This window comes from Athene noctua, chromosome 1 (assembly GCF_965140245.1).
Source record: "Athene noctua chromosome 1, bAthNoc1.hap1.1, whole genome shotgun sequence".
NCBI lineage: Eukaryota > Metazoa > Chordata > Aves > Strigiformes > Strigidae > Athene > Athene noctua.
The window spans coordinates 233,170,387-233,241,692 of NC_134037.1; the positions used below are offsets into that span (position 1 = coordinate 233,170,387).

Here is a 71,306-nt window from a genome sequence, read left to right on the forward strand (position 1 = left end):
CTCTTTTGTCAAAAAAATATTTAACAGGGTATTTTAAAGTAGCTATTTAAACTCACCCTGCCCCTTTCTGTTCTCCACAGAGCAGATACCGAAGGTTCCTGTACCGATTTAAGGAAGCTTAACCAGATACTGCTGTCCTGTCGCTAGGCAGCACAGGCGGCCGCACAACTGTAAACCGAGGGGCGAAATCAATGTCGTTATAGTTAATGATGAGGAGAAACCCTGAGGGGTGAGTGACCTGTTGAGTAACCAAGGAGCACTGAAATACCCACTATACCTGTTCCAGTCTCCTGGGGAGGGATTGCTAGTGGAAAATACCACCCTGCTCCGCCAGCCAAGTGTCCCGAGGCCAGCTGCAACGGCAGGCTTCTGACTGGAAGGGCAGGGCGGTTAATTTTTTCCCAGGTTTATTACAAGTTGGCTCAGCATCCCCCTCAGCCCAAACCTCCTCTCACAGAGCTCAGACCCTTCCTTTCCCTTCCCCTCAGGCGAGCCCGCCTTCCCCCGCCCAGCCCCGGGGGGGGCGAGGCGGGGCCCCGCACTGGCTCAGGGCCGCCCCGGCCGAGGGGAGCTGGGCAGGGCTTTATAAGCGGCGGGGCGGCGGCGGGCACGGCACGGCACGGCACAGCGGGGCGCGGAGGAGGGAGGCCTTGGCGGTGAGTGGGGGGCGGCAGCTGCTGGTCCCTCAGGTTGGGGGGGGGTGTCGTCGCCTCTCGCCTCGCCGGTAGGTGCAGGTGTTTCTCCGTGAGCTTCACCGGGTGCGAGCTCTGAGGAGGGCGGGGGGTTGCTGAGCTTTGCTTGGCGCTCTCCAGAGCCCTCCGCTCCCGAGCAGGGACGCGCCCCTTCCTTCTCTTCATAGTTTTTTTTCCTCCTGATGCCCTTCGTCTCAAGGAGGGAGCCGTGTTTCGTTTTGTCGCTGAAAGGGAGCTGGTCGGTGCAGTCGTTGTTGCCTCCTCTCGCCCCTTCACAGGTGCTGCTGTGTCCTCGCTCCAGCTGGTGAAGCAGGCTGGCAGTGCCGCTCAGGGGGCGGCTGCTGCAGGGAGCCCCTGCGTTGCGGAGGGGGCTCTCACTGGCTTCCTGCTTGAAAAGCAACTGGTATTTTCTAAGAACTTGCCACGAACCTTGTTAGCTTTAGCTCTGATTTTTATTTTTTTTTACTTTATGGTGTTGCTTCACTTCTTGAATAGACAGCCTGAGCTGTGTGTCTGCAGTATCCATGTAGTTAGAAGGTATTGCTTAGATAACTATCTTATATGTGCATGCTTATATTACAGGGAATAACTTTCTAGGGCTAGTAACTAATTTAGTATAAGCCTTCTGTAACATTCAAGGGTCAAATCCATTTTAAACAGTGAAACCTACTGTAAACTGGAGTGTACTGTGTGCTTAGTATGCTAGCAATATTATTAACCAATACAAAGTCTGTTATGGACTTGCTCAGGGGGGTCCAGAGGAGGCCACAAAGATGATCAGGGGCTGGAGCATCTCCCTTATGAGGACAGGCTGAGAGAGTTGGGGTTGTTCAGCCTGGAGAAGAGAAGGCTCCAAGGAGACCTTATAGCAGCCTTCCAGTACTTACAGGGGGCTACAGGAAAGGTGAGGGAGGACTCGATCAGGGAGTGTAGTGATAGGATGAGGAGTAATGGCTTTAAACTGAAAGGGGGTAGGTTAAGATTAGATATTGGGAAGAAGCTCTTTACAGTGAGGGTGGTGAGACATTGGTATAAAATGCCCAGAGAAGCTGTGGCTGTCCCCTCCCTGGCAGTGCTCAAGGCCAGGTTGGACGGGGCTTTGAGCAACCCGGTCTAGTGGAAGGTGTCCCTGCCCATGGCAGGGGGGTTGGAACTGGGTGATCTGTAAGGTCCCTTCCAACCCAAACTGTTCTATGATTCTATGTGAATTTTAAAGTCTGTTCTCTAACAGGGAAATATCTAAATATTTGTTTCAAGTGACACATTATTTCAGTCACACTGCCAATTAAAAGCATTTACACTGGCTTCTGACTCTTGCAAAGAGTGTGTGAATTAATGGCTGTATTAACCTCACCTAGTGTCCTTTAGGGGTAGTATCGCCTCTGTCATCTTACTGATATTCAGGGAACAACAATGTATATTTGGTAAAGATGGTTTGTTTCTAGTAAAATTGGAGACCTCAATTTATTCTATAATGAGGGCTGAACTTAGGTTTTTAAGTAGTTTCTCAGTTGCCAATGGGATGCTTCTAAGGAGATGCTTACTGGTTTTTTATCAGTGTAGGGAAGAACTGAGTAAGAAGCAGAACAAGAACTCAGAAAATGATACAGCTGAGGTGAAGGGGCAGAGTTGCTTGCTGGTGGTTTTCTAATTTTTTTTTTTTTTGAGATAAACTCTGTCACTCTGCTTTAATTTCTTCCTGTAAATATGGAAAGCTAGAAGGAGGGATGCAAGGTATAAATAAGTGGAAAGACTCAGATGATTAGATTGGCCTCAACAGCTGGAGAGGAGACTAGTAAGCCTTTCAGAGGTACAAACCTTGCCAGTGCAATGTGAGGCCTTCACCTTGGGATATGTCAAAGGAAGTGTGTTATAAAATATCTGCATTAGGGTAATTCTGTACATAAAGCTTCAGCTAATATTAGTAAATCTTTATTTGATTTACTAAAGTAGTTACTTTAGTAAACAGACTTTACTTGAGCAGACTGAAGTAAAGTCTGAAGACTGTATTTGGCTGTGCTTGCATACTTCTTGTGTCAGAATTACACAGAAAAACTGAGTAGCCTTTATTGCCTAAGCAGAGTGAAATACAAACAAAAGTACAGTTATATTTTAATTTTCTCAGTGTTATGGTATTTGTGATAGATGAAAATTTGTTTTAATGTGTTGAGTAGAAAAAAGTTAACTGTATATTCAATTTTGATAAGTTTCTTAAAAGCAAAGGTTGTGTGTGGATGATAGTGGGGAAACTGAGCTTGGCTATGTCTCCATTAATTAAATGATCTGCCATTAATCATGACAGGACAGGAATATGAGGAACTTGGAGCTGCAAGTGTCCTGCTTCTGGCACAGTGTTATACCCATGTTGCTCTGCTGCTTTCATATTGAAAAATTGTCATGGTCCATGGCCGTGGCTCCTATCTTTGTACTGCACTGTTTTCGGCAATATAGTGGGTGCCCTTACTTGCCTTTTCTTTGTGGTTTTTTACATCAGTGGTGTTGTGTGCAGTGGCCTAAAGAGTAAGATGGATTTCTGTGGGTTTGGTTGTTGAGTATTTGAAAGTGTGTGCTTTGAGCTCCTATGTTTGTTTGGGGTTTTTAAAATTGTATTGAGTGTCAGAAGTCTGAAGACCTGGGTAATTCCTTGTGAAGTAAAGATGACAAAAGGAAAACTAGGGCTGCAGTAACTATTCAGGCATAATCAGTGTCTGCAATCTCTTAACTTCACTTGGACACTGAATTACTGATGCTTCTAGAGGAAGTGACCAAAGAAGGTTCATCTTTACAAAAGGTGGTGCTTAAATAACTGGTGTATTTGCAATTATTTTCCATCTGAAGAGTACAGGTGAATAAACAAGGTAACAGGGAATGGAAGTGCCAAGGGAAATTATTTCAAGTAAAATTATTCCACACAATTAACTGGCAAAAATATAACTGTAGAATCCAGTGTTTAGGAGGATATTACAGAAAATGGGGAATGGAAGGTATTTATATTATGAGGAAGAGGAATGATAAGCTGTGAAGAGATCTACTTGGTTTTGGGAAGGGCAGTCTTTTATGGGCTGGAGTGGTCTGGTTTTGCAGTTCTTATTTCTTTTTGAAGATTTTTGGATTACTTTAGCATTTTGCAAAGCATATGTCATAGTTAATCATGATTTGTGGTCACTTTGTAAAATTCACTCAAGTGGCTTCTAAGTTAGAGCAGCCTTTTTTACTGTAAAAGGCCCAATGCACCCGATTTACACTATTTTTGTATAACATTTACCGGAGTTAATATTGTGAAGACTGGTAGCAGAAATAGGCCTTAATGGAAGCAAATGTTGTATGTGCCTTTATCTTCTGTCAAAGTGTATTGGCTCATGTAATGTTGATACCAGGAAAAAAAAGGGAGAGAAGTTTGGTAATGACTGTCTTAATGTTCCATTTAATTACAGGATGTAGTCACACTAATTCAGCTTGATAAGAGTCATTGGAGGTTATTCACTTCAGTGCTGCTTAAGGTCATGCCTGGGAGACAAACTACTTTTATTTTTCATGGTGAGGACAGTGGTGGCCAAAATGCGTAGTAGAGACGTTGATTTGAACCTGGGTGGCTTTGTGCAGTATTACTGACTTCTGATTGTCAAAGGTATTAAATGTTTTTACCCTTAGTATGCTTGGAAGGTCCATCTTATATGGACAAGGAACAGTTTTATTAAACGTCAGCATATATATTTATACAACAGATGTACTTACAGAAGCATTAAATCGTTGTCTTATTTTACAGAAAGAAGAATCAATAATGTCAGCACTAAACTGGAAGCCCTTTATTTATGGAGGTTTAGCATCAATCACTGCAGAATGTGGTAAGTTTTTCCTTTAGCTGTTTACATGATTTACTTTGATCAGATAGTCCCTTTTAAAACAAGCCTTCTTCTATGCCATCAGTGACAAAGTAGTATATGGTGGTCTACAGCATAGTTCTTTCTTTAAGGCTGACTGAGGAGTTGCTCAGAATTTTGTTATAATGTCAGAACACTTCTGTCTTAAACTCATATCCCATGTGAGTCTTCTTCATATACAAACATTGCCTTTGGATTCTGTTACCTGGTGTTTGTTCACCTGTTCCTAGACAGTGGTTGTAAGTATGCACAGCTCTTGTCTTGCTAGAGTAGACAAGCTCTTAACTTGTAAAAATTTTTGTTTTAGCTTTTCTGAGTAGCTGTGTTGCAGTTTAAATTCCCTTTTCTTGAATGTGAGTGGCTATTTAGATTTGAACGCTTAAATTCAGTTAATGTCCAACACAGACTAAGTGCTAGAGTGAGCCAGTGCATCTGATGTTTTAGTGCCTACTCTAAAGAAAAACCTAAAATACCAACATCCTTTTAAAGTCTTACCTGAAATGCATGTACATGAAAATAAAGGAAATCTATTTTTTTGTGGTAGCAGAACATAGTCTGTCATGTGTTTGGCATGCATCTGTCTAATAAAGTAGATGTAGTATAAAATTACACTTAAAATTACTCTTTTGTTTTCCTTTTCGATCTTCTCTTATGAATCCTGTTCAAACTTTAGTTTGAAACCTTGCTTACTCAACTGAATGTGGCCAATAATGCTAAAAGTTTTGTGAGGAAGACAAGCAATTCATAAAAGCCTTGCTTGTCTGCTAAACCTTGTTAAACAGATGTAGCTAATCCTGACTCCTATTAGTGTTTAGGTGAGTATTGAATATTGAGGTGGTCCCTTTCCTAAAGATAGGTTCTGGAGGAGTATGCTTTCTAAACCCTTTTATAAAGGGAGGGTGGAGATTGTGAACTTGACATTAGCAGTAGGCCACAGGAAAGCAGTAACAGAAATGGGTACTACTGCTATTGCTCTTTCAGGTTCTAGGCTAGAATCTATATAGCTTGTCCTATGGAATTTGTATTTCTTTGCCTTCAGTGAAATGCTTTTCAAAGATGTTGGTAGAACACACATGCAAACTCTGTACTTGAGTGTGATTGCACAATCCTCTTCAGTGTGGCTGTTTACAACCAGACATTCCATGTTGCCTGAAAACATAGTGAATATAAAATGTAAACATAGGAAGAAGTAGGTAGGACCTCTGACAAGCTTTAGAAGAAACAAGGTGACATCAAATGAATCAGTTGCTTAAAGTCTTGGTAAGAGAGATTTCTTTTCCCCTGGGAGTATTTTTATATATTATAGAATAAAGGCTGCTGTTTCTTCTATCTTGTCCTTTGTTAGGTAAGTACTTGATAGATTTTCTCTCTCATTTTTCTTTAAGGTACTTTCCCCATTGATCTGACCAAAACACGTCTGCAGGTTCAAGGTCAAGTTAATGATGCCAGATATAAAGAGATTCGCTACCGTGGAATGGTGCATGCACTAGTCAGAATATGCAGAGAAGAAGGATTGAAAGCCTTATACTCCGGGTAAAATTAAATTACTTGCAGTAATGGTTTATGAACAGTATATTGTTAAGTATAAGCCCAATATATGTGTGAATTCTTGAGTTTTGGATTTAAAAGGTATTTGATTAGCCTCAATTAACCTGGAAGTTGAATGCCCAAGCTTAGATTGGTTCAATGCTTGCACCCTGCAATAGCTTTTCATATTTAAAAAAAAAAAAAACACTTGCAGGAAAAAAAAGGCTAAGCCTAAGTTATTCTATGCAATGCTGCTATGTCTGTTCCATCTCTCAGAAGAAACACTGACTTAATCTTTGTGTATAAATGGTCATATTTTTTAAAAAAACATGGAAGATGGTGGGTAAAGATGTAATCTGCAGACTACATTTCAGACAAACTGGCCAGTTATTTCATAGATCACAAGTAGTGGTACGCTCTAATACTAATCCTTCCACAGTTTGTTCCTGTTCTTGCAGAACCTAAACAAAGAGAACCACAAACCCTTGTTTTGTCTGTAGTGAGTTTAAATTGTTGAATTAAATGAACAAACCTTTCTCTGGTAGATATCTTGTGTTCAGTCCCTCCTGCTCTAAAAAGTATTTGCTAATCAATCTTTTGCAATTTTGAGCATAAATATTATCATTGCCTATTTTTACAGGATTGCACCTGCAATGCTACGGCAAGCTTCATATGGAACTATAAAAATAGGCACTTACCAGAGCTTAAAAAGAATGTTTGTTGAGCATCCAGAAGGTGAGTGGGTTTTTTCAATTTAATTGAAGACTGTTTTGCTTGAAGCTGGTTGTTTCCATTTGGTATCTTACTGTAGCAGTTTGAACAAGTCTACTGAGAAGACATTCTTTATATCAATTACAACAAAGTGAGTCAGCAAAGAAGACTTGTCAGAGGAGTTTTTAAGGATTCTGTAACTGGCACTCTCTCTGGTTAAAGGAGGGCTGGCATCATCCTGCCCTTATGCATCTTAAGATTTGTAAATCTGCAGCTAAACTCTTTTTCTTTGTTTATGGAATAGATGAAACCTTGATGATAAATGTTCTGTGTGGCATTCTTTCGGGAGTAATCTCATCATCTATTGCCAACCCTACTGATATCTTAAAGGTAATTATGTAGAGCTTGCCCTTACTTTTCATCCTCTCCTTGAGGAAATGAGGAATCTCCTAATGAATATAGGATTTGTTGTTTTGTAACCCTATTTATTCTCAGCTTTTAACTTGTAAAAATCAATAACATCCTGGATTATTGGAACCTTCTTCTGGTCCATACTAATTATTTGGAAGTATGCAACAGGCAACTGATGGCTGGGGAGGTAGTTGGATTCATAACTTTTTCTGGGAGTGGGGAGAGTATAATTTAAGATGACCTTATCTTTCATGCTATAGTGTTTGTGTGGAAGCCATAGTGCATACTTCATCTATGCTTCTTGGTAACACTGTTATACTCAGATGTTTCTAGAGCTCAGAATAGGTGATGATCAATTTAGAGGCAAGAGTTTCAGTGAGTGCTACTTGTACTGTGTGGCTCTTCAGTCCTGTAGAGAGGCTTTGCAATCCAGTGTCACATGGAAATAGTGTTCCAGCATCAGTCATTTAAAGTGAATTGGTGAAATAACAGCTTCTTCAAGAGGTGATTATCTTAATGGTAGTCAATGACCTCTTTTCCAGTTACTTAAAAGGGTTGATGGTATTTAACTTACAAAACTGTAGCATAGCAGGTGATTTACATGTCTATCTGTAATGAAAAATTCAAGAAAACTCTTTTTCTAAAACTACTAGAAACTTAATCCTTCATAGGGCTAGTGTGGCTATGTAGAGGCATTTCAAACATAAGCTTCTATTTCAAGTGTGACTTTGATTAGTTATTTCTCAATCACGTCCATGTACCAACTTGCTTGTCACCAAACTCTTATTCAGTAGTTACCATGCAGGTTCCCGAAGACATTCTTAGAAATCCACAAGGCTGTGGTTGTCACTAGCTGAACCCTTAATCTTTTTAACCTCTCATTTTAACATGTTCCTGTAAAAATGCTGTCAAGGACATCCTGCAGAACCCATCTGTCAGTCTAATCTAAATGGAGTAGTGTGTAAGTACAGAAATAGAAGTGACTTAATGCAGTTAAGAACTACACCACGTACTCATTCAAAATTAGCAGCTGCATTTGGATAGTTAAGGCACTTCAAAAGATTGCATCGTGGTTATGATAATGTCAGCTGTTAATTTCTATTCAAAGAGAAGTTGACTTTAAAAGATTGTAACTTAAAATGCTAATAAAGCTGTATTAAACTATTATGGGTTGTATGTTTGAAAATTATTTTCTAACTATCTTCAAATGAATCTCAGATCAGAATGCAAGCCCAAGGTAGTGTGATTCGAGGAGGAATGATGGGCAACTTCATACAGATCTACCAAAAGGAAGGCACTAAAGGATTATGGAAGGCAAGTGGTTTTGAACTATATCCTACACTTTAAGTACACTTTCTTGCTCAGCTGTATTTCATGTACTTCCACAGTATTCTCGGCCGAAATATGGAGAGGTCAGTACCTATTATGTATGTAGCTTGTCATGACTGCTTCACTGCTGGTGTCTTGGTTCATTCTGGCAAAGGGTTGCTGTCAATCTGGTGTTCAAGGATTGGTTGCTTCTTAAAAAAGAGACAAATGGAGGCTTAAATTAGGGTAACTGGTCTATGACCAGTTTGACAGCCCTTTAAGACACCTTGCAGTGTGTGCACTCTGCTCTTTTTTTAAAATGTGTACTAAAGAACATTTGTGTGTCAAGGTGCTAATGAACATCTCTCTAGCTCAGGAATTCTTGTGCTCAGGCTTGTAGGTTGTCTCTTATGCCAGCTACAGTCAGTGACTGCATAACAACTAAAGACCAAGAATGGACAGCTGTTCTAAATCAGATGGAAAATAGAAATGTTTTTCTATTAGCATGCTTTTCTCTGCAAAGTTTCTTGATCTCCATTTCTCTGTTCATCTTCCTTTGTCAGTTTTTCAGTTAGCAGTGAGGGGAGCCAGTATCACCTGATTGTTGAGGTCTTAGCTGACTGATGTAAGAATTTGGATGTTAAGCAAAGATGGAGTAGCATAAAGGAACTGAAATTGCTGTTCAGCATGGAAAAGTGATTTATCTGTTAATTTGAATTTGCACTTCTGGAGCACATACATTTAAGACTTGTACTTATTAGCCTTATTTGAATTCAAAATGTTCTTAATACATTCATGGTATGTTGCTTTGTGTTATAAAAGATAGAATTTTCTGATGGTTCGCAAAAGTTAAAGGATATAGTTGAAATTTAAAATTCTTTTGGCAGGGAGTATCATTGACAGCACAGAGAGCTGCTGTTGTTGTTGGAGTGGAACTGCCAGTGTATGACCTTACCAAGAAGCACATAATTATGTCTGGATTTATGGGAGATACAGTATATACTCACTTCCTGTAAGTTTGTATCACTAACTGTCTGCAGAGCTCATCATGGTTAGTTCTCATTATGGGGGATGAATCTTTTGATTCTTTTTTTTTTTTTCTGTCATCAGTCTAGCTGTAAATATATTTTTTGATGTGTGTATAGTTTTTAATGCAGTAGCATCTCAATGGTAGCACATAGCATAGAAGTGAATTTTATTTAGGCTTTAGATTTAACTTTCTTTTGAATATAGAATTTTGTTTTGTGGATGGTCTGAATCCTTCAGTTTTGTAAACTGAGGTTTGAGGAAAGTTCCAATCAAATATTTGTTACCCTCAGGGGTACAAACAGCTGTTCAAGTATGCAGAAACTGTATACAAGGGCTGTATGTCAAATCTTTAAAAAGATGCTTTATAGTAAATAAAAAAAATTTTCACATCTATTAGCTGATATAATTTTTAATTAAAAGCACTAAGCACTCATCATTACTACATGTTTTCTGGGGAGGGGGAATTCCTGTGCATCTTTAAATGTGGTAGGTTAAGTTTCATTACACCTTTCTTTTATTAGCTCAAGTTTTACTTGTGGATTAGCTGGAGCCCTTGCCTCCAACCCAATTGATGTTGTGAGAACACGCATGATGAATCAGAGAAGCCAACAACATGGAGGACACTCAAACTACAAGGGTACTTTAGATTGCTTGTTACAAGTAAGTAGTTCTCATATCAACATTAGAAGCTGATGCCATCAAGCAATTATTTGGGTGTAGAACTTGAAATTGTTCTAAGTTCCCCTATAAATTTATTCAAGTAACTTGCATATGCTTTTTTGCCTTTATGCTCAAAGGGACTGTCCTGCCAATAATGCACATGGTGTGAAACTTATCTCCTGTCTTCTTGACAGAAGAGCAGTAAGAAAGTTAGTATCTACTGCATGTACTTACTTCCTTTTGGTACTTGGATGAGTAGACTGAGTCTCCTGGCAGCACTCTCTCTTAACTTTATATGATGTTAGGATATTGATAGGAAATTACAATTTCATAGGTTAGTTCTTAAAGAACAACATCTTCTGGGGCAGATGGCTTTCTCTGTTGCTTACTGCATATTGGAAAGCCTAGTACAGCCAGAGACAATGTCAATCTCTGATTTTGATTATTTTGGCTTGGCTTCTTCAATACCTAAATTGGGTATGAGGTGGGAGCATGATGGCCTTTTACATGGAGAGGAGTGGATAGGATGCTGTTGGTGTCTAAACTGTTGACAGACAGTCCAGTCTGTGTAACAATCCAGGCCATGCTGTCCACTGCAATTTTGTCCATAAAGCAAATGGAAAAAATTCAAGGTGGGTGCCTAACATGAGCTGCAGGTTTACATGTAGCACTCTGCAAATTTTTTGAAAAAACAAGTCTGGGAATGCAACTTGGATGAATCTAGGGTGGGTACTAAATGACATGGTCTGCATCTTTACCTGCCAGGTAATGTTGCAGGCATTATGAATCTTGGCTTTATCTAGTGCAATGTTTCCTTATCCCATCATACAGTATATTTAAATCAAGGTTACAGCACTAAGCAATTCCCTTCAGTGGTTTAAAAATCTTGTTAGCTGAGATACTATTTAGATTTTTCTCTAATAAAGAATTACATAAGCGTGTTCTTGATGTGCTTTATTCCAGACATGGAAGAATGAAGGCTTTTCCGCTCTATATAAAGGGTTTTGGCCAAACTGGTTAAGACTTGGTCCTTGGAATATCATTGTATCCTTTTTCAAAGGTGGGCAAAACTATTAAGCTAGCCATACAACAGCAAGTATTGACAGAGTTCCATGGAATGGTCTGTGGAAAGTGCCATGTCAGCACAAATATTCCCTTTTCGTGTATGGAACGTTGTGTAGTTGACCATTTTCTTAGTCAACTGCTGTTGGTCAGATTGAATTTGTGATTCACAGAGTGAATATTATAATGTGATATTGCAAAATATTTTTCTTTTCCTACAGTTTCATACCTGTCCATTTCCTTAGTTTGGAGCCTGATTTTTAAATAAAATTAACCAGATAAGTTAGAAATAGAGGCAATTTCTAGAAGTGGGGAAACTGTTGGCAGTTAGCCATGAAGTCTTTTTGTATCTCTTAGTATCACACACCTTGATTTGTGTTTCCAGAGCCAGCTGATTGGAACTCTGGGAAGTGGTTTGGTAGTAATGTGGTTTTTTTTTTTTTTTTTTTTTTTTTTTTCCCCATGAGCAAACCTACTTTAGCTTATCAAAACTGAGTAAAGTCTCTAAAGGCTTTCATAGCACTCTTCTGCTTCCCTAGTCCTGTGTTTTAAGATCCTGAGGAACAAGGATGGGAAAGCAGTTGGCATCACCAGCCTGAAAGCTGTTCATGTACAGGAGTGCCCCGAGTCAAGTTTTATTGTTCTGCATAACAAAAATGGTCAACCAGCACCATTACATAGGAGGGGACTAAGAGAAGAGCAAAGTTTCACACAGATACTGCTGCCCTTTAGTAGTGAAATGACATTTTGCACTGCATGAACAGGAAACACTTTTCCTTAATCAGCTGTTCCAGTTCTTTCTGACGTATGAACAGCTGAAGAAATTGGACTCCTGACATGCCGAACCATATACTGAATTCTGTTCACATACTGTCTGAGTTTAGAGCAACTTGTAAGTTACCCTGAGTATCTGCTCTTTGAGATGCTGGCCAGAGGAGGGGGTCATTACAAGACTGTTGTGAATGAGAACAACCTGGAAGTGATTTCAAGGCAGTCTGGCTCCTGTAACAATGCCTTGCTCATGAGATTCAGTGGATGATGTGCACTATTTTCTAGACTGAACCAAACATGGTGGAATACCTTCTGTCAACTGTTTAAATGTTCTTGAATGTGAAGACGTGCATTGCGACTTGATGTTGTTGACTCAGATGCACAGTGTTTTAATAAGAGGCAAAGAACAATCTTTCTGATAAAGATCAGTAGTACCAAGGAGCTGGGTTTTTCCTATTTTCAGAAGCATATACCATTTGACTGTAATAGTTGATAGCTTCTAATTAAGTGGAAGTGTCACAAGATGCCTTTGCAGGCTTTTAGTTCAGTAAAATACCTGCTGCAATACAAAATCTGCTTCTGGTTTTAGACCTTTCCTGTGTTCCAAGTCCTTACATGTCTGCATAATTTTCTGGGAATTATCCAGCTTCACTTGAAAGTGTGGTTGCTACAGTTGTCAGTTTTTCGTAGCTTGAGGGAATTTTTTTCCAATGTATCATTCTTGGTTTTCAGCGTGATTCTTCAACATATTCAGATGTAAATTGCAAGTAGGAATGAAGTTCAAACAAGTCCATGATCATCTGCCTATCTTGCAGAGAAACTGTTTGTGCTTCTTCGGTTGTTGGGAAGAACTACTTGTAAAGGTTGCTGGATGCTATGTGTCATTTGAAAGGTTTGAGTTTTACACTGAACAGTTCACCCTGATGTCACAGACGTGCCTTTTCACAGAAAAGAACCAAACCCCTCCAAATGTAGGTCTATTTAAAGACTACCTCTTTAAAAAGACTCTCAAACCCAGAACGCTTCTGTATAGCAAAAGGGCCCAGGTTGCTGTTATAGGCAAGTAAATACTTTATGTGGAAATCCACCATAGCTTCCTTACACGTTTAAACCAAAAGGTAATACTTTATCAAAAACTTCAGGGCCATTAACTAAAAAGTTATGTGGAGGTTCTTACAAATATTGCTGTTGAATTCTGGGAAAGGAAGCGTGTGAGATGCAGGTCATGAGATAGTCCTTCTGTGTTCACAGAGGGTAGCAAAGCAGGGTGCATAGCTTTGCATTTTTTGTGGCATTGTATTAATCTTGTAAACATTTTTGGTTAATCATACATTCCACTTAAAGAAATTTAATTGCAATTTCAGAATTACTATAATCACTTAAAATTACTGATTCTGAATTCGCAGATGGATTTATAAATGCACCAGGCACTTTCTTTACTAAGGCACAATGTTTTTCTTTGTATATGGGTATGCTTATGTGCAGTGTTTTTCCTTACAGCTGTTTCTGTGCTTTAATAGAAGTATTTGTAAATATTTTTGTACACTATGTAAACTAAGTGTATGTTTTCCATTTTTAAGCTTATTAAAATTTTTAAAATCATTATGTAATGATTTTGAACTGCTTTCTGTTTCTAAGTTTCAAAGGGGGGGTGGTGGTGGTGGTGGGTGGTGGTGAGAGGGGGTTTTCGAATACTTCCAGGTGATTAACAAAGGAAAACTGTTGCTGGCAGCGAACTGTCTGATGTTATTTAACAATGGCAGACTGAAGTCACTGTAGTTATTTTAATTTACTGGCTGAATAACATGCATTAACGACATGTTTTTCACTGTTCTTTGGTATATCTTAAATTGCAAGACCACTTGCTACTCTGTTACAAAACCTGCTTGTTCTGGAACAGATCGATCAGTTTAGCATTGTGTATCAGCTACATTTGTAACCAGAGTGGATTACTGGAGTTAATGTGTGGTAGCACAAGTCTGACCGATGCAGGTCCCAGCCTGTTTGGAGTAACAGGGTGGGAACATGCTGCACCAGTCACTCTGGGGAAGCTGGAGAGGGACAGATGGACACAATGGACTGAAATCAGCTGCTAAGCACAGAGGGCATCAAAACAGTGAAGTGGGAGTTCAGGGTCTCAGCTGAAGTGCTGCAGTGAATACCTCAAGCTGTTTTTCAAGCTCTTTAATTCAGACATGCCTTAGTTAGGATTTAGTTTAATGTATAATGATTAAAGATTTACATTTACAAAAACTAACAGCATAATGAAGGGTATTTCTAAAGTAAAGAATGGGTTCTGCAGCAGGTTCCTGAGGCAGGGTGGAAAAGGTAGCTCTGGTTAATGGGTGATGCTGCAGAAAAATGAAAACCAGTCATGAGGAAGTTGGGTGGTGATGTGAGGATGTGTATGCTGCCAGAACAGAGGGCTGCCTGGCCCCTGAGGAAGAGCCGCTCGGTGATAATATGTAGGAAAAGGGAAGATGTCTGCCTGCCTCGGGCCTGGGCAAGTGCCGGAGCTCAGGGCAGGGCAGTGAGGAGGGAGGACACAACCGTTCCCTCTCAGCGGCAGGCAGGGGTGTGAGACTGGGGTCCAGGCAGATCTGATGGCATCAGGTGCTCCTGTGCTTCACTTGTCCGTTTCAGGGGGACTTTAGGTGGCATATTAGATTGAACTAGACCAAAAACGCTGCTGCAAAAGCAAGTCTTGGTTATTAACACAGACGGTTTGCTGCGGTTGAGTTTGGGACAGAGAACTGCTGCTCTGGAGAAGCGGGGCTGGCGGTGGGCGGGGGGGGGGCCCGGAGCGAGGTGCCGTCACCAGGGTTATCCTGCGGGCTGCCTGCCTCCGCCGCCTCGGGAAGGAAGGCTCCAGGGAAGGCAGGGGACTCGTCAGCCGCCAGCCCGGCCGCTCTCCAGCCGAGAGCGCCCGGAGCGGGCCCCGCTGTGCCCGGGGCATCCAGGCGGGCGCCGCACGGTGGCCAGGCCCGGCGCTGCCGCAGCCACCTGCGCTCCTCCCCGCCGGCAGGCGGCGCCACCCCGGCCGGCCGCCGCCCGGCCGCTCTCCCCCTCGCGCCCCGCCGCCGCCCGTCTCCTCCCCACCAATGACGCTGCTGCCACGCGACGCGGAGCGGGGCGCGCGGTGCCTCCCCGGAAGCGCCGCCGCGCTCCCGAGCGTCCCGCCCCGCGGCCCGGCCCCGCTGCCGCCGCTCCCCCTGCCCCCGACCCTGCCAGCATGGCGGAGCCGCCGCCCGCGGAGCCGCCGGGCAGGGAGGTGCGGGACCGCCTGAGCCTGTGGGACCGCCGCCCGCAGCCCTCCGCGCCGCTCAGCGACCGCCAGACGGACTCGGTGCTGGAGCTGAAGGCGGCGGCCGAGAACCTGCCGGTGCCGCCCGAGGTGAGGCGGCAGCGCTGCCTGGGCCGGAGGGCGGGCGGGCGGCGCCGCCGCGGCGCCACGTCGTCAGGCGGCCGAGAGTGGCGGCCCGGCCTGGCCTGACCGGCTGGGGCCTGTGGGGCCGCCGCTCTCCCCCGGGTTTTAGGGGGCTCAGCAGCGTTTTGCGTTCTAGCCCCGAGCTCTCGACTCCCCGCGGCGCCCACAGCCGCTTCCCCAGCCCGTCGCCTCGTTTCGCCTCCCTCGCGGCGTCTCGCTCTTCTTCAGCCTTGCCGAGGCGCCTCATGCCGCCGTGCTGCCCACTCGCCCTGGCTTGCAGGGAGGTTGTGGGCAGCGGTAGCAAGCAGCTTGCTTCTTAAGATCCACGGGGTTTTCTCAGCCTGTCCTTTACCACTTCCCTCAGTTCATCAAAGTTTGTCCTCTTGAAATTGTAAGCTTTAGTCGTGGAGTTACATGGGTTTGGTCCTCCTAAGTTGATCCCGATCAATGCATAGCTGCGGCCACCAAAGTTATTTCCTGGTACGACTTACAGATGTTTCGATGAGCTGTATAAGGCCAGGAATAGGACTAAAAAGGTTAATAATTTGTCATTGCCGTGGAAGACGTGGTCTCCACTCAGTTATAAAATATCAAACTCTGACAAGGTGATTTTTTATGAATGCTTCATTGTCGACAAAGAGAAGGGGAATGAAACGTTTGCATTCCTTAACTGCACTTTTCATGAGAGATTTTCCGTTTGAACAGGATCGTAGCGCAAGATACAGTGTCCTAAAAATCAACAAAGTTGGTTCTCAGCAAGTGTCAGAAAGGTCAAAGTAACAAAGGGGAGGGGGTAGAGCAATTCCTTCCTGAAACGCACCTGTTTCATCTCATGCTTCCTGGTTTCTTTTTATGTAAGCTGTATGCAACTGCACTAAAGTAAATATTGGCAGGCATCCAGAATGATTGTAAAAGGATGTACTGCTGTTGGAGGGACGTTCTCAAGGACCTAAACCAGCTTCACAACAAGGCAGGTACCATATTTGCCAGTCAGGACAACAGAGATGCTAAGACATTGAGTACTTCAGCTGGTCTTGGCTCTTGCTGAAGTGGATTGGGACTGTGGTGTCTCAGCTCTTTGAAAAATCAGGCTCTGATGGACTCATCTTTTCCTCAGTAGCAGGCATGAGAGAAACCCTGGCTCCCCAACTAGGGTCCTGCCTGTTTTGGATCGTGGGTGAGAAAGACGTGGAAGTTGAACAAGATAGGTCAATCTGCCTTTTCTCAAATAGTTGAACTCTTGATGGTTCTTTCTTTGGTGGATTGATATTACCAGGCAATGAATGTTTTACTAACTGGGTAATTTTCTAGAAAGATACCAATTTTTATTTTAAGTAGTGTTTTCTGTTTTTGTATTACTGATGTTCTCAGCAATAGAAAATGTACTTTACTGTTCAAGTGAATTAAAAAGGGTAATTAAGACTATATAAGGATTTTTTTTCATGAATTAATTTCTTCCATATAAACTAATTAATAGTCTCCAATCATACTTAAATACAATTTCTCTCAAGTTACTTTTTCCATTTTTTTCTTGCTTAAAAAGTCATTGTGGCTGATAATGCCCCTTCAGCAGAGCTATTTCCTGTCTTCTGAAAAAAACTCCTTTCTCTTTAGCTTGACTTCTTCAATAAAAGCGTTTAAAACACTATTTCCTGAATAAATTCTTGCAGTGTTAAATCTTGAGTTTTCTCTGAATATCTGGCAAAAAAATCTGACGATTCCTGTCTAGTGGTGTTGCCATATAGTGTAGACAACAGTGGCATTTATTTTTCTGTCTGTATTCTGAAGTCTTATGTTCTCAGACACTTTTCTAGTGTGTTTCTCTGGGTATAGAACCAGTTAAATTGGAAATTAAAGTATAGCTCATCAGTATGTCAGGTACATGTACATTCAGTTTCTGTTCTTACACAGACGTGTGCTTGTATAAAATGCTGCATAATATTTTCTGACTTAAAAAAAACATTGTTAGGTATTTCTGAATATATAGGTGTGGTACTTGTTGGTTTATTATCATATTGATAAAACCTCCATTGCATTTGTTTCTTCAAAAGTAGATGCCTGTGATTTTCTTAAGTTGATGCTTTGGATTGTGTTACTGTAATTGAGCTGAATATACTAATTCTTAGTAAGTTCTTTAATTAAAATTTCTGGGGTTTTGCAAGCAGCTTCCAATTGAAGATTTGTGCAGCCTAACATCCCAGTCGCTAACTGTTACGCTGACGGCTGCAGTGCCAGAATCCACAGAGGATGTCCTCTTAAAAGGATTTGCTGTACTGGGGATGGAGGATGAAAGAATTGAAACAGCACAACAGGTAAGCGATGCTGAATAACCTCCAAGTTGCAGTAATCTTCAGAGAATTCTGTGAGATTTTATGTCTCTTGCATAGCTTTTGGTGGGTTTGTTACATTTTTTTTGGTCTGTTTTCAAGATGCATGAAGAAACGTGGGGGGAAAAAATTATTGAAGTCTTAGCTCTTAAGTGACAGATACTTTTCCCATTTTGAGTGGAATCTTATGTGAGAGTAAAGCACCCCTTCAGTAAACTGGTGGTGTCATAATATAGAAGGATGTCATGCCCCCTCCCACTCTTTCTAATGTCACAGCCTGTTCTTGTGCAAATAAAGCCAGATGAAATTCAGTCTTTCCCATTTTAATTTAGTGGAGGAATAGAGTATTTCATTTGGAAGGGACCTACAGTGAGGAGTTAATTGTTTGTTTGCTTGATTAATAATTAAGTTATGGAAGAGCTCTGTTTTTAACGAAAGCTCATCTTAATTTCATAGATCTGATTATTTTTTTTAATTGATTGCATGTGATATCTGTGTTATTCACACCATAAAATCTCTTCTAGTTCTTCTCCTGGTTTGCTCAGGTACAAACACAGATGGATCAAGATGAAGGTGCCAAGTATAGGTATGTGTTCTTGCTCAGTTCCTTTCACTGTAAGCAATTTAAACCTTGAAGGACTTCATCTTGTCTATGTAATGTTAGCACGCATTCAGATTCAGTTGGCAGGGAATGGGGGAATATGTTGGAACAGCTGAAACTTTCCAAGGCAGTATGCCCTACACCCATCCTGAAGACAGTTGCCCTTGTGGCAGAGCAGTTAAAAGGGCCTCCGATTTCATTCTGAACTGCCCAGTATATTAAGCCAGATTGAAATTAATTTTGGCTTCTGGACAGGGCTGTAGACAGAGGCTATCTAAGAGCTTTCGTATGCCTTTTCAACTGCTGCTGGTATTGAAATGGCATCCTCTGAGGGTGAGACTGTGTAAGCAGGTGTGGCTGGTTGTAATTTCTGCCCTTGCCATTTGGTTCAGCAGTGACTATGGCTGTGTTTCTGTATCTACATTGCCAGCATTCCTTGACACTTTGCTCAACTCTGTTTTTGAGACTTGGCATTCTCATCTATTTTTGTCAAACTGACTTTTCCATCAGGCTCGGAAGAACCTTTTCCCACTAACTTCTGCGGTTACTCTTCAAGAGTCTGAAGTACAGCTGAATGGCTTAGCCAAATCCACCGATGGCTTTTATGGAAGCTGGCTTGTGTTTGAAACTTTACAAACTTGCCCTTGGCCACAAAGAGATGCTGCTGTATTCCCCTCTTCTGTTTTTCTCTTCTTTTCCTTGGTCTGTCTCTTCTTCTCTTGCTCTGACATTTGAGGATGTGATGTTTTCTAAAAGCAGAGGTTTAGGCATATACTAAGCCCATGATCAGATGGGCCTAAAAAGATCTAAAAAAAGAGTAACAGCCTTTTACTTTGTCACTTGACATGTTCATAATAGCTCACATGAATACATAAGTGTGCCATGGATGCAGAATGGTTTCTAGGATGGCCAATATGTAATTTGCAGGAGGTCAGAGGAACAGGAGGAAAATAAGTTCTTTGTCTTTTGCCTTTTGCAACTAAAGGGTTGCACATGACTACGGAGAATTGTGATTTTACTTGCTACTTGGTATGTGGTAAAGTAGAGCTCAGAAGTTTTAGCTGACATCCAAGAGTAATTAATTTTTAAATTACATTTTAGTCAAGCTGAATGTTTGATATATGTTTAGTGATCATTTAGAGTTTATATCTTCACTGAGCTTTAGATAAACTTGGAGACATTAGATACTGGATCTATTTCATTTAAGGAACTTTCCATCTGCACAGTAAGTTTTGAATCCTCTGGATAATTTCAGCTACTTTAGGGGAGAGTAAAAGTAATTTCTGAATGGAAACTGAAAACTGTATAGAAAAGACCCAAATTATAACAACACTCCTGTTGGAAGCAAGGCAAGTGGCATTTGGCTGCTAGAAGTAACCTGCAGTAGTCCTTCTGTTTGTGCTGTCTGTTTAGACAGTATTCATGTGCTCCCGACTAGCTGTGGTGCATGCTGCTGCTTTCTGGGTAGGTTTGCTATAAGGAATGACAGGAAAATGGAGTTATCATAGTGACTGTTCCAAACCCTGTAGCTCTGTTTTTTCTGTGGGTCATGAAACATCTGCTTATTGTTCACTCTTGCTTGATGCAAGTGATCATTTATTCCTAGAGAGGGAAAGGTAGCGGCAGTGTCACTGCAGGCAGCTGGATTTGCAAATACGGAAAGTGAAATTTTACTTCTGTTGATTCTCTTTTTCTAGGCAAATGCGGGATTACTTGTCTGGCTTTCAGGAGCAGTGTGATGCTATCTTGAATGATGTGAATAGTGCCCTTCAGCACCTGGAGTCACTGCAAAAACAGTATCTCTTTGTGTCCACAAAGACGGGAACGCTGCATGAGGCCTGTGAACAACTTCTGAAAGAGCAGGTAATCTTTGATGGGAGGATTACTGGAAATTTCTAAGATACCATAAAGTTTATTTTTCTTAGGCTGGGAAAACTTGTGAGCAGTGTGACAATCCTGCCATTTGCTTTGGTGTGTTTTACTTGCAGCTAGGGTATCAGGCTCTGTGCAGTAAAATGTTCACTTTGTGTTGATAAGCACTTTAATCAAGGAGGAGAGAGCTAGCTGAACTTTTTTAACTGATGCCTGACAAGTGCAGACCTGATTGAGATTAATAATTTATGGAAGTATTTTGAGCTGGTTATTATAAGAATAATTTTTTTTTTTTTTACATTATAAGCTTATTTCCTAGATACTTTCTTTCTCCTCATGAACTGCTCCAACAGTGATATAATGAACATGTCTTTTTAGCATGACTGGATAAGTGAGAACTTTTAAATTGTCTCCAGTCTTGAAGTACAGGATTTCTACAGTTCTCTGTAATACTGATGACAGCACTGCTGCTTGTATGCAGTAGTATCTGTGGAATGCTGACAAACCTGTAGAATATATGTTTTTAAATAGAATATTGAGAGTAATATGTCTCTTTCTGGTAAGAGAGAGCAAGAGAGCACCGCTGTATTCTGCATCTTTTGTTGTACTGACTTAGTTGTAAGTTATCTAGACCTAGTTAACACTGGTGTGTGCCGAGAGCTGAAAGGGAGGCTGAATAATATTATATATATATTTATATAAAATATATATATTTAAACTACTTGTTAGGTTGCTGATTTTCTTTTATTTATTGTTTTTTAATAGTCAGAACTTGTTGATCTGGCTGAAAACATCCAGCAGAAACTTTCTTATTTTAATGAGCTGGAAAACATCAACACCGTAAGTATTATTTCACTGTTCATAGTCTTAGAAAATGAAAGTGTACCGATCTTTTGAACTTTGTCGCCAATACTAAGTTACTCAGGTTCTTTACAATGATGCTTTGTCTTGTTTTTCAAAGAAATTGAATTCCCCTACACTCTCTGTGAACAGTGAAGGATTCATTCCCATGCTGGCTAAGCTTGATGATTGTATTGCATATATTTCATCGCATGTAAGTAATTCTGTATTGTTCTTAGATAAATCTTAATAGTTTCAAAAGTATGTATTAATACAATTTTTGTGGGTTTTTTCCTGTAAAATATTATCTCTGCCAAATACAGTAAGAAAGCAAAGATAATGGTTTATAAACTTAGAAATTTTTACTCAATGTGCTTAATATTGTTTAATTTTTATGAAATAGTGCTTTTAGTTTGTACGAACCAGCATTTCTAGCTAGTAAAATAGTATTTAAAGTTTTGATAAATTTTCGACTCCTATTGTTTGTATTTGAAATGGATTTTTTATTTCTTTCAGCCAAATTTTAAAGACTATCCTGTATATTTGGTTAAGTTTAAACAATGCCTTTCTAAAGCTATGCACCTTATCAAGACATACACTGTGAATACACTACAGAACCTCACAAGCCAGTTAATGAAAAGGGTAAGGTCAAATCAGTAAATGGTAACTCGAGCTGTACTGAAATGTCTATTGTAACACTATTCAGTTTTCTTTTTTTTTTTAATTTTTGAGGGTGGGAGGTGTCAGCAAGTTTGTGTGAAAATAGGTCAGTCCTATACCACAGTGTTTATGTAGATTGGCCAAGTTTCAGCTGAATCTGACAGAGACCTAGTGACCCAAAAGATTTTAAAATAATAATAATTAAAAAATACTGGATATTGAAGATGATGAAGTAGGTGAATTGAGATAGGTGAACAGTAACCTCTGTGAAGGCCAGGGATGGATAAACAACTGAGTTAGAGAGGCGGCAGCCAGACAGCTTTCCTGAACCAGTTTGCGCACTGTAGCTCTGATTCAGCTACAGCACACGCTGCCATCTCAGTTGTCAAACAGGGAAGGTGCACATGAGAAATACAAGTACTGTGGGGGCCTGTTTTGGAGTTGGATCGTTAGAGACAGAGAGGTTGTAGGGAATACTTGCAGAAAGTATACAGGAGCTGCGTGTTGTAGGATGAAAACTGTTAAAGCATGACAACTCTTGAGTTCACGACATGATTCTTTCAGTGTTATATTTCAATGAGTATTCTTGGATGCTCTTGGTCATCTAAATATTTCTTTCTGATAAGTCTGCAGTGTGTGTGTAGCTGCAGAGAATTACTGTGACAAGTCCCTAATAGTTTTGGTATATCTTTTGGTTAGTTTGAAAAAGTTGACAGGAATGTTAGAGAGTCACAGGGTTAGAGTTAGATGCTTTACTCCACTCACTTCAGTAGGACTTAGGCATAAAGGCGAATAGGGAGGGTGTTTGTTCTCATTAAAATGTTAACAGCCTAGTGCTGCAGTATTTTGGCAGAGGAGAAAGAAGAGGAGAATGTCTCTTTCTATCCACTTCCGTCCGTCCTTCCTTCCTCCAGTTAATTGTTGTATTCCTTACACTCAGTCCTGTTACAGGCAAACTTGTCATGAGGGATAACCAGTGAAACTGAAATATGCTAGAATTGAGAATTAGTAGACCTGAAGAAGGAGATTTTAGACAATGCTCATGAAAGCTTGCTAAAGGATACTTCTGGAGTGAAGATCTTGGTTAAGTGTCATTGAACATTTTTCATGTTTGGTATAAAGGTAGTTTTTATTCTAAAAAAAGTAGCATAGCTTGGTTTGATGCCAATTGATTGCAATGACTGAGCTAAATTGAAGTGGAACTGAATATCTCTGGTAATAAACATGACTACAGAAAGAAGTGAAACCTTCTTCTGGATTTGAATTGCTGCTTAGGAGGTTTAAGTCAGGAAGGAGACCTCTTTTAGGAGTTAGATGACCTCCTCCTTCCCATCTGCATGGCAGTTTTGTGGATATTTGCATATTTCTCTGCTTCTGCTAGAAGTGCAGTACTGGACCAGTGGTCTTCAGTTGTGATCAAGTGTTGAGATTTCCTATTGCAACACAACAAGAGATCTTGTCAGGACTGGAAAGGGACTGATGAGAGCTAGATGTTCTTTTTTCACTTCTCACATGTGAGTGTTTGGGCATTTTGATCTGCTTGTGTATAAGGATGGTCAGGTTGCTCATGGGGTTGAAAGGAGATGGGGAAGGTGGAAGAGTTTTCCTGTCCCCACCATGTTTCAAGGGAAGGCCATCTGCTTCTCTTTATTTCATCAGTAGGGATAAGGGGAAGAGAGCCTGGTGGCTAAATTTGGTCTCTGCTCTGGTTCATTACTGGTAGAACTTGTCTAAGTTCAAGCTGTCTGTCCAGCTAAGCTGGGAAGTGGCAGGGAAAACTGCCTCAAAACTTGACATTCCAGTTGAAGCTTTAATGAGAGCTGAAACTTAGCTTCTCTACCCTAGGACTGTGAGGTAAAAGGGAAATTTAGTTCCATTTTAGTACTGTAGATTAAGGAGCAACAATCAGTACTACTGTGGCAGGTCCAGAGAATATTGTCTCTAGTGGAGAATGCTGTAATTACTGAAAATGTTACTTTGTTGTAGAGACTGTTGAAACTTTTGTTTTGGGTTTTGTTCTTCCATCTGGCTTCAGCTGAGTTCTGAAACAAGAGTGCCTTTCTAGGTGGAAAGTGGCAAAGAGCGGTTCCACTGGCAGTATAAGCGTAAAGAACCAGAGCCTAATTATCTCAGCCATTAAATACTACAAGCCAAATATAGTATTCTCCTTTTTAACCAATTACTCATCTCTTCTTTCAGGATCCTTCAGCTGTGCCAAATTCTGACAATGCCTTTACGCTGTTTTATGTAAAATTCAGAGCAGCTGCTCCCAAAGTCAGAGTAAGTAGGCTGGGAACTAACTGTTAAAAAGGAAGCTATGAAAATGGGGTTTGAATTTATTAGTAGTGTGAATGCAAGGATTACATATTGTGCAAGTGTGAATGTCCAAAGATTGCATATTGTGTCCATGGAAAAATACTGCAAACTGTTTTTCAATTATTAGGAAAAAATAATTTACTGATAATAGTTTTTTCTTTTTGTTGAGTAGACTCTTATTGAACAAGTAGAGCAAAGATCTGAAAAAATGCCAGAGTGAGTATGTCTACATAATTTATTTTCAACAATTTTAAGTTTTGAAAATCTTTACTTTTGTTTAAGTACTGTTTAACACATTATTCATTTAAAAGAAAGTTTTAAAAATTGAAATTATGTAGACCTAAAAGAGGGTATTAGAATGAATTTTACCTTACTGGAAAATGATCTTCAGGATGCACTTACTCTTTTAATTTCTTGGCTAGGTATCAACAAGTTCTCAATGAAATCCATCAGTGTTACCTCGACCAGAGGGAGCTTTTGCTTGGTCCAAGTATCGCTAGCACTGTTACAGAATTAACCAGTCAGAACAACAGAGACCATTGTGCTCTGGTAGGTAAAGTAGTCATGTATTGTGGGGGTTTTGTTATGTTTTAATTCTCCCCCTCCCAAGTAAAATGTACTCATTTAATTCGGTAATTTACATGCAGAATTATCAATTTTGTTTCTGGTTTTGAATCATTAAAATTTTACTAATATTTTCAAGTAATGCATGTTTTGTGGAAGATTATTCTGTAAAAACTGCTCTGCTACTTAAGGGGATATTTGCAAAAGCATAAAATGTGGTTACTTAAATTTAATCAGAAACAAAAAGGGACAGAAGTTGCATGATAAGCTTTTATTTGGCTCTTAACATCTTTTTAGTTGATCTCAATAATTTTGAATTTTGCAAAGCTTCAATTTAATCATAGCTGTAGCAATAATAATAATAATAATAATATTGATAATGCAATATACAATATAATGATGTATAATATAGTATCTGTAATAGCTCCTGTGGTACTGAAGTGAGAAAAATAATTTAGTAATCAAGCATTTGTCTTTCTGTGAATACAGGTGCGAAGTGGTTGTGCCTTTATGGTCCATGTATGTCAGGATGAACACCAGCTTTACAATGAGTTCTTCACAAAACCAACACCAAAACTGGAGTAGGTGGTACATGCTGGTTTTGTTTTACTAAATGTTGTATTTACTATGCTGTGATATAGCAGACAGTGTTATATGGCAAATAGGGTTGCATTGAAGTGGTTTGGTAAGAACCAGCAAGAAAAAAAAGCCTCAAAAACTTTATGCATCAAAATTTGATGTTCTTTTGTTTTCTTTCTTCTTCAGGCAAAGCTGATAGTTTACATTCTCCATAAGCATAAATAATCTGAGTAATGTAAATGCTCTGTAGGTGGTCTGGAAGAGATGAAGACGCACAGTTGCTTTGGAAGTAGCTGTAGAAGTTTACCGTGCTACAGGTCTCAGATGTTTTTGTACTGGCTCTGTGCCAATGGTTTGCACAGTCAGTTGCAGAAGTGCTTTTTATTTACTTCAGTGTAAAATTAAGCTGATGAACTCCAGCCGCTTTTCATCAAGGATTTAGACTTAGTGAGCTGCCCTTATGGTCAAGGAATATTTGCATGTGCCTGTGTGTGGTCTGAATGGAAGGCAGAGTAGTGGACACCTGAGAAGAGTATCTGTATCTGCTCTGCCTAGATCTAGAAGAGGAACAGGTTGTTGTCTTCACATGGTAATTGCATTATAAAAGTATTGTAGGTTTTTTACAACAGACCTGTAATATTAGAGCAACTGATTAGATTATACCCCTTCTCCAATTTGCTGGTATCTTTTAATAATGGTATTTAATTTTGAAATTTGGGCAGGTCATGTTCCCTTGCTATGATGTTCATAAGCAAAGTGTGTTTCTATTAATATAACTGAGACACTGGTTTTGAGTGTTGTATTATTTTAGAATCAAGTGCATCTTGAGTTGAATTAGTGTAACCTGGAAAAAATACTGCCCACTATCCAACCTACTGAAAGAAAACCATAAATGCGTAAAGCCTCACTCGAAATAAGCTATAGTGCCAGAGTAACAGCAGTCTTTTCTGAGTAGTGGAGGTCTTGTGTGGGACATGCTCAGGATTTGAGGTGACCTAACTTAATTGTCTTCAGAACCAATTTAGCTATCTCGGTCCAAGTCCTGAAGTTAACATTCCTAATTGAAATCAGTGTAAAATGTTGTTCAGACAGAAATTTTATCACTGTTGTTCTTCACATCAAGAATGAGAATAGACTTCTGTTTATTTTTTAATTTTGATTTTGATGGAAACTAGTTACCTTCTTTCATAAGAACTTACTTCCCTTTTTTGCCTACATTTAAGTAAAATATTTTGAGGAAAATGTTTCAAAGAGTAACTACTTTATTAGGTTTTTCTTAGCTGCCTAATAAATAGCCTCATTTTTATCTGAAGTGCTGAGGTGTCTGATAAGTTTACCAAAAATCTAGTCAAGAGTAGACATCCAAGGTTGAGTGTTGTATTTAATAATAAGGCTGTTGAAACTTTCTCCTTTGTTTCTGCTTTTAACATGGAGAATTACTGTTTTATCAAGTTGCTTGTAAAGCTATATAATGCAACAGAATAGAAACATTCAGAATGTTTGTGAGCATTTTTTGTCTGCTGTCTGAAAGGAACTGAAGTGTCTTTTTCCTATTGTCAGACATTCTTCATGAATTAAAAAAAAAGTAGTGCAATAAAATCAATGACTGTACCACACGGTAAATATTTAAATATTCTTAGTGTTTGTATTTCCAGGCCTAACTGGGGAATTACTTGAATTATTAGCTAATCTGTGATTAGTGAAGTGCCATTGAGAATGGCAGAAATGTCTAGAATGAATGCTACTGGTGTCTTAACCAAGATAAGCATCACTTTGAACACGGAAGGAGAGAAAATAAAGTGGGATTTCTGGTGTCTCATATTGCATTGATACCATAATGTCAGTTAGATTAGAAAGCATGCTCTGCAATGTTGGAAGTTGTTATAGGAAAGACTACCAAGCTTCTCCTGTGTCCTACTTCGTGTGCTTCTGGTTCTATTAAACTGTTGAATACTTGGAATCAGATGAGCCTTTTCTTAAGAGGAAATTGGGGGTATGATTTTGGAGCTCAGCAGGAGCATTTCTGAACACAGAAGCCAAGTAAATCAATTTGCATTATCTCCCCTTTGTGACAGGTTGAGTTGTTAGTTGGTTATTTCTGGGTTTTTATTTTAAAATTAATTCAAAACTCTAACACCTTTTTAAGCATTTTATGTCTTAAAAGGCTTTGTAGGAAATCAGGGGTTTGTTTTAAACAGTCCTTTCTTAAGTCTTCTGTGATACCATATTGCATTTTCTCACCCTCCTTTGAAAAATCTTTGCCATAGAATAATCCATGTTTGTGATAAAGTTTTATTTTCATATTGTGGAATCCTGAAAGTGTTTTGCTTTGTTTTATTTTTTCTTCATAGTGAACTCTTGGAGAAGCTGTGTCTTTCATTGTATGATGTCCTGAGGCCAATGATCATCCATGTCATTCACTTAGAGACACTTTCGGAACTCTGCGGGATTCTCAAAAATGAGATGCTTGAAGATCATGTACAGAACAATGGTAACTCATAGATGGACCTGTGTGGTTTTAACTGTCAACTGATATAATTATTAAATTGCCTAGGCAAAAAAAAAAAATCCCTAGATTTTATCTAGATTCCCTGGATTAATATACTGATGTTATAGAGTCCTATTTTCTCTAGATTGTACAGATGCAACCAAGCATCCACCCAGTGCTTATACATACACTAGGATTGATTTAAATGAACTTTTCAAATGAATGAATTGCTTTGCTTGGCCCTGCTGATGCATCATCTGTGTAGAGCTTTCTGCATACATGATGATAAAACAAAGGAATGCAAACCTCATTTTTCATTCTCCTTGACATAGTGTTTCCCAGACTAGGAATTGTAACTTCAGCAGAGGAGTTACATACCTGACAGAGATTTTGGAGCTCTGAAAGTGTTCACAGAGCTCATAGTTTCATAACAATGAGCTGACAATCAGTAAAAATATCTGATGTCTCATTTCTTTAGTATGACCAATGCATATTGGAATAATTTCAGAGTCTTTAACCTTGCACCAAGTGATAAACAGATATCATACTTGGTAGCTGGTGTATAACACAGCGTAGCTCTTTGTCTCTGAAGCTATGCCAGTATCACAAAGAACTGCTTATTTTCCTGGAAGTAGAATTGTAACACTGTTGGGAATGAGAAAAAAATTGGTGACATAATTTTTTGGCTAATCTTAAGTAGTGATTTTTTACTACTTAAACTCAGGCTGATATAATAGTTCTTAAGTTGGATGTGAGTTGCTTTGGATCATCTGTTCTGGTAGGTAGATAGATGAATTAGCTTGTCAACTCCTGATAGTCACACTGCAGGCATTGGCTATGATAGAACCAAAGCATGCTGGTTTGATGTCCAGGCAGAAGTGCCACTCGACGTACCCAGGTCTCAATTAATTAAAATGCTTGATTCTAACATGGCATCTGCTGTTATCAGTATGAGATTGCATTTTCACAATCTAATGAATATTTGGGGAGCTGAAGGAACTGCAATATGAAGTTCAGGAATTTCTTGTTTGTCACAAATTTGCCTGCATGCTGCTGTTCCAAAAATAGTCTGACCTATCTGCAGCAAGCTAGTTTTGTAGTGGTTCTATATGCTATACTGCAAACTTCTGCGTCTATAAGCTTGTTTTGTCATTAATTTAACAAATTTGTGCTTCTTTTTTTTTTACTTTTTCCAGCTGAACAACTGGGTGCATTTGCAGCTGGTGTCAAGCAGATGTTGGAAGATGTACAGGAGCGTCTTGTCTATAGGACGCATATTTACATTCAGACTGATATCACAGGCTACAAGCCTGCTCCGGGTGATCTTGCATATCCCGACAAATTGGAAATGATGGAGGTATAGCATCAGCGGTTTTGTTGTCCTTGATTGGTTTTCTTTTTACATGCAGTATATACAATTGTGTAGTATAATGTTTTGCAGATTGGATTTTCCAGTTCTTAGGTGTATTTAGCATTAGTGCTACTAACAAATTGACACCTGCTGATTAAATTATGACCCTAAGATAGATGTCAGAGAACACTTTGTGTCAAACCCAGTAAAACTGGAGATAGTTCTCACAGTTAACAGTTTTATCTAAACTTGAAACTTCTGAATTTTTCTCTCATAACAGTATATTTTTATTTACTTTCCTAATAGCAGATATTACCCAGTCTATTTTCCAGTTGAGCCGGAGTTGCAGAGAAGCCTTAGACTGGCACAGTTAGCTGCAAGTTTGTTTTCAGAATTACTGGTCAGCTAGTATTTAGTATGCACTATGGTGGTGTACACTATGCTCAGACAATGTGAGGGGAGGCTTGCTTGTACCTTTAGATGATTTAACATGCCAGCAATGGTTTCCAGTAGCCTTTTTTAAATTCTTACCAGTATTGGCCATTTTTGTAGTCATTGCAAGCCCTTTGAGTCAGTATTCCTGTTGAAAGGAATCAAACTAATTCTACTTACTTTAAAAGGTTAATACTATATTAGTATTTTAGAATAAAACTACTCACAGAAATAAAGTGGCTAATGAAAGACTTTAAATTAATTTTTGACTAGAGCAAACTGCATTTAATATGCAACTGAAAGGTAGCATTACATGGAAGGGATTAAACATAATAAAGATCCCCCAAATAATTGTTGCCATTCACTTTATAATGAGAGGCCCAAGCTGTCAAAGGATTGAGTTGGCTAAGAACAACAATTGCTACATGGACTGGCAAGACTAGGTTTTATTGTTCTTATTCTGCTTTCTGTCCATCTATCAGAATAGCTGGTGGTGCTTAGCAAATTGTAGGACTTATTTACAGCTGACTAGTTGGTAGAGAGGCTGTTGTTTGACTTCAGTATCAGAGCATTACTTATATAAAATGCAGAAACTTTATAGCTATATAATTTTTGCTGTGGGCTGGGAGAAATTAACATTGTATAATGGTACGTTTTTGTGTTCAGTTCTTGCCTGTAAACATGCACTAAGAAACTTTGTAGTAGGGAGCTCATGTTGCTATAATCTTGTCTTTATACATGTCTAAAGCTTTTATTATGTTGTAGTTGATGCTTTCGTGATTATAAGGGACATTCATAGGTTTTTAGGAGAGCATTTAGAAATCCTGAAGCTAGCGAGTTTGTAGAATGCTTGCCCTTTATGCTGCAAGTTTAAGGATGAATAAGCTTCTGAAGAAAAAGCAAATATAGTAATTGAGAACCCCACCACATGAAGTGTAGCTAAATGGGATCCCTCCATTCAGAACAACTAGTGATCAGAAGTTTTACCAGTATAACTGTTAAGAGTACGGGTTGGTTTGTTTGGGTTTTTTTTTGCTAAAACTGTGTGAATAGAACTGATTAAAAAGTTCTCACAACCTTTTTTTTATGTTAGCTGTAACTTCTGTAGGCAGTCAATGCAGATACTTAGTCTACAAGGCCTTTTTTCTAACTAGGGTCCTATGGCCATTCTGTTAGGAAGAAGTGAGCTTTACAGTTCATTCTAAGTTGAGGAATTATGCTGCTCTTCATATGTCCTCATAAGACTCTGGGTTTTTGCCTGGTTTGAGATTCATTTTGCTACTTGATTGCTTTTAAACCTCAAAAACTTGCTATTTAGAGAGACCTTCTCTCTGAGTAAATAAATTATTAAAATGTTAAAAGCACAGGGCAGAAATATTTCTTGTGCTGTTCTGCTCAAATATTAATGCAGTTCTTTGCTTGTTTTAGCTGCTTGTTGTTGCTTTGAAGCAGACCAAGTAGTGAAAAAGGTTGAAGTGTGGAAGTGTTGAGTAATGTTAGGGGAAAGCTTTTTGTTGAACTCCTGCAGGGAATAAACTAGAGAGTACTTTAGTGCCATCAGCACATATCATTTGTAGGAATAAAGCCATCACAGAAATGATCTGTATGAAATCCAAGTGAGTTTTGAATTGGGTTCTCCTGTTTTGAGCTTCTCTTTCTACTTGGCTTCACTGGTTATTATTCAGAGATCAGTAAAAAGAGGCAAAACAGAAGGAACAGTGCTTTACACAGATCTGTGTAATATTTGTGAATCTTAAATGATGTTGAAACGTTTCTGCTACTGTTTTGGCAACATCTGTCTTGATATCTTTTAATGTTTTTGAAACATTGGGGAGCTGAGTGTAGCTGATTCCTTTTGCAATTTAGTATGCTTTTCTCTATTGTAATCAAAGCAGCGTAGTGCTCCTTAAGGAGGAAAAAAAAATTAATTTTGTGGTATGTCTTCCTTGGCAGCAAATTGCACAGAGTTTAAAAGAGGAACAGAAGAAGCTGCCATCTGAAGCTTCATTTTCAGATGTCCGACTAGAAGATCCTGAGTCCTGCAGCTTAGTTAAATCTGGTATGAAATAGATCTCATGTTGTCAAATTAATGCATAAAGCTCATGGAGAGTGAACATTAACTTGAACCATCAGTGAGAAACTTGCATATATCTTAAAGGGTTGTTTTTCTAGAGAAATTCATAAGAAATGTTGAGAGGTGAACTTGTCTCAGGGTTCTTAATAACTTTTTTTGAATGAGAAGCAATTTAATCTTGCTCTTTTGGTGGCCTTTGTGAAGCAACTACTTTTGTAGCTGATAGTATCTATTGTACTTTGTATTGAGCTTCTGTGCTCTTTACTGCAAAGTAGCCCTGACATCACGATGTGTACTTAAGGATGCTTCAGTTTGTTAGCTGTGCTAAGATGAGAAGGTGTCAGGCATGTCTCTTAATTTAATGCTTTGAGCATCTAGGATTCTAGCCTTCACTTGGGAAGGCGACTTCTTGCTTTGACTGCGTTTCCACTTACTGAAACCAGTTAGTAGTTTTAGCTGTTTACAGTAATTCAGACTTTTAAAATGTGACCCATGTGTCTGTAAATTACAGTGAACTGGAAGCAAATTCCATGAAATGTGGGTCTTTGGATGCCAGTCATTTGAGTGTTACAATGCTTTAAATTTTTGTCTAAAATCCATGAAGAATTGTTTTATCATTATTCAGAATGGTACAGTGTTATTTTTCTCAGCAGCACCTTTCCTAGCTCTTTATCAGTTGTTTCTCATATTCCTTTTAATTACCTGATAGTTTCTTGCTTTTGGCTTGCAAGGCCTGCAAAGGTCTTTCTGGCTGTTTCTAGCTGAACTCACAAATCCCACTGAGAGTGGAGTTCATCTTGCTTCAAGCCAGGTGTGCGGCACTCAAGTACTGTAAATCCCACCTGCATTCAGGAGATGGAAAAGAACCCACTGGTGTAATTTGGAGATGTGTTTGAGATAATTGGGATTATTTGCCTTTCAAAGGTGCCTCCCTCCCATTTCAGTGCCTGCAGGAGTAGCTGAAGTGACTAATAAATAGCCTAGGTACCTCAGACTGACATCTAAGGTCTTACAGGCTTTCTAATGACTGTGATGATAAATTTGTTGTTGCAAAAGGTAAGAATGATGTTGCTGAATTATTTTAGACAATTCTCACATAGCTCACACAAACACTTCATGAGTGCGTATTCCATCATTTGGTAAAACTTGAAAAATTTTACTTTTTTGAATGGTTGCTATTTGGAATCAGAGTTTTGATGCTATTGCCTCAGCTGTTTCCCAGGATTTAAGGACAAAATGAAAATAATATAAGACTTCTGTCTATCAGATGTTGTGAAAATCCATTTTGAGCATACAGAATTATTATGAAGGTTACTCAGGAGGAACACTCTTATGTTTACAACCCCCTCATGACAAAATTTTTTGCCATTATTTTTGCAATTATTAACATGATGTTTAAACCCTAGACCTTCTGCAACTGTTTAATCCATGCAGATTTATCCTCACCAAAAAGGAAAGCACAAGGAAGTGAATTGATGGAATGTTTTTTTCCTTTTTTTTTTTTTTCTGAGTATCTCCTGTAGTTCCATGATCACTAACCTTTTTTTTTTTCTCCTATGCTTTTTTTTTCCCAGTAATTGTTTGATCTTTTCAGCTGTTAAGTGTGTGTGTGGGGGGATGTCATCGCAGTCATGCCTGTAAAACTAACTCATTAAAAAAGGTCAAGCTGGGCCATCCCTGAAAGCGAATTCATGTCTTCCGCAGGCATGTGCTCTATACATATCAGAAATCTAGTGCTGACCTGCTGAGAAGGAAAAAAACCCTAACCTGTTTGGGTGCAATAAAATATGTCTTATTACTAGGGGGTCAGTATAAAGTAGAGTCAGTATTGCAGGCTCCTTCAGCTAAAAGGATAGATGGGCAAGATTTTCACGTGTGTATATTTTACTTCTAAACAGGTTCAGCAGAATCCCTTAATGCCGGGCACCAGACCACAATTTCACCAGCAGATCTGCATGGAATGTGGTATCCTACTGTCAGAAGGACTCTAGTGTGTCTCTCCAAACTGTACAGATGTATAGACGTATGCAAAAAATTTCTTTATCTAATTTTTTTAAGTGAAATTATGAAGTGTGTAGCACCGTGTCTTATTTTAATGTAAATTATGAATGGGCCTGAAAGAACTGGCCTCTATTATCTCTTAGTCTTTTTGCTGCTATCTCTGTGTAAAACAAGTGAACTGACAAATTTAGGTCATCATTTCCAAGACAGTTTTGTATTTGTAGAATTAGAAAAAAGGCACTGGTTTGTACATCTATTGCTTTTGTTATTACAGAAATACTTCAGTGTCTGATGCTGAAGATACTTATTGCACCAAAGTTAAGGATTGAATAGTCCAAGAAAGAATAGAAACTTCTGGGTCCATTATAGAGAATAATTTTATTGTTGAAATTACTGGGTGAATGTATTTTTTGCTGTGTGCTTTGTAGGACATCAGACAAGGTGATGTTTCTGGTCTTAAAAATGGTGACTCTATTACTACATTTTGGAAATGTTCTCAAAAATTTTTTGTGGCGCATCTTTTCACCCTTCAAAATGTAGGAGACATTTCCAGAGTTTGAGACAGTTGCAATCTTCATGTCTAACAGAAACAAAAGCAGTGTTTACTTCACAAGTATTTTGAGACTTGCCCTTTAATCTGGTTTATGTCTGTCACCTAATAGCAAAAATGTCCGAGAAACATAATGTGTTTTTTGCTTTTCTGTATGTGTTGTATCTTTGCATTTAATGCATTTCAAAATATTTTTGATAGGTGTTACATGAAACTGCAACCAAGATATTGTTTGCTTAGAAGGAAGCTGGAAAATATTAATACTTTATTGCGTAATATATCAATCTCATTAAAGATAAATGGGTATTTGCCCTTGTTTTCAGCTAGACCTTTGGAGATGAGGTCGTTTTTGCGTTGTTTGCAAGGCTCATTTATAGTTTGTTTGCACAGTGATTTATTTACTTTTTCACTGAGATAGTCTAGCAGAACTAGTATGCCTTGCCTGCACCCTGTAGATAGGAGAAGACATGAATGAGGCAGCACTGGCAAGTCGTGGGGCAGACAGGGCTGTCCTGTACCTGGCTGGAGTGCTGGTGGAAGTGAGCTGTGTTCCCATGCTTAGCTCAGCTATATGATCTAGTTGCAGCAGCCTAACGAGTTACTCATGTCACCTGTGCCATGGCAGCTGTCATGTTTGTTTACTAACCTGGCACAAATGTGATGTAATTTGAGTTTGCTTGAGGTTAAGATCACTCGATCTCGTGTCTATTGCAGGTATAAATTGCACATGCAGATAGTTACCCTGACACACAAAGTATCTAGTCGGGTTACCCCGTCAGCATCGTTTATGCCGTTAGCTGGGAATGCATTAGGTGTCACTGACTGTGTCACTACCCGGTGCAAATTGGGAGCTGGAGGGTGAACAGGGCATGCCTGAGTGTGTACCTGTGTCCAGTCGAAGTGCTGTAGCAAGCTTTTATGTTTTAACACTCCATCCTGTCCTACTGCATTTAGACAACATGTTTGTAGCTAACTAATCTGGAGTGTTACGTGCTGGTAAGCACATTCTTCACAGGCTACAACCCTTAAATTCCACCTAAGCTTTGCCAACAACCTTTTTTTTGGGTCCAATTTCCTCTTCCCTGCAGAGGGCGGTGTTTCAGGGCTTATCGCAAGAGGCCTTATCTGCCTGCATCCACTCGCTGCTGGGAGCCGCCGATGCTATCAGCAAAAACAAGGTCAGAATCTGTGCTTTGGGTAAGATTTCTTTTCCTCCCCCCTGTGTATGTCTAAAGCCATAAAGTAGTTGTTCAGAATGCTATTGAAATCTCAGTGAAAGCATGTTGCTCAGCCCCCAGAGACCTGATGGATTTGCCAGCTTTTAGTTACGGTTAATGTATTGTAAAGCAAAGATAATGATTCATTTGCCAGCCTATCTGAAAAGGTGGAATACAAATCATAGCAATCATGTTTACGGGCTGCTCTAACTCACGTGAATTCAATCAAGTGATAGCTAAAGAAAAAATTTCTGCCAGAAGTCTGCTTCCTATATTTGTTTTCACTGACCATTACTCTATTCTCTTTTTCTCTGCTTCCATGGTTTGAATTTTCAAAAAATTTTCTAGGTATTAAATTCACTAGGAAGATTTGTTAGGTATTCTCTGCTCAGAACTGTCTATTATCAAAGGTTTTGATCTGATGTGTTGCTCAGAATCCATGCAGTTTCATCGAGTCATTTTAACTTTGTTACTTTAAGTAGTTGGAATAAACCTTTTTTCCTGTCACAGTTCCTTTAATACAAATACTGTAGTAATTTTCTAATTTCTAACAGCCAGGAAGTGAACTTTTTTATAAAAGAGGAAGTCTTAGAGTAAAATTGTTGGATTTGTATAGGCAGTAACTATTTAGTAATGAAAAAAAAATAGTTGTATTATAAATGAAAATCTGTTTTGAAGTATTTCTTATGAGTGTCCTTTGAAATATATCTGTTAACTGTAGTATCTTTAAAAAGAAATTCAAACTGCATTTCCTTCTAGCTTGAGCAGGTAACTATTTCATATATAATTGATTCAGAATTCTACAGTTAATTGTCCATTCCAGCACTGTATATTGGGTCAGCATTGACTTAAAGTATTGCAGAGAGTGAAACTCATCCTGCAGTGAACCCTAGTTAGGTTGGCCCAGGACTGGGATCTGTACCACTTTGTTTTTGATGCATGTGAATTTAACATTATCTGGTGAAACTGTGCATGTAATAATAATAATGAAAGAAAAAAAAAAACCCTCAACTAAACTCAAGAAACCCTTCCACCACTTATTTTTAGTAAACATTTCTGATTGATAAAACTGCAGATTTAAATCTAATTTCTTCTTTACTCTTTTATTTAATACTATATCAAGGAGAAGTTCTATTGCAAAAGCAAATTTGAATTCTTGAGTCCTCCTCCATTTACTTCAATGAGCCATGAACCTCAGAGATTAAAAGCAGCCTGCAGTATCAAGTACATAGCTAAAATAACAAGCAGTGCAAAACCGATGATCTCGGTGGTGTGAACTTGGCCTTGTTTTATTCTTTGTATTTTTTGCTGTACTGTTTAGAAATTAACTAAGCTTTATGTTTAATGACATGAGAAAAATGCTTTGTAAAACCTTTGCACAGTAGCACAGTTAGACAAGGTTATTACAGAAACATTAACTGTTTGACTTTTTAAAAATCATCATAAAGATTAAAGAAATTTGAGAACTTCATGTTCTTCAAGTGTAAATTATATGAATTACATGAAGTAATTCCTGGCTTTTATGAAGAATTGTATCTTTCAAATAATGGATACCTGTACTTAATGCGGACATTTAGTAATATGGCTGTGTAATCCAATTCTAAGAAAAGTGAAGAAAGTCTGCTTCTGTAGAGCAATGTGTTAGAAACAGTACAGAAGTGGGATTTGTTGATCCCAGAGTGTAGTTAATGGCACTACAGACTAGTGGAAAAAGCTTGCTAGTAAGATTATTAGTATTAATTTTGTTATAGGAAGTAACTAATAAAAATGGAGGTCTTGAAACTTTGCTCTTCATTTAATTGTGGGTTGTTTTTTTTTACATGTAATGCATATTCTTTCTCTTGTGCTGTAGACCCAGGTTGATGGACAGCTTTTCTTAATAAAACACCTTTTGATTCTTCGTGAACAAATTGCTCCTTTCCACACTGATTTCACCATTAAGGAAATTTCCCTGGACCTTAAGAAAACTAGAGGTACTGAACAGTTGCTGGCTACAGCATGGGATGGGATTGTCCTCCCTTAATGTGCCAGTAAAAGTTCTGGGTTTATTTTATGTTCACTTGCAATGACCTGTATGCTTGTTCTAATCTCTTGCTTTGTTCTTCTCTGAAAAAAACTCCAAAACCATTCAAGATGTATCTTAACAAATTCTTTATTCTTGTGTGAAATGCATTTGACTGCTTTTTGCTGCTGACCTAACATTTATCCAGTCTTTTTTAAGAACAGCGAAGTAATCTACATTTCTACTGCACAGAGATGTCTTTCCCCTTTTCTGACCCTTTAAAGGAATATGTTTTGTTACCGCTGTTTAGCAGGTGAATTTAACAATACATAGTTGACTGCCTAGAACAAATTAAGATTTCCTAGACCTTTCTGCGAGGTTTTGTTTTGGAAAGGATTTCTTAGGTTGCAAGTTCAATAAACAGTATTGTTGAACAGTTTTATGTAGCAACTGTGCTGCTGTAGGAAGGGAAAATAAAGAGTAGTGGCCGTGGCCATGGCCATGATTTTTAAAATTGTTCTATGGTTCCTTTGTAAAATGCAGAAAAAGACCTCTCAATACAAAAGTGAACTGTCATGCACTTGTCAAGTTTATAAAGATAATGGGAGAAATAATTGGAAGCATGTCAAGTTTGTCGTCTTCCGTTCCAGAAGAGAAAGGTGAAGAAGTAACTTTTCTTTCCTGCCGTCTAATACGCTGCTGTTTTAACTCTGAAGCAAGCAATTCTTACACTAACCATTTCACCTGTTGCATTTGAACATCAATGAAACCTCCTACCTGTTGAGTATTTTCTAGTTGACTGGAGGTTAAAGGGCAAATACATCCTTTTGGTGTCTTGTCCTGGCTGACACACAAGTTTGTTCTCCATCTTCAGTTAGTTGAATAAATTTTTGTGCCAGCTAGTGCTTTGCAGATGATAATGGTAAGTAATGGATAACATTTTCTTTTTATTGGGTGGTGGTGTTGAAAAGATGTACATTGTGTTTAATTCTTAATGTAGTATAACATAGGCCAGTAGGGCTTTTATATTTGGGATGAGTTGTAGAAGAAAAATAACATGGCTAATATGAGTTTTACTGTGTTCTAGCCAAGCTTTTTATACATAGATTTAAGATTTAATTTGGGATTTATAGACAAAAGGTCACCGCTTAATGTAAAAGTCATGCTTCCACCCAATTTTTTTTTTATAGTAGTATAATGCTAAGGTTCATGTAACTGAAGTATGCAGTGTGGAGAAGTGACTTTCACACTGACTAGCTCATAGGTTTCTAATCAAGTACTCAGGTAATGAAACAAAATTGATCTTTCTCTGTGGTCTACTTTAACTGCACAGGAGTGCAAAACCTACATGCCTGCATCTCTGGTATTTCCTCTTCATTTAATGCCTTTGACAGTACTTCTTTAAGTCTTGTGTCTTGTTTCCCCCCATTGTTTTATACAGCAACAGGGGTGCAGAATTGGTTTTGAAATGAAGAAAAAGCAGATGCATCTATAGGATGATAAGTGAATGACATTAGGGCAAAAAGCCATACTGAAACTGTATTAATAATTGTCCCAGTTTGTCTAGATTTCAGGTTGACGACATCCTGTTAACAATATCGGAATAATTTCATTAATTTGTGTTAAGATGTTGTTGCTTTTCTTTCTTGGGGCTTTTGTGGATACCATAAACATTGAGCGTATATCAACCTTGATACTTTGTTGTTTAGAGCTAACTAAAATAATTAAGCACAAAGAAAAAGAGTGCCAGCTCTATGTTATTTCATGCAACTGTACTTGGTTTTCAGAGGCAACATGGATCAAATTATGCATATTGTTCCTAAATGCTTAACTGCATAGTTTATGTAAAATTCTTTCACTTGTAGATACAGTTACAAAAGGAAAAGAGCTCACACAACTTGCATGCTGACAGCACTACAGCTGGTATAAGTCATTTGTTAGGTTCATGTGATGTATCTATCTGTTTAAACTGTGCAGCTGTTAGATTCTGGTTTACCATAGGTGCAATTAAAACACAGTGGATCAAGCTTTGTGTGCTTCTGTGCATGTGCACTTGTGCATCCACACCTAGTGGTAGTGGAATCATTAATGTTCTAATCATGATAGCCATTTTTTATGCCTGAGTGATTAAAGTTTTTAATTCCTGGAGCCAAATCCCATTGATTTAGAATGTGAGTGACTTTCTGATTCACAGATGCAGCATTTAAAATTCTGAACCCTAAGACAGTTTCAAGATTTTTTCGACTAAACAGCAACAACGCCTTGATACAGTTCTTACTGGAGGTAATATGGAGTCTTATTGCATTAATAAAAATTGGGTCATTTAAGCGGGTAGTGATCTCTGGCAAATAAAAAGGAGAGAATTGTCTTCTGTTCAAGGGTACTCCAGAAATCAGAGAACATTATATTGACTCTAAGAAAGATGTAGATCGTCATCTGAAATCGGCTTGTGAGCAGTTTATTCAGCAGCAAACCAAACAGTTTATAGAACAGCTGGAGGAGTTCATGACAAAGGTACAGATGTGTTGTATGTTTGTTAACCTAACTGAAATACTGGTAGGACAAGGGAATTCCTGTTTAGTTTTGGTATAGGAGAAGCTGCTAGTTTTGTCTGATTAGCTGAAGATGATGGCATTTCCCATGATAAGGTTGTGCTTCCCTTTAAATTCTAACAACAGTTTTCCAGGCACTTTTGTGATTAACAGATTAAAGGAATATGTTATAGTTTGTTTTAGAAAGCAACCCTTATGCTCTTTGGTCAAGAAGCTTTAATGTTTCATTGAGGTGAAACAGGTCTGTGAAAGCTGGCAGGAGCTTTTCTGTTTGCAGGAAGATTCCTATCTTGACTAAACCTCCAGAAAGAATCTTGGGTCACACATGTTCTTGAGGGAAGTCTTAGAGTATGGCTGTGAAGTGTGTTACAATTTTCTGTTCTCAGTGTATTTTATACCTGTGAGGTGCTTGCTGAGCAGGACTTTCCTCCCAAGTGCTGTTTGTGACAGAAATTCATGATAAAAATTGATCGGAAAGATTAGGCATCCTAGAGGATAGGAACAAAAGAGATACCTTGTTACAATACACTTCTTTCTAGAACCTGCGCTAGAGCTCAAAATTTCTAGGCATCTTGAGAAAACCATGCAGCGGGATCTGTTACTTCTGGAAGATGAGAAGTGTGATGTGGATATGTATGTACTGAGAATAAGTGGCATGACATCTCAGAAACTGGGGCTACAGCATTGCATGAACATCACAAATATCCCAGCTGCTGTTTTAAAAGATTACAGTGTTAAATTTACTGATGCCTGTCATGCTGGGGTGAGGGGTCAGTGGCGTGCCTAAAATACAGATGAATAACCGGTGAGATTGATGGATCGTCTAGGTGATCCCAGTGATTTAATTTGGAATCTGGGAAGTTTGACTAACGTGCTTAAGTAAATCTCTTGAGGTTTTGTATTGTTAGGTGCCTAAGAGACTTTGTAAATTTAATCCCATTTTGAATTTTACTTTCAAGAAGTAGTGATCATGGTTGTAATTTTGAATTGCATTTTTGTTAAGCTACTTCAGCTGTGTGCTGTTAGGTCAGGGCACAGAAGAGAGAGAGCAGAGGAGATTCCACACACTGCAGTATCTGCGAGACTTGCACAGTTGTTACTTGGACGCTTTGTTGTGAATTCAACTGAAAGAAACACCGTTTTGTTGATTGTACTTGTTTTAGGTAGCTGCTTTAAAAACAATGGCCACTCAAGGAGGTCCCAAGTACAGCCTTTCACAGCAACCTTGGGCACAACCAGGTATTTGCTTTGTTTTATACTCATAGGCTAGTAAAACCATGATCATGTACTACTTTGAGACTTAGTCTGAAAACTTCTCATCAAATGGACACCCTTCCCATTCACCATTTTTGGTAGAGCAATATAAGCTGTATTATGAGGCTGAAAAATTGGCCAGATTAATTTGGACTCTGAGACTGCAATGATTTGGAAAAATTCTAAGTACCCGAGAACTTTTTCTTGAAAATCCTGGCTTCCATTTTTACCTGTGTGCTATTTTAAATGTCTTAAAATACCTCATAAACAAAATCTGACAATCTTCAGGATATATTTAATTAGTGCAGTAGATGAATGACTTGAGTGTTTCTGAAGCTGTGACTGTTCTTGCATGAAAACAGCATTTCTGCAACTGCATACAGAATGTGCTTAAGGAATTATTTGATTGCATTGAGATAAAGTTTTTGGTTTTGTAGGAAAAACTGAATCTGCATTGAAGCTTTCATTGTCTGTACATTTGGTATCTACTTCCTTTTCAGTTTTTCTGTCACTGTGCAAAAATGGAATCCAGTTTTGTTTCCATCATCTTAAAAATTCAAATGTGAATGCTTCTTAGGAGCATTTGGAGTAGTTTAGATGTTTCAGGGTTGTTTTGCTCTTCATGTTACAAACTTGTGCTTCTGGGTGTCAGAAATCTGATTATTCCAATTCATACATTGGAGCCTTCTGTTGCATCATGTTCTTAAAATGCAAAGCCAGCTATGTTCATTCATAATTCAGTGCTGGTCCACGGGTCAGACACTCTCAAGGGCTAACTCAAGCTTCTGCTTAACATCTCCTGCTTCTTCAGAGTATTTTTAATGTTTGTTTGGAGATAATTATGTGTGTAGAGGCAGATCTAAGCAGAGCTTCTGCTGTTTCTTGGAGTCATTTGTCTGGGAAGCAGAGGCAGGCAGAAAATTTAGAAACAGTAGAAATTGAGTTTAAAAAACCCATAGTATATTAATTTTGGTACTTTAAAGCTATGAAATATATTTTCCCCCTGCTCTTTAAGCAAAGATCTTGTAAAATCATTAAAATACCTAGCAATAAAGAAAGAAGGTCTTGTCTGAGAGAGGATTTCTGTTTGGTTGATTCAAAATCCAGATGTCTATGCAGCCTTTCTTCTTACAGATGTGGCCTGTGGTCAGTAAGGAGAATTGTCATGTGCTGTTCTCTTTACTAGCACTCTTTATTTCCCAGCAGTTTTTCTTTTCCAGACAAGTTTTCTAGGGGGGAGGCTATGTAGAACTTTGCTGTTGGAAGGCGGTGACTTCAGGAACCTCAGGAGGATGTGGTAGCTTGCAGAAAAGGGTTGGATGCACTTTCTGCAAGGAAAGAGAGGCAGATGTCTTGAGTAGGTCCCAAAAGAAAAGCATTGTTTGGCGTACTGTGGTTGTATGATGGGTTGATGCTGCACAGGCCAGTCACCTCCTCTTTCCCTTTCACTCAAATGTGTGGGTATGATCAGCCCCAGTAAAGTGGAGGTGATGTTATGGAATTCAGATTTCAACTACCAGAACGCCATTTTAGTTCATTAAGCATATTTTCTTTTACTTTCAGCAAAGATCAACGATCTGGTCTCTTCCACTTATAAGACAATAAAAACAAAGCTGCCGTCAACACTACGAAGCATGTCATTATACTTGTCCAATAAAGATACAGAATTAATTTTGTTTAAGCCAGTTAGGGTGAGTATTGCTAGAGGTACTTAAGCATGGTTTTTTGTAGGTGTTGGGCCTTCATTTAGTTAAAGACTTTAAACATGTTTTGTGGGATCGTTCACCTTATATTTCTGTGTGTGTATGGTTATATGTATAGTATATCTATATAAATGTATGTATGCATATATTTATAAGTGTATATATACAGACACATACATACACATATCTGTATATTCTAGGCTACCAGTCCAGCCAGTAAATATGTGACAAATACTATGCACATGTAAGAGTGAACAGACTGTTACAGTCACTGTGGTGTCCCTGATCTGAGAATCCTCTCGAAAAGACTCATGAAATTAAAGCATATTTTAAAAAAAAAATTTTAATGGTATGTTTAGCTTAAAAAAAACAACCCAGAGAACAAGCAGCTGTCCTGCTCTCCGTTGTACTCAGCTTACATAACACGCACACGGTACAGGGTAGTAACTGATTCTGTTCATTCTGCACATCTTCTGTATGAGCCACTGTAAAAAAAAAAAATTAACTCTGTCCCAGCCAAAACCTGTACAGCTTGGCCAGCTATGCATAGGCAGAAGCACTGGAGACAGTGAGGTTGTTACAGATTCAATTGGAGACCCACTGTAAACCCACCAGAAAGAACCAAGCTTGAGTTTTAAGCTTCCACATTAAGTCTGTAGGACTTGGTGTTTCAACTTAGCACATTTTAGCTGAAGTTTTTACCTCACAGCCAATGTGGATTCCTTGTGGCTGTTTGGGGCTTGCTTTAGGAGAAAAGCTGTTAAAACTCAACTGCTTCTCCCTACCTGGTCACTTCAGTAGCTATTCTGTGTACATTGTGCTTATTCTGTTTCATGTTTGAGATGGGTGTTGTGGTTTTTAATACTGAGTTTTTTCTTCTTTCCTTTAAAAGAATAACATTCAGCAAATGTTCCAGAAACTCCATGCTTTGTTAAAGGAAGAATTTAGTGATGAAGATCTTCAGATCATAGCTTGTCCTTCAATGGAACAGGTATATATTGAAACTCCCTGGTTTTTATCAGTTGCTCTTTCATGTAACTGGCTCTTTTTAAACATTAGTTTTTTTCATTTTTAGTATTTTCAGTGTTCAGAGTCTTTATTTATTTAGGTATTTATTATCCCACTTAATCCTAGGCTTTATCTGAACTCTAGGGTCTCAGCTGAAGGGGCGGGGGGTTGGGTTGGTTTTTGCTAATGAATATCCAGTAGAGGTTTTTAAACTGAAGGTGGTGATTGATGCTGTTGGCAATTGAGTTTTACAACATCATGACAGAGTTGCCGTTTCTGGGCATTGTCTTTTTGGAGAAATACCAAAGCTAGTGAATGCACTTTAAAAAAGCCTGTGCGTGAGAAAGCAGTCTTGCTTTTGACAAATATAAAAAGCAGCAACTTTTACCTTTGGGAAGCATGAGAAAGGGTTCATTTGAAGTAAATTGCATTGGGAAAATGTGCAGATGTTTATGGAAATGTAACCCTACATGATAAGGTCTTTAGTTTCAGAGGTGATTGGGATTGAGAATTCTCTGTATTAGGATGCTCTGACAGAAACCAAGTAGGTTTTTAAAAATCTTGCTTTGACCTTAGTTGTTCAGGGAATGTGGATGGAATCATGATTATCCCAGGATGCCAATATTTAAACACACAGTCTAGTTTACAGATTAGAGGGTATTGCCTACAGTGAATGTGGCCACAGGGATGTATGATAATTATCTTGGAGCACTGGAAGGAGGTGGGGTTATCCTAGAGGAGATGGCTTTCTCTAATTGTTTATCCGTTAATCCTTAGGATCACTTCTCCTACAAACTGAGGCGTATGGGAAACCATACTGTAATCTGTGGGAACAAGTATTGTGAAGGATCCCAAATGTTTTTCAGATACTGAACAGGAATGTTTTTGGCAGTGCGCATATTTTTTGGAATTCCTTGACAACACATGAAGTCATTTTAGAGACTTTGACACAGTAGGTTGTGACAGCTGAAATAACTAGTCAGCATGGTCAAGAACTGCATTTTAAAAATCCCGCAAGTAGGCCCTTGACTGGAAATTTTTGCCAGTTGTTTTGTAGCTATCTTTTCCTGATTTATCTGAGCCTCTGTGTGCTTCCTAGAAATCCCATTTAAAGATTAAAAGATATATAATTTCTGAAACTTAGCTACTCTGTCTAATACAGGCTTTCCTTTTGTCTTTCAGGTGAACTTACTTTTATCGATGTCCAAGTAGCCCGACAGTGAGGCTGCTTGAAATATGCTTCAGCTGAATGCAAGGCAGTGAAGGCAATGCACACAGATTTGCTTGAAGTAAACGAAGGATCCCAATGTGCAGTTCAGTCTGCATCAAAACTATCCAGGCTGCTTAACCCTGTTTTAGGAGAAACCTCCAAAAATGGTTTTATTTATTTATTAAAGGTTTTTCTGTTCATTGGCTTGAGAAGTTGGGGGGGAAGAAAAACCAAAACAAAAACCCCGTTGCTGATCACTGTTGTGGAAGCTCAGTTACTGCTTTATCCAGATGTTTTCAAAGTTGGAGTCCTCCTTGGGTTTTTTTAATGTAAAAACCTTTCTTGCTTTCCTTTAATAAGCTGATGTATGCAGTGAAAAGCAGCACTTTCAAAGACGCGCTGGAAGTAATGTGCAGGGAATCAAATAGAAGTGGTAATAGGTATTTGCAAGGCTTGGAGATAAGCACATCGGTATGACAATTTGACTTAAGCAGGCATGCTCTGATTTTTCTTTAACTCCCTTGAAAATCCTGGTAATTCACCATGTGCTTGAACATAATGTGGAGGTTCTTAGCTGGGAAAACTATTTCCTGCATGTGAAGCATTTCTTGAAACACTGGATGTGTTGTTTTTCTTACACTGTTGTGATTGGGAGCTGTGAGGTCAGACCTGAAGTTTCATGCTCTAACCTTCCTCCATGTAAAGAATCTCAGTTCCTTGGGATTTGCAATGGAAAGCTGTGCAATAGAATTTCTGTTGTTTCTGAGGGAACTGCATGTTTTTGGATGCTTTACAGCAAAGCTTAGCATTGAGATTCTCAGGTACTTAGTTTTAGGTTAGAGTTGTGTTTTTGCCTTATCCAAGATCAAATGGTGGTGTTACATTGTTTAAAGTGGGAACTGGGCCTGGAACTTGTACAACCTTTGTGTAAGTGCTAATAAGGGGGTGCTGGGATGCCAGGAAATGAATGTGCAAGCCAGAAATCAGCATTGTAAACCGAGGGCAAGTACTTGGTAACTGGTAAACAGTGCATGCTGTTCAGTATGCATTAATTGGTTATTATTTTGGAAATCTGAACGCTAAACACTCCGCCGTTGATGGAGTGAAACACTAGAAGCAGCTTTAGGGTGTTTCAGTGTGTAAGTCTTTATTGTTCAGCCTTGCAAATGAAAAATGTGGTGACTTACGTGGCAGATATTTAACTTATGTATAAAACCTGTTCTGTAGCTTAAAATGTGTAAAATTTCTGTACACATTGGTGGTGGTTTGGTTTAATAATTTTCCTGTTATAAATCATATGGCTGGAGACTAAGATGGTAGAATTTCAAGCTACCATGAGAAGCATTGCAGCCGTGGTGCTGAGGTACATAAATGGTACTTGTTGGACCTTACATGACTCCTTAAAAATTAACTAAAGGAACTAACAAGGAAGAAAACTTACCCTTTGTTTTTACTTATGTAGAAATACAGGCTGTAAAATAATGTCCAGTGCATTGTAATATATGTATATTTGTTTTTTACAAACTTTTACAGAAGGACTGCATGGTCACTGTACAGAGTTATGACTGACTTAATACAGACATTGTACAGAAAATATGTGAAGGGTAAACCATTGCAGTAGTTACTCTTGTGCTTGGGATCTTTTTCTCTCTTGGAGTACCCAGACAGCTCTAGGACAGCTGGTTGAAAGATTAGAAGAGCAATCAGTTTATACAGCCTGTTTGCTAAATGAACATTTGTTTAAACATGTACAGTTTCAGATATTTACGTTTACAAATAATGTAAATACTTTCAAAAGATTAATTTAAGATGCTTTATATTATCTGACTAGAAACTTGCTGTTTTTAATTTTTTTAAATAAAAATGTTGCCTCCTATTTTGGTCCAAGAGTAAAGCTTTATTCTGTATCCTGAGGCTTGTCTGTCAAGATAACTGTAATACGGAGACAATAAACATCTTGTAAGCACAGGCAGTGCATCCCTGAGAAGTGTTCTTTTTTAGCAGAAAGAGAATTGACTTTATTTGGCACAGATGTATACCTGAGTACTGAATGTACAGCTAATTGTTAAAGTAATGCCTCTTTATGGTTACAATAAAAGTAAATTTGTATTTTCTTTACTGACAAATGATCTTGTGTGACTGAGTGGTCTCTTTGCTTGCAATTTTGTTAGGGGGAAGAAACCACAACTGTAATACAAGAACGTATTTTAACTAGTTGGCTTTTGCTAAGAGAAAACTCGGGAGCTGGTGTCAGAAAGCCCAAGCATTATTGTATTTGATAGCTGTTCTCATTGCCTGGTTACTCAGACTCATCTACCCGTAGTTTCTCATTACCACATACTGTTTTCCTGGCCCTTGGTACTGTAGAAGTACATCATCCAGAGGCTTGTGCTTTGTCCCATAATGTCAGCATGAAGCTTCCCTTCACCCTCCGGCTCTAACAATGTCATTTGAATGAACTAACCTAAGGAAAAATGCTCCTTTCTTGTGGAATTCAGCTTCTGTCTTGAGGGGTATGGAGTAGCGATCTGTGACAGTTGCTTCCTAGGCACTTGGAGCCTCTTAAAGAGATCTGGCCCTTTGGATTGCCTCTTGTAAGGGAAGTGAATGCCAAAGCAGCTGGCCAGGCACTCATGCTTCTTTCTGCACACCAGTGATGCCCTCAGCATAGTTTACGCTATGCTGGGTGTTTTCCAAGCAAAACCAATAGTCCCTTCCTCAAACTGTATATTTGGTGTTGGCAGAGTGATAGGGGTAGGAAAAGAGGAAAAAGTCTCTGCTGCTGAAGCAACTTGTGACTTCAGGTAGGTACAGCCCTGTCCACAAATGCTGCTTTTTCCTACCTTCATGCATTTTTATCCTCGTTAAACTATAAAACCAAGCCAATGCCGTGGTGCAAGTCAGATCTTTGATATAAAGACCTCTGAATAGAACAAAAAAAGAAAAATTCAGTTGACCCCTTCCATGGGAGGCCAACCATGCCCCTAAGCTATAGGATTTACTATCTACCACCACCTTGGAGTCCTGAAACCTAAGAGGCACCACCTCATCTTCCCTCTCTTGGATTACCCTCAGTCCCTGTGCCCAAACTGCTGTTCATCCCGTCTCCACCAGCCTGGGTGTCTCTGGCTGAGAGCCAAAGCAGGCTCCTCAGTCACACTTGGTACAACAAATTCCCAAAGTACAGTTCATCAGCTGTAGGAAGGAAGCTACCTCTTCCAAGAGCACTCCATGTTCAGTGTATGACCCCACTGATCATACTATGATCCATCAAGTGCTTTCAACTGAGATGAATTTGGTCTTACAAGGACTTGATGTACAGGAAGATAGGCATTGTGAGCTTGAAGAGTTTTTATTTTCATCACAAAGTGACTGTTATCACCTTGATGAAGGAAAAGTTGATATGAAATGCTGATGAAACTGCTTGCTGAGTCTTAATATCTTCATTTCAGTATTTTGTGCAGGTAGAAGATGATGAAGCACAAGCAGTGATATCACTGAGAGGGGGGTTGCCAAAAGTATTACAACACTGCCTGTTTTGGACAGCAGGCTCCTAAGCTGACTCTTTTTAGGCTGAAGGAAGAGCTCTGCTTTGCTTTCTGGCCACATCAGTAGGTGACTTGTCTTTGGGTCAATGGTCAACTGCAAAGAGAGTCCGTGCAAAGTGAAGACCACTAATGCTGAACCCCCTTAAGTAAGGCTGAGCAGGAGAACATCCCTTGTAACCCAGCCTTTTGTGCTTACCTGTGTAGCGTGTTTAGGGTGCCCTTCCCTCCCTGCTCATGGAGCACACTAACCCTACGGTTCCCCTTTGGAGGTAATCTTCTGCCAGTCTGTGTACAAGGGGCCAGAGGAGCTAAACTCATGGCTCTAACCTCTTTTGGTAGCAGTGGGCTGCCCAAGAGTGGGGCAAGGAAACTGAATTCCTTACCAAAGGTAGCAATTTGTCCTGAAAAGAAGTCTGAATTTTGGAGATGGAAAAGCACATGCCAGTGCTTCATGGCTCTGCACTAACTTTGTCTTGTTTCCACCTTTCTGAATAGCTACCCCCCATGTCTGTTCCCATGAGCAACACATCTGTGGTCACATATAGGCTTGCTATTAGAGCTGTCAAAATTTGGTTTGTGTCTGCACCAGGGAAGACAACTTGAATCCTTCACCCTGAGGCCACATCCCCCAACAAAGTATGAGCTCCTGACCGACATGTAACGTGCATTTCAGAGCTGACCAGTTGTGTTTGCATCCAGCGAAGGACAGAGGTGCATACCAGTAGGCTGGGACAGTTGCACCAGCACTGAGCCCTGGCCAGAACAGCATTTCCACCTCCAGCAAAGGGTCAGAGGTGGGAAACCTGAGTGACAACAAATACCAAAGGATTTCAGCATACCCTGTATTGTGAAAACCTCCTGAGATGCTTGTTTCACATTAAGTGAAATGCTGGTTTAGATAAAATCAAGAGCTTTGTGTTTCTATTGACATTTAATATAAATGTTTTGGTAAGAAATAGTGTTTCAAAATGAATTTGTGCAACTTGCTGTTCTCACCCTTCAGCGACAGCATTTCAATCTTATCTAAATGCTTTCCTGAAAGGGAATTTCATTAAGATTCACACAGGCAGGAAATTTGCTTTTGAATGAAACGGTGACTTTTCCACCTGAAAGTTTGTGACCAGTCCCATGCTGCAGCCCCAAGCTTATCTCCACTGAGTGGTTTCCCTGCTGCTGCTGCTCTCCAAGGAGCTGGTAGGCAGGAACTGGCTGGTCAGGGCTACCACAGCAAATACTTACCTTGATCAGGGACCCCATCTTGAAATGGGTGTGTTTGCTGCAGCAGGTGAACAGTAAGTCAATTTGATCCTGAGCCAGGATTTTAATAGTGATGTGGCTGCTTACTTTCATGGTGATGGACTGGAAAGGAGGGCTGTGAGCATGGTGGCTGAAGTCGTGCCACTTCCAGCACGTCTGGCTGGCTCCTGCCTGGTCTAAGCAGATCCCAGTGCAGGGGTCCAGGGCAGCCCTGCAGACAAATGGGAAGCTGGATGAGTCCAGAGCCAACAACTTCCTGGTCCTAGATGCCATCTTTTGTCTGCGGTTGGACCAAACTTCTTATTTTTGCCATCCAAGAGTAACTGCTGGGACCTGAAGCATCAGTTCAGGGACTGGTTTTTGTTAATAGTTTTTGTCCTACGGTAAAAGCACACTACAGAAATTGGCTGGCTTCTGGGAGGGCAATGAGTCCGTGAAGGGCAGAGAAAATCCTCAGGCAGAGCGTGAGCTCTGTGTGTGTGTCCCCCTCTTCCTATTGCAGGTCTACATCTTCTGAAAGTCCCTGGACATGATAAGTTCATTTGCTCTGGCAACCTTTATGCTGAGAACAGGTCCTCTGTGCATGTGTGTGTCATTGTGAATGTGGCTGGGTACAGAAAATGGCCTTGCCAAACAAAGGAGAGAGAAACGCAGTGTGTGTGGGAAAACAGCCTGTATTTATGACATACAAATACAAACTGATGCTCCCCATCTCATGACAGCCTGGGTAGGTGACGCTGGATGCTGAATTATCTCCCCAGCCATGGCATACAGGGAGTTTTTATCATTCACGGCATGTGTTACATTGAGTTTTTCCTGCCTAAGCGTGAAGAAGTTGATTCTTACCAGGCTGTGAGAGCAGCTTGACCTTCCCCAGCATTACATTGTGCCGTATCTCAGAAAAAACGGTAGGAAAAAAAAAAATCTAACTTTGCATCTGTGATGTTCTATAGCTCTGGCCATGGACAAGCCTGAACTGGTCAGACAACATGTCCACAGGCTGTCTGTTTTCTGTTTTTCTTTATCAAAGCTATCATATTCTTTTTAGAAATATAAGTAGTCATTTAACATTACCCTTAATTTACAAGTGCAGGGAGAGTCATAGCAGCCTGCCCCAGCTCGATGGCAAGCTGGCAGCTGGTGCGTGGCTAACACTGATGGGGAGCATGTGGTCCAATGGGGTCAGGAGAGACCCATGATAGGGCTGGTGATGGTGTTGAGCTGCTAGGGATCACCTCGGTGCTGGGCTGTAAAAACCTGACTGCTGTGTGATGGATGAAAGACCAACATGTCTGCAGGCGAATGGTAGGACTGCAGGAGTCTGATGGAAGTGTTATTTCAAAAGCTATTTAAAATGATTTGTAATAGCCAGTTAGACATTTAAGATGTCCATTAATTAGTCTCAGCACAGGGAGGACTTGTAAAATTGAGACAGGATTTACTGATTCCTCAGATACTAGCTTTCTGAAGGGAAACTTTGGAGACTGGGGATGGGGTGTTGAAAATTAGTATTTGATTGCTCAAATGCCAGCAGTTTTTACTAAAGCATTGGTCACCTCGTATTACAACTTAGACTGTAAGAAATTGGTCACCTAAGCCATTCTTTAGTGAGGAACACTCACTGGATATGTGAAACAAACCAGGAGCAATGTTGACCTCAAGCTAACTGATGCTGGCTATTGTGGCTTCCTCTCGCGTGCAGATAAGCCCACATTTTTCCAGCATGGCCACCTGGGGCTCTACAGGAAGCTGATAAAGTAGATGCGCCCTCATTCCTGCACTGTAATGGGGCCAAAACACCTCCATGGCCATGTGGCTAACCTTGGCCAAGGTCAGTCCTCATGCTGGGATCTGTGGACAGATGTTACCAGCAACTGAGATGGGGCAATCCACAAGTGCCCTTGTGCTGTGCATGATGCCTGTACCCGGTACCTTGGTGCACAACATAAGAAGCCACCACACTGGTGGACTGCAGCACAGCCCTCTCTCCTTTTCATGCACTTTCACATTAAAAAAAAAAAACAACAAAACAAACCTGGAAGAAAAAATGAAGATGCTTTCAGTGTGCCTTAAAGCCCTGGGGTGTCACCAGGATGGGTTGGGGATGAGATGGGACCCGGTGTCACCTCTAGGCTTGCACTTACCAGAGGTGCCTATCAGGGTAGAAGGAGACCCCTTGGCTGTGGCTCCTGAAGTCAGTCCTGACCCCTGGGTGCCTGCTGTCCTCCAAGATGCAATAGGTGAACAGGGCTTCCTCGGTGAATGTGATGAGAATGGCTATGTTGCCTGACAGGTAGCTGAGAAACAGTTAAGGAAAGAGAAGCCCACAGAAGGCCCACAGAAAGCACACTTTCTAAGAAAACCACTGTGGGACAGCATCTGGGGGGAAGTGACCCAAGCCTCCACTACCCTTCAGACAGGCAACCAGCTCTGTAGACCTCATTTCCTTGCAAGAGCAGCACAAGTTGTGCAGCCAGCTCAGGAGGCTGAGGTTGGTTACCCCAAGGGAGGAGGGTTGTGGTGACCCACCTCGAGACAGGGTGCTTCTGTGGCCGACTATTCCATCTAGGAACAGGAGAAAAAAATGTTTATCCATCAGGATAACATTGTCTTATGGGCTCAGGAGAACGGCAGTGCTGCAGGAGCAAAACCAAGGTGGTGAGAGGCAAGTAGGGGTGTGGAGGGAGTGTCATGGGGATGCCTGCCTGGACGCAGGGGATGGGAATGCTCTGCCCCAGGCCCTCCTCTCCCCACACTGCCAACCCTGGAGCACTGTCAGACCATCACGCTTTGTGCTTTCCACCTAGCCTTGTTTTTTTGTGTTTGTTTTCTTACTTTTTAATTAAATTAAATCCTTTTAAGTAACTGAGAACTTATCCTTCATTTCTGTGTTTTCGCATTTCATGTACAAAGCTCAGCTCTTCTTATTTTATGCTCTCTGATGAAATAATTTGCCAAGAGCCCTCTTTCCATCAGACACACAAGTGATTTATCCTGCAACATACTGACAAGTGAAATAGAAACATTTCTTTGCTAAGGGCTTAGCTCCCAGCATTACAAGGGAGCTGGTTTTAATGCTTTCTAATAGGAATAAGCAGCATTACCACCTGCTTCTCCAGGAAGAACAGGGAGCAGCTAGGAGAGGGGAGAAGTGGGGAGACCTCGCTGTTCCCTTTTAGCACCATCGTTAAAAGCAGCAGCTAATTCTCATGTGCTGAAAGGGGCCATACTCGGGTTTTGTCTGTTTCAGGGACCTGAGGGACTCGTCCGCAGAGGCTCCCAGGTGGAGGAGTTTATGTACACGTGAAGTGACTCCAGCCCTAACTGCGGCACTAATTTATAACCTGAAGATGCACATTTTGTCTCTGCAGAATAGCTAAGAATTACTTCCTGGTTGTAAGGGATGGAGGGGAACAAAAAAGCAACAAACTGATGATTTTGTTCCTGCTCTCATTTTTCAGGCTTTTTATGAGGCTAAAAAGAGACGGTCCCAGGCAGGAGGATTTGCTATTCCTATATTTCAGGAGGGTAGAGCAGTATAATGCACTTCTATGTTGAAAATAAAAAAGCCAACAAAATCACTGATTGTGTGATAAATCACAGATAATTTTCTTGCACACCTGCAGAAACTGTAATACTTTCTTTTTTGGGAAGGGAGTGGAGAGGGAGGTGAGGAAAAAGAAGAGCTGTACTGGGGGGGGGGGGGGGCGGGGCTGAGCTGGTGAGGGGGTCCCATCCAGCCCCTGGCTGATGGGGCAGGCCACCAGTCTCTGCTTGCCCTCCCAGAGACACTGGAGCTGGGACAACAGGCCCTGGAGAGCTGCTTCTCTTGGCAGCTGGAGTAGAGGGGACACCCCATCCCTTTCTGGACACAATGGTGATGGCCTACTGATGAGTTCAAGGCTTCCTGGACCCTATAAAACTTCTGGCTGTGCTGTTAAATTGTTGGACTAGGGTTTGGCCTGGGACGGGGAGCACTCCCCCAAGTGATTCCTGGCTGAGGAGCCTGGATCTGACCCTGCTAGGCAGTTTGGATAAAGCAGCCTAATCTGGAGGGTAAGAGAGATGAATGATATGGAAGCAAGTAGACCAGATTCTAAGGCTTCACTTAGCCTGGAGATCACTGACTGCTGTTGTTCAGCCTTCAAGCTGCATAGTATGTAAATCCATTTATAAATCGGTACCATCCCAGTAAAACTGCAGGGACACCAGACTCAGCTTTCCACCTCAGCCACGAACACCTGATTAAGTTCATCTTCAAACAGCCACAAGCTGATATGTCCCATCAGCTTAGTGCACCCACTCATAATAATATTAACATTTTGCCTGAATCAGGCTCTTCTCCATATCTCACAGGAGATATCTAAATGTCCTTGACTGGAACCATAGGACTCTCATGGGATATGAGCAGACCCAACTATACAGCTCTCTACAATCCCTACCTGAAAAGCAACAAGAAGAGATGCAACAGGCTACACCCACTTTTAAGTGCTCTGCAACAAACTCACTGTCTGGCTCCAGCAGGTCTTCTGGAGGTGCTGATGTCAGTTGGTGCTTTTTGAAAGATTAAGTTTTCAGTTTGACAGCTTATTCATTTTGTTTTGAGAGTATGAATGATATTCTGTTCCCTGAAAAAAAAAAAAAAAAATTAGAAGGTTTTTGTTGAGGAGAATGTGATGCAGCTTTGTTTCTCCAAGCCTTGTGTCATGCATGACTTGAAAAGGAGAAGGGATGGAGGGAGAGACTGAGGAGTTTTTGTGTGTTTTGCCTTGTTTGAGGAGAAATAAATAGAAAGGGAAAATCTAACCTAACTAGAATGGGGTAGGCTCTGTGATGCTGCAGGATGGCTTTCCTAAGGGATGTAAGGGATCCCCTTGCTTAAAACAATGAAATGTTCAGCTCTCGAGCAGCTGATAATTACTCATACCAAACAATGGATTAGATAGGAACCAGCAAGTCTCTTCCATACCATCTCCTACTACTCTCAGCCAGATGATGTATGGCCTGGAGCTGACAGGTTTAGCAGGCAGGGAACTATGCAGCCCTGTGTTTTGAGAAACCATGAAGGCCCCTGACCACTTTTAATTAGGATTATGGCACCTTTTACTACACAAAGGGCTGCAGTCTCTGTTTCTTCTCTAGGTGCGCTGCAGCTACCACATGCTTCTGTCTCCAGGACAAGCCCAGCAATCACAGCAACTCACTAGCAAAGGTACTTACAGGCAAGAAATCTCAGATACTGCTGCTAAAGCCTTCTTCATCCAGCTTAAGATCAAAAACAAAAAAAGGGGGAAGTTAAAAATGAAACAAATTGTTGGCTAATGACACCACCCACATAATCTAAAAGAAAAACCGTAGGATGTTATATCAGGATTCACCTGAAGCAATGCAGATGTCTGCATATGAGATTGTCACCTCAGATGGCTTTTATAGTCAAAGAAGAGAAGTGGGAGATCCATCTCATTGCAGGTCTGATAAACTGTGTAGTAGAAATGCCAGTTTCCCTGCCCTTCCGTCAAGGGGAGATGCAGGTGACGGGGTGTGTGTGTGTGCATGTGTGTGTGGAGGGTGGTGGGGTGGGGCGGGAAGGCATGGGTATGGGCTTGTGGAAGTAAGGTGTGTTCCAGCCCTTGGGGCATTCTGCCCCCACATCTCATCACATGTGTGGTTGGATTGTCTGCCCCTCTCCACCTGTGTGCCATGCCCCTGGCAGCCAATCTGGCCTCTCAGGACAAAACTTGGTTTGTGTGACTGGTGGGACCAAGTGCTGCATGCCGTGTATGCTGCTGACCCCTGCAGAGCCAGAAGACAGACCCTACCCACAAGGCTCAAACCAGATCCTACCTGGAGACCTGAGTGGCACTTGAACCTCAGACTGCCCCTCTGTACCCAAGGGAAATTTCAGTGTGTTGCTCCCATGAAGGTATGATAGCACTTACAAGTCAGGCCCCAAAAGACCACAAATGGTGGGAGGAAAGGGGCAACAGCAACAAAGCATGGATAAATCAAGTGATGCAGTCTGGTCTCTGCCCACCTCGCTGAGACCAGTATGTCCCAAGCATGGCCACCCATGGTGTGCCCTGGGAAAGATGCATCCCCAGGGAGTGAAACAGGAGTTAGACACTTCTGCTACTAAGCAGCCTGGGAAGAGGTTGGGAAGTCACATCCATGTCCACCAAGGCTGCTGGGTGTGGGGACCGAAGCAGCTGTGTGGGAAGGTGTGCAGGGGCTGTGCAATGGGAGGGAGGCCCCAGATGGGGTCAGATGCCTTCAGAGTCTCTTGGGAGAGAACAATTACACAGGATTTGACTTGGGAAAACCTTTTACCATCTGGGAAAACGTGGCCCCATCCCCCTTTCTAGGGAGCTTCCTAACCTGTGAATGTCAAACTTTTAATGCCAGAAGTGCAGATATGGAGCAGCTGATGGCTGCTGAGCCCTCAGCTCTAGCTCTCCTTATCAAGCCATGCAATACCTTTCTAAGGGCTATATAGTGAAGATGAGCTGTGTGAGGAGTCTCAGGCAAGTATCGCCTTCAGAGCACTGAACCATCCTGGTCCACCATTTTATTCTGGCCCTGTTCAGCACTGTTGCATGCTCAGCACATCCTGCCTGTGGGAGGCAGTGGATCTTTCCTGCCAGTGGTACCATCGTAGGACTGACATGAGGATGTCTCAGTGCTTGTTGGTGAATTTGGGCAGCAGTGCAATGCCACAAATAGGTTCCCAACAGTGAAATTCCCTGGGACTGAAGGGACCTGGTGGTGGTGTTTCTCTCCTCCCATCAGGGCCTGGGGCTGCTCTAACTCAGTCCCTTACTGAGCACAGCAGTTTCTTTTTGATGCTGCTTCTCAGCTCAGCTTGGGAAGGGTTGGCATGGGGAGTGATGTCCAGATCTTCCTCCACTTCATCTCATCAGCTTGCTCATCAGCTTGCTCATCAGCTCTTAGATGAGAGTGTCAAACACTTCCTTAGATGTCCTGCAGCAAAAGAGCTGTGGGGTGCAGTGTCCATCAGAAGTGGCAGGGCAGGCATGGGACATAAATGCAGCTGGCACGTTTATGCTTCCTTCCTAAGAGCTCAGTGGAAAGTTATAGTTGTTTTTCAAACGAAAATGTGAACAGTTTGTTAATTTGGTCCTCTTCTAGCATTCTGTGAAGTGAAAAAGAAAAGGGCAAACAAAGGCTTTAAGCCTTTTTAAAAGACTTAAAACTTTAAGACTTTTAAAACAAGTTTTAAAAATTAACTCCTGTCTCTTCTTTAAAAACAACCCCCTGAAAAACTACATTTTAACAAACAAGACACTCAGGTTTTTTAGGCAATCTTGATATGGAGAAACTTCAAGGGAAGTGAGAATGTTTGCATTTTCGAAAGGAAAAAAAGCCCTTTGTTTTGCAAAGCATTTGTGATGGAAACATTCATTATTAGCTTTCATTCTTCCTGATAATTGCTCAAAAGTGGCTTAAGTCTGATTTAGCTTTAAAGGCCTTTTTCTTCTCTGTAGTATTTATAGTAGTCATCCTGATGCCTTCTACCATGAGCAGTCATGTCACTTAAATCCACACCATTTTGTCCCAGGTTGCTCTCTGGGTGGGTTTTCCTCTTCCATCAGCCTGTTGTGGTCCAGGGCTGGGTGGGCTGACTGATGGCACAAGCTCTGATGCCACCAGGACCGATGAATCGCTCCCATACATTTTTGCACCATACTCTGGTTTTAGATATTTTAATGCATTGTGGGTTTGTACTGGTCCAGCTACACAGGTTGATGCCACTACTATTTATACAACTATGCTCTGTCTCTGATCCCCATCTCCCTTTCTGGTGGTGATAAGAGATATTATTTAGTACTTTTTCCTTCCAAAAACTTCCCATTGAAAAAGGAGGGCAAAGATCCAAATAAAATGGGAAATTTGTAACAGCCACCGAAGGGACTGATTTTATATCCCCTATCACTGCACCATGGCTGTGCAGACATGCCCACCACTCTGGTGTGGTCCGCAGCAGTGGGCTGACACTGGGCATACCACACAGCCATTCCAGCCTCAAATCTTAACCTTAAACAAGCAAAGGCTGAAGACACAGCTGAAACCCTCAGCCATGACAGAGGAGTCCCCAGCACTTGCCAGTCCCTCGCTTCAGTCCCTGGAGCGGGCAATGGCATGACCAGCAGCCAAAAGGCTGGGATGGAAATAGAGACTTCTGTCTTTGTGTTTAAGGTGACCAAGTGTCTTCTTTGCTCAGACAAGGAGGGAGTTGATGGCTTCAGTATCAGCAGGTCTTCCACTGGTCTTCTCTTAAATTTCTGGTTTGCTTGCGGATCTGTGAAACCACTAAGGTTTTTCATGTGCATACATTATTTTTACCAGGAGAGACAGGTCTTCTCACATCTAAAAATCCACTTTGTGCCTGCATCACTGATGCCTACTCTTTTCTTGTGTTATCAAACGGGTCATGGTTTTCTGATGGGTCAAGCTTTAAGTACTGTGTGCAGTTCTGGGCCCCACAATTTAAGAAAGATGTTCAGGTACTCAAATGTGTCCAGAGGAGGACAACAAAGCTGGTGAAAGGGCTGGAAATAATGTCCTGTGAGGAGCGGATAAGGACTTTGGGCTTGTCTAGTCTGGAGAAAAGGAGGCTGAGGGGTGACCTCATTGCTCTTTGCAGCTTCCTGAGGAGGAGAACTGGAGAGGGAGGTGGTGAGCTCTTCTGCCCGGGATGCAGTGATAGAACGTGTTGGGATGGTTCAAAGCTGTGCCAGGGGAGGCTTAGACTGTACATTAGGCAACATTTCTTTACCAAGAGGGTGGTCAAACACTGAAACTGTCTTCCTAGAGAGGTGTTTAAGAGGGATTTGGACAATGCACTTAACAAAAAGCTTTAACTTTTGGTCACCCCTGAGTTGGTCAGGAAGTTGCACTAGTTGATCATTGTAGGTCCCTTCCAACTGAAAATATTCTATTCTATTCTATTCTAATCTTTCTGTCACTGAAAGGGGAGAGCGTCTGCCCTTTGGAGCAATTTTTGTTCCGTTATCAGACAAGAAATACTATTGTCCTTTCTCCCCTCACAGCTGCAGGAAAATCAAACCACCTCTGCAGAGAATTTTTCTGGGAGCCACATGCCTTTTCTGGAAGGTGTCTTGCCAGAGGGCTGGCAAATCCTGCATGGCCTGGCTCTAAATGCAGCCACTAGAAATTGCCAGGGTTGGGGAGGAGAGTGAAACATGCTTGGTGTGAACCCACAGCTCTGAGGTGCACCACCAGACAGGCATGAGAAACCCTCCACCAAAGCTAATAACTTTCTCATCTGAATTGATTTCATGCTCACTTCCAGTGCCAGAGTGATGTTCAACCCACAAATAGCATCTTTTGCCTACAAATAGCATTGGCAGTTCTCCAGCCTCTTCCCCCAAACAAGGATGCACCCAGCAGAAAGAAGAATTCCTCACTGTTGTCCCCCTGGTGCTGACCTGCTGGCAGGCACTGCTGCAAGGTGCTGCTCCCCGGGAAAACACCATCACTGAAAAAGTGCTTCTCAGGGTAATTCCTGGTTATTGGCTGGCTGGGTCACACCTCACCCACACGGAGGGCGGTCACAGTCATCCTGTCATCCTCACACTCTCTTCCCACGGACCAGCTTCTCATCTGACTCTAGCCTTGGACTCCCTTGAGCAAGCTCAACAGATTCCCATGAATCTTGTTGCAAGCAAGAGTTACCAGTTAGCTCCTATGTGTTCAAAGTGATGTCTTACAACTTTGAGTGCAGAGCTTTTCTCAGAGAAAGGCTTTGCCATCCATTGCTTCCCCTCTGCCTCCTCCCCTGGGACCCCAGGACTTCTGCATGACTCTTTGTGCCAGGGCCCAGCTTCAGCAAGAGAAAGGGCCACCATAACCCTATTATCTCCTACTAGTCCTGTACAGTCTGGTGGAGGGGCTAGACACACATCCTACAAGCAGCATCACCCCCCCATCTATTTGTGCAAGGGGAAAGGAAGACGTGCTGGTTAAGCACACCATCCATCTCCAGAAGCACCCACTGATCTCTAGTTGCATCCCAAGAGCTTGGGAGGCTACATTTCTTCCCTCTTTTTGGGACCTGGCACTTCAAATTTGAGAGAGAAACCTGCTAAATTAGCCTAAGCACCATTCCATGCTTTTGAAATACTCATAAATAATCTCAAAATAGAAGTGAGCAGGGAGATAAGAAGTTTGCTGATGATATTCAGGGTGGTTGAGGCAAAGGGCTGACTGTGAAGAGTTGCAGAAAGACCCTCATGGCACTGAATAAAATGGTAATAAAATCACAGATGAAATCTGATGTAGATAAATGTAAAGTGATGCACATGGGAAAAGACAATTCTAGCTTTACATACAAAATAATGGGCTCTGAGCTAGCTATTTCCACTTGGGAGAAAAATCTTCAGGTTATAATAGATAGTTCTATGCAAATGTCCGCTCAACACTCAGTAACAATCAAAATAGGAAACAGAAAGCTAGAAATTATTAGGAAAGGAGGAGAGAGCAAAACAGAGGAAATGCTTATGCTGCTGTATAAATCTGTGGGCTCCCATCTCTTGAATACTATTGTGTAGTCCTGATTCACCAATCTCAAATATGATATAGAAGAAATAGAAAAGTTACAGAGGAAGGCAATTGAAGATGATCAAAGGCATAAAAGGGCCTCCATTCAGGGAATGAATGAATAGATTAAGACTTTTTATCTTGGAAGAAAAAATGACTGAAGAAGAAACATGACCGAGTTTTGTGATGGAAAGAGTGGCGTGACTGGGGAACAGCTGTTCACATTATTCAGTGCTCTTCAAAGGAAGAGAGTTATCATCAAAGAAAACTATCAAGTGACAAGTTCAAAATAAACAAAAGAGATTTTGAGCTGTGGCACTCCTTGCCATAGGGTACAGTAGATGTATAAAATTTACATTGGTTCAATAGGGTGTAAACTAATCAATGAAAGACGAATCCATCAAGGGCTATTAAATGCAGAGATGGTGTCTACAGTTAGGAGGTTCCCGAGTCACAGGCCACTAGGGAAATAGAGAGTATTCTGGGAAGCATAAATAAATGTTTGCTCTATTTTTGTATTGCTTCCTGAGCATCTGCTGGCTCTTGTCCAGGGCAGGATGCTGAGCCAGGCTTACTTTGGGTTTGACCCTTCGCAGTCGTCCTGCATTTCACACCATTTCTCCCACTAAGGCAAAGCAGCTTAAACGTAGCCCGAGGTGTCTGGTGCTGCTGCCTGTCACCACTTCTGATGCAGACCCCTGCATCACAGAGATATAGCTGCTTGGTGACTTTCCAGCCTGAACACACCAGGCACAATTTTCAGCTTAATAACCCTTCCACCAAGACCCATGGGCAGGTGCACCCCTTTTCCTTTAGCTCCCAAACCAAAAGCTTCTGTAGGCCAATCACTTCAGAGCACAGACCCCTTCTCATGGAATACCACCACTGTGGAAGGCAAAGCAGTGACCTCTGTGGCTGTCTGTGGGAGCCCTGAAGCATACCTTAGTGCTTGAGGGAGAGTACCAAGCCACCTGAGTGCTGGCTATCTCCAACAGGCACAGGGACATAAGGCAAAAGGCATACTCGGAAGAAAGCTGGCTTGCACCATCTCCTCCCACCACCAGGTCTGGGACCTGCAGAAACCTGTCCAGTCCACCTTCTCCTGCATGGACAAGTCTTCTCCAAAGATCCTCAGCTGGAGGCCGAGTTGTTCTGAAACATGGCTGATAGCTAAGGGATGAACCTCATGCTCCATGCAGACACTTGATGGGCACCTCACCATGTGATGGAAATGTGACCTGGCAGTGGCTGTGGTCAGAACAAGGATGTTTTACGGCAGCCAGGTCACCTTCCCTTAGCCTGACCTGGATCATCTTGGTTTTTATCATTCCAAGGCAACATTCAAAGAGAGTGGCTCCTGTTCTGCTTATGATGCATGGTTACAAACGATGGGAGAGCAAAAGAAATTAAATGTGCAGCAGTGGCTAAAATGGTCAGTCCAAATCTGAGCCATTCATGCAAGTTTTCCCTGACTAAATTAAAAACAAACACTTGGATGCTCTGATGACACAATATACAAGTGCCTCTTCTGGCTGAAAACTCAACAACTTGATGACATTTTATGTCCCTGTGCACTTTTCCAAGGTTGCCTTAAAAGCCATGCCTTGGCTGTTTACCAGCTGATGGATACAAACTAGGAGCCTGCTTTGCACCTCCTTTCCAGCTAGAAATGAGAATGAGGGATAGTGGCTATTACAAGATAATCACACCCTGGGGGAAAATCCTGAGCTCTAGTATCTCTGTTCTCTAGATCGGGGCACTTGCCTTGCACTTGGCCAGCCATTGGCAAAGATTATCAGACCAGGCTGGCTTGTCACTCTCAGCATTTAGGAGCTTGCCCTATTTCTGGAGGCAGCTGCATTGTCCAAGCAGCCTCATGTCGATATTGCTCAGCAATATGGAGGTGAAGCTTCTTTTCTGAAAACCTAACTTTTTCACCTATATGGCCTAATTTAAAGTAAATGTAAGGCCAAATTCTATTCTTATTGACACCTGTGCTATTTTGCAGTGTATTCAGAGGGGTAATGATGACATCCGTTGAAACAGGACAATTGGATATCTGTCTGGTCGATTGATCTGCAGAAGAGGGAGCACAAAAAAGCTCCATTACACGCACTGAAGCAAATAGTCTGATAGTGATAATTAAGGAAAAAACCTCAACCAAACCACACTTCTTGGCCCTAGATTTCCATTAGGAAGGAGTCCCTGCTGTGTTTGGTTCTGTAGGATAAGAAGGAAGATGAGAGCCTTGAATGTAGAGTGCCAGATGCAAGTGGGCAAGAGCAGGAAACCCCAGCTCTTAGCTGCAACCTGGGGAAACAAGTTGGTTTCCTTGTTCCCTTCCCCTTCCCCTTCCCCTTCCCCTTCCCTTTCCTCTCCCTCTTCCTTTTCCTCTTCCTCTTCCTCTCTCATTGTGGCTACTCCTTCTCCTCCTTGGGACTCCCTACCTGTCACTGGTTGGGGATCCTGCCACGCCACAGGGTGCCCCCCAGCACCACAGTCAAGCTGATGAGCCAGGGCAAATCCTGACGTGGTTCACAGCGCACGGGCTGGCCCTGTGCCACTGGTGCTGGAGGGAGTTTTTAGCCACAAAAGGCAGACTGGGTACCCTACGGCTACAGGCCTCACGCATGGGCTGCCAGGGTGGTACTGCTGGCACAGGATCCTCATTCTCACGTTGGCCTCATTTTCAGGTATTTGTGCTGAATAATACATATTTCTTGCGGAGACAGGTGAGTATTTCTGTGCAGGCGATATTTGTCAGTTCTGAATACTGAGCAACCATTTCCTCAAAGCAGTAGGATTGAACCTGGTAATCAACCCTATTAGCATTAAAAGGAACTGTCTAAATGTCAAGCCAGGTTCAATAAATAAGCACTAACACATTTAGAAATGGCTTAGAAAGGGGAATTAAAAGTTTTGCTGCTAATTATGTTTCTTATTTTAGATTTTCTGTCAATTCTAGATCTTCCATTCAAATGAAGCAATCATTTGCTGCCAAGATGAAGGAAATGAGATGGTCTGAAAGTTGAGGATGGGCAAAGCTGTTCGTATACAATAGAGGGCTAATGGGGACCTCGGTCCCTCTTGCAAGCCCCTGGAAGCACTGTAAAGATGGGGTCAGCATACCCTTCAGTCAGGTACCAACCAGCCTTTTGTTACTGTGGGTCCCAGATCCTCTGATGCCTCTTGATCCCACCAGAACCCCACAGAGGAGAGGAGGGCATGCTCCTCCTACCAGCTGAAGGCATGCAGCCCAGGAGACAGGCAAACAGAAGCAGGGAGTTACACCTTACTGGAGGCACATTTTATAAGCAGCTTCAGAAATCAGTGCCTGTTTTAACAACCAACCCTCCTCTGGACCCAGCCACCACCAACACTGCCTGAATGGAAGTGGCTTACCCACATCTGATGCTTTGATGCAGTAATGACATATAACTGATACTGATGGCAAAGGCTAATACACTCTGCCCCATAATGTCCCCAGTCAATCATGCAATATTCTGTTATTGGAAAAACTCATTTTTACCCCTCTGATGGTAATCAGTGTATGCCCTGAAGCACAAGACTTGATAGCCTGTGTAATTTGCAACCTAGCTAAGTGTAACTGCAGATGTTAATCCTATTTATACAAATGCCTGACAAGCAAAAGTAAGGATGGAGGAACCAGCTGCAGGGTGGGGGAAGGCATAGAGCCAGATTTCCAGGAATTCTCCTCCTGCAGATTTCAAGCTGATGCACCGAAGTGATGGGAGACCAAGAGGTTTGGTGTGGGCAAATGAAGGTAGCACAGGCAGTGACCAGCGACATTGCAGTTGTGCCCCTCCTTTTGCCTGATATCTGTTCTGCAAAAAGCTGGAGCAGACCACACCATGGAGCACGGCCCTTGCTCTGGGCAATGACTCTCTACCTAACAAACGTGAGTCAAGGCTTGTTGTGAAAAATAAAAATCTAAAAAAAAAATAAAATAATAAAAAAAAAAAATCTTCTTTCTGCCCTTCTCTCTTTTCTCTCCAGAGTGAGCACTTTTTATCCCAAACAGAAAGGAAGTACTCTGCAGTCCCAGGTCTTTCTTTCATCGCCTGATTCCTCTGAACACTGCAGATATCCACACAGGGGAAGAAAAGAGGAGTTACTTCTCTGCATTATTTTGTCACCAAACTTTCAATGGACAACTTTCAATGGAGCATTGTGTTGCTGAGCCTATCTATATCCCCTGCTCTCTGGAATCAACCATTCTTCCCTTTAAATGACTCACTCTGATTTTCCACCATCCCCTCCACTCTATCTCTCTCCTAATCCTTATCCATGTTTTCCTCTCCTCCTTGGGGTCTGTCCTCTTTAGTTTTTCATTCATATCCCCACAGCTATTGATATTTTTTCCTTCTCTGGTCTCGTATTTCTTGCCCTCTTTCTCACATTCCCAGTTTTCTTTCTTTCTTCCCCTTTCCTAACTTTCTCCAAACCATATGTTTTTCTTGCCTCCTGTGGTCTCTGACATTCCATGTCCCACCCAGCTGAGATTTGACAGAACTGAAACTCATTGAAACTGGGGAGGAAGACCATGGGAGGAAGAGGTCTGTGACCCTTCAGTTTAAGGCTGGTACTCCCAGGTATCCACCTGACCCTTTCCTAGAGGCTAACTCTAGAGACAAAAGTGCTCCCATTCACATTTCCCTCCTCATTTTTATTATGGCCCTGGATGACTAGACAGGATAACTTCTCCTCCATGACCACCAAACAGTGCTAATCTCTGATCTACAGCAGGAAAATGAGGACTTCAAATGATCTGGTCGTTCTTATGAACAAAATGGTTTTTAGTTTAGCCTGAGATTTTCAAAGCATGGAAGATGGGCACCTAGAAAACTCAGGTTTATCTCACAGTGGCTGTGATGATTCCAGATACCACACTGTACCTTGCTCACACAGTTCTGCTTTGTTATTCTCCTCTCTGTCCTCCGCTACTGCCTCTTCCTTGGTTTCGACTGGCCCCTTGTTCTTTCTGGCCTTGGGGTATAACTTGGTGTCCTGGGAGAGAACCTCCCTGGCTGGAGGGAAGACCAGAATTTCCCTCACCATAAGGAAACAACACTGAAACTGCTTCTGCACCGTTGCAGCCTCCAAGGGCTGCCAGATGGGGTGGGGACCATGTGCCCCCACTGCAGTCAGCCTGGGTGAAGGGGTGTGGTGAGCGTGACCTGCCTCTGCAAATACCTTTCCTAGGCCTTTTAAGGAGGGTATCTCATGGATGAGCAGAACTGTGTGAGCTGAACCAAGGCCCAAGGTCATCCCTGTAAGTGAAATGCCTGAATTAGGAGCCTAATATTGTCAACAGCAAGGAACAGGCACCTCCAGCAAGTGATTCAGAGGAGTAGGCACCTAGCTCAGGAGGGGTGAGTTACCCACTCCTAAAAGGGCAGAAAAAGCTATTTCCTCGCCTCACCAGGGTGCAATGAGACCTAAACTTATTAAATAACATATTCTGGGTGAACTACACTCTGAAGTGGTGTTCAATTTCTCTATTCAGCTGCTCAGTACTGAAAATACCCTCCTGATTGCATGGTGCAGGATTAAACTGTGGGAGGAAGGGTTATATATTCAGAGAGGCACCAAATCTGCTCTGTGACAGGTGGGTACTTGCACTGGTGATGATTATCTGTGTCTGCAATTGCTCACTCCACCTGAGTGGAGTGAGGAGAGGGAGGTAAGGAGGTTGCTGCTTTGTAACTGCAGAAAAGCCCCAATTTCTAGGAATTCACACCTTCAAGTGAAATCTCACCAAACAAATCTATCAGGCCTTACAGCAGAGGAAGGTTTAATGCCAGCAAGCCTGGGCTCTGCAGGAGCTGTGACCCACCGATGACAACTGTGCCATCAGGGCAAGAGGGACCCCCTGTCACAGGGACCCAGCTGCCAAGCAGCATTTCCAGCCACGGATTTCCCTGGCTTTGCTCCCCTCCTAACAGCCCTGCAACATCCAGCACCTCCACCCTGCTGTGCTAGTGCTGGCACCATTCTTTGTCCTGCAGGATCAATGAAATAGCAGCATTTCCCTGGTGTTATTCCAGGTTTAGCTAATCTAAACCAAACACCAAAAACGCCCCCGTAACCAAATCAAGGGAAACCCAGCTCCATGACTATTTAATTAAGAATGATACCCCTGGGAAACATAGTTATAGACTACACTGAACTTCTTGTGCTTTGTTTTCCTGATGTTTATCTATAAGGTTGACTTCCACTTGGGCAAGAAACATCAGATGCACTAAGAGCACACTTGTGAGTGCATGCAGTGCTCTACCTCACCAACACATCCTTTCTGCCTGGTTACACTGAGTCTTGTTTGCTTTTTAGGCTGTGACAGCTTGGCCCTGTTGCACATTTCCATAGCTGCAGGAGCCTCGACTGCATCCAAGAGCCCCCACTTGCTGTGGTTCCAGCTGCAGGGTCTAAGGACAGCAGAGAGGATGGGCTGGCAGAGGATGGTAATATCTTTAAGTGTATCCATTAATATAGATGGAAAAGAACAGATGAGCATTTGGGCACATTTGCTGCTTTCTTTCAGAGCTGAGGAAGAGTTGGTACAGCCAAGAACACATTTTCCACCCCAACTGTATACTACAATTGGTCTAATAAAAATGTATTTCGTTTGCCTACAAAAATCACTTTTCTGGGCACTTTACAGCTGTAAAGCATGTTGTTTTCTATTCCTGGCTTCCTTTAAAAGGCCAGATCTTGCTGCTTGTATTAGTGAATGCATCAGACACATGGTGTAGCCAAGTGAGCACTGCTGTAGGAGTCTTCACATTATAGTTTTCTAGGCTTGATCCTCCACGCACATAAATTGATTTTACACTCATGGTACTCCTGGGACACCCAGGCAGCTGTTTCAGGTTTTTGCCAGTTTAAGTAAGATTAGGACTGGGCCCAAGAGCTTGTGTGCCTTGCAACAGTCTACGTGGTGCAGGTGCTTTTACCTTGGTGAACTCACATCTGTGTTTCCAGAGGACAAAGAGTAGGACTGGGATCTGCAACTGGCATGAGTGCAAAAGTGATGGTTAACTGTGGGAATGGACAAGTAAACTCATATGAAAACAGGCAAAACTGGTTTATAATCTGGTTGTGATGCACATGTCACCAAGTAGCATTTGGTCCTTTTAGCATCCCTAAGATCATGTGCAGAGGATGCTTTGGTCAAAAAAGGGGTATTAAAACCAGAACATTAATGCCCCTCACCTTAGCCTTCTGTGAGCTTAAGTCTGCTCCTACCACCCACAGCCTCTGAGCTCTTCTTCTCCTCTTCTATTACTGAAACAGCCTAAACATCATGTTTTAGTTATAAAGTGAGTTTAGTGGATGGAAGGGTGGGAGGAGAAGGGGGATTAAATTTACTGCTTCAGTGACTACAGATCTGAAATAAATCTCCGATTCAATGATAGATCAATAACACCAAGATTGGGTTTAAATTATTAATAAACTATGAGAAACGAGGATAATTATTCTATGAGTCACAGCTCTCTAATGCACTGCACATTTTTTCCCTGAGACATCTGCATTGAAGCACGACCTGCCTATCTTTTGGCATAAAGCTGTAGCCAAGAAGTTAATGTTTTTTTGTTTTGCTAGCTAAGCATTTCATAAACTCTTGTGGGTTGCAAAAGCCTAATGACAACACTGTGCTTGTCTCACAGAGAAACCCTTAGGTCAGAATCCCCTAAAACATGTAGGTGTCTCATGTGTCCCTGGAAGTAAATGTGATTGATTTGAATCACATTGGTGAATGGTTCAGAAGGCCCTCAAATGTCCTTCTGAACCTGGATGACAGAAGATGGAGAGGTTGTGTTAGCCTAAAAGGAGATACTGGCCTTAAAAAGTGACCTTGGATTGTTGCAAGAGGCCTGTCTTGCTGGCGGCAAGAAGGATGGACAACCTCAGGAGGCAGGAAGGGGAGGAACAGCTTTTGCACATTTGGTGTGATTGATATGCTGGAAGGAACTGATGCCATTCAGAGGGATTTTGACAGGCTTGAGACGTGGGACCGTGCAAACCTCATGAAATTCAACAAGGTCAAGTGCAAGGTCCTGCACATGGGTTGGGGCAATCCCAAGCACAAATACAGGCTGGGCAATAAGGGGATTGAGAGCAGCTCCAAGAAAAAGGACTTGGGGGTATTGGTGGATCAAAACCAACTAGAAGCCAACAATTTGCAATCACAGACCAGAACTCCAGCCGTATCCTGGGCTGCCTCAAGATAAGTGTGGCCAGCAGGTCGAGGGGGGTGGTTCTCCCCCTCTACTCTGCTCTTGTGAGACCCCACCTGGGGTGCTGTGTCCAGCTCTGGAGCCCCCAGCGTAAGAAGGACATGGATCTGCTTGAGTGGGACCAGAGGAGGCCACAGAGATGATTGGGGGGTGGAGCACCTCCCTTACAGGCTGAGAGAGTTGGCATGGTTCATCCTGGAGAAGGGTCAGGGCGGACCTTATAGCAGCCTTCCAGTACTTAAAGGGGACTACAGGAAAGATAAGGAGAGACTCATCAGGGAGTGTAATGATAGGATGAGGGGTAAAATGGCTTTAAACAGAAAGAGGGTTGATTTAGACTAGATATAAGGAAGAAATTATTTCCTGTGAGGCCCTGTTACAGGTTGCCCAGAGAAGCTGTGGCTGCCCCCTCCCTGGCAGTGTTCAAGGCCAGGTTGGACGGGGCTTTGAGCAACCTGGTCTAGCGGAAGGTGTCCCTGCCCATGGCAGGGGGGTCAGAACTGCATGATCTATAAGGTCCCTTCCCACCCAAACCATTCTGTGATGATCCTGTGAGTCTCTGCTTGTAGACTGCAATGACAGTACCATCAAAATGCTCGTGAACTTCAAGTGAAGTTTACTTCATTCCCCTTTTTTGGTCAGAAAGAGAGGGATCCATCGGCCTGAGGATGCCTATTAAAATCAGGAAGATGAAATCTAGAATATTCCTCCATTTTGTGTCATGACCATCTCTGTTGACTGAGACAACCCATGCTGACAGAGTGTGAGCTGGAGATGCTGAGCGTCTCTGGGCATTCTTCTACCTCAACAGGTGTTACCCCTCAGCTTCAGCGTCGTGGCTTGCGGTAGTGATGGAGAGGAAGTCTGACTTCAAGGGGCAACTCATTGTAAATTCAGCTTATTCCTGCTCTTTGATCATACAGGCTCAGAGCATTCTTGATGATGCTTGTTAGCTGCTGGACTATCAGGTGAGGTGTTCAGCATTGCCCTGGCTTACCAGGAAGGTACCTTACTTAACAGGAGAGGAACAGAACTCAGGATGCTGGTAGCAAGAGGCATTTATCCTTGTCAAAGTCCTTCAGCCAAATCAAAATTTCTGCCAAAGAAAGCCTCCCTTATGGGTATCTCTTTTTTTAAAGTAAACTGATGCCAAAAATCTACTTTTAAAAAGAAACCTACACTTCTGAGTACCTGGGATGTTGGACAAGGTTTAAACCACCTTTCTTGGCAGGCAGGGTCTCATCTGAACATCTCCACTCTGTCTGGGTCATCTCACCCTCCATGTTGTGCATGCTACTGTGGCAGGAGGCAGAATAGCTTTGCAAAGAGGTGACACTGGTTGGCATGCTTGTAGGTGGTTCATGGTCAGCAGGGAAGAGGACTGTGGGGTTTAGAAGCAAGCAAGCTTTCCCCGTAGTTTCCCGTGATTCTTGGTGGCTTTATTTTGGGCAAGGAGCACCAGTCACCTTAAATGAGTCCTGCCTCAGAAGATGTGAAAGTTAGATCTCTGCAGTGTGCAGAGGAGAGATACACACTCACAAAACTAAGGGCAGCAGAGTGGAAAGGGGTAACTGCCAGCACCCCAAAATGGGCAAAGAGTATTGGTAGCAGCTGTGCACAGTGTTGTCTATGTCGTTCCTACTTTCCTTGCCTCTAGTTCACTGGGCAAAACAAGGTTGTATTCAGTCCTAAAACCCCTCTCCTGCTTATCTCAGCTTACAGAGTTTTGCAAACAGCATGAGGTGACCCCTGCTCTGTGGGGCAATATGTCATCTGTCTGCACCACATGTGGGCTGGAGCTCTGCTGGAGCACTCTTCCCTTACCACAGCACACGCAGACACAACTGAGGCTTTCCATACTCACCTCCCACTCTCTCCTTTCACCTGAAGTTGTCTGGCAGGGTATAAAAATATTCTGAGCCTACAACATGGAGCTATCAAGGTGTCCAGCTTCTTCTATCCGTGTAATGCGGGGAGAATTTTTTGCTTGCCCCTGTGGTATACTAATTTAAAGATGCCTGTGGCCTTGGCAAATGAAGGAAAAAAAAAAAAAGATGCTGAACAAACTATGGTTGGGGCCTGACTCAAGGGATCAGATGCAAGGGAAGGAGTGAGGGGTTTCTGATTTTTTTTTTTTAAATTTATCTGCATTAGTAATTCAACAAGGCCTTTACACATCACTGCTTTTTATTAGTTATCTATGAATTGTAAAGGATTCTGGACACACCACACACAAATTAATGCATCCATGGATGAAAATTTTTGAAGAACAGGAGGAGCAGCAATGCGTTGGTGCTTCTATCATGTGTTTGCTCTCCCAGCTCTGCTGAGGTAGTGAAATGCCATCATCTCCACCTTACACATGAAGAACAGAGCCCAGTAAGGGGCCACATGCAGGTTAATTGGGACACGCATCAAACCCAAATGTCATGGAAGCCCCTGTTCCCGGGACTGGGGTGTTGGAAGAAGACTCAGGCTGCTCCACAAGTCAAGCCGATGTTTGCTTGAGGACAAGACGTGCTCAGACCAAGCTACTTGCCTGCCCATAAAGGGTCCTGGTGCAACCCCAGTGATGCATGAGCAAC

General features: G+C 41.4%; 2 protein-coding genes across 4 annotated transcripts; both read left to right on the forward strand.

The window, feature by feature from the left end:
- Positions 1-608: 608 nt before the first annotated feature.
- On the forward strand, positions 609-13,657 carry SLC25A30 (solute carrier family 25 member 30). 3 transcript variants are annotated; one of them, XR_012635488.1, is made up of 11 exons: positions 609-656; positions 4,459-4,537; positions 5,959-6,106; positions 6,741-6,835; positions 7,116-7,201; positions 8,441-8,540; positions 9,422-9,542; positions 10,081-10,219; positions 11,183-11,263; positions 12,076-12,173; positions 12,785-13,657. XR_012635488.1 is itself a non-coding variant. In XM_074931458.1 (10 exons), exons 2-10 carry the CDS (start codon positions 4,474-4,476, stop codon positions 12,115-12,117), a joined length of 876 nt encoding a protein of 291 aa, XP_074787559.1. In that variant the 5' UTR covers positions 609-656; positions 4,459-4,473; the 3' UTR covers positions 12,118-13,657. The 3 variants fall into 3 exon arrangements, 2 of the variants coding, with proteins under 2 accessions (XP_074787559.1, XP_074787567.1); XM_074931458.1 differs by having other exon boundaries at positions 12,076-13,657; XM_074931466.1 differs by having other exon boundaries at positions 8,441-8,536; positions 9,418-9,542; positions 12,076-13,657.
- A 1,490-nt stretch (positions 13,658-15,147) lies between these two features.
- COG3 (component of oligomeric golgi complex 3) lies at positions 15,148-47,206 on the forward strand. Its single transcript, XM_074912827.1, is given in 24 exon segments — positions 15,148-15,193; positions 15,196-15,446; positions 17,645-17,791; positions 18,331-18,392; positions 20,105-20,270; positions 21,045-21,119; positions 21,241-21,333; positions 21,636-21,761; positions 23,979-24,059; positions 24,268-24,311; positions 24,518-24,644; positions 25,149-25,240; positions 27,590-27,729; positions 28,923-29,083; positions 31,463-31,568; positions 33,482-33,606; positions 35,223-35,312; positions 37,204-37,324; positions 39,548-39,636; positions 39,733-39,867; positions 41,069-41,144; positions 42,723-42,850; positions 43,755-43,853; positions 45,053-47,206. Coding segments are annotated over 24 exon segments (2,604 nt in total). The 5' UTR covers positions 15,148-15,153; the 3' UTR covers positions 45,083-47,206.
- Positions 47,207-71,306: the final 24,100 nt, after the last annotated feature.

Bases quoted from the DNA above. Each gene is read 5' to 3' on its own strand.
- SLC25A30 (XM_074931458.1), top strand. From the start codon at position 4,474: ATGTCAGCACTAAACTGGAAGCCCTTTATTTATGGAGGTTTAGCATCA. The intron at 6,107-6,740 runs GTAAAATTAAAT...CTATTTTTACAG, and splicing joins TTGAAAGCCTTATACTCCGG to GATTGCACCTGCAATGCTAC. The intron at 11,264-12,075 runs GTATCCTTTTTC...CAGCTGTTCCAG, and splicing joins TTGGTCCTTGGAATATCATT to TTCTTTCTGACGTATGAACA.